Consider the following 72089-nt stretch of genomic DNA (forward strand, 5'->3'; position numbering starts at 1 on the left):
CTTTAAATATAAAAGCTATTAAGGATTCTGAAGTCACCACTCTATATAGTAGCACATGCATGACCTAATAACCTTCTCTGTAAAAAATAACCCTAATCTTTCTCTTTTTCCTTTTATGGATTATCTTCAATTGATTCACTCAAATTGCCGACTCATGGACCCATGGAAATAGTTTATTCCCCAATTTACCACATCAAAACCCCCACGTAATTTGAAACATTTCTATCAGTTTTCCCCTTAACTTTCTTTGTTCTAATGAAAAGGTACTCCCACTTCTCATGTCTCTTCTGATAACTAGAACCTCTTGTCCCAGAAATCCTGATTTTACCAGGCCATTTAGATCAAATTTGGGGTGGGAGGGGCCGTAAAATAGGAGCGGACTGCGTTTGGCCAGAGGTCCGCACCTTGACATCGCTTCTGGATTTTATCAGTGGTGGAACCATGGACTTCTGACATTGAGGTGGCGGGACTCCAATTAATGTGCCTGAAAGGCGAATTAACTCCTATCTTACATCGCATTTCTAATTTTATCAATGATGCATGGTGCCATGGGGCTTCGGAGCCTCACCTGAAACGAGACAGTAAGGAAGCAGCAAGGAAACCATTGGGTGACAGGAAGGGTGGTGCGTAAAGGGTACTGCCAGATGGCGGCAGAAGAGCTGAGAAGATGCCAGTACTGTGTGGGCAATTTGCCAGAATCACATAGGGGCCAAGGAAAGGAATTAGGGACAGGTTTAGGTGGTTGGGGGGGGGTGAGGGAGGGGGCACCATCTGTGTAGAATGCCTACGAATCAGAGAGAGGACACCTGCCATGGGCCTCATCCACCCAGGCCTCTTGGCCCCGGTTGAAGAGGAGGGAAAGCTCAGAGGGAGAAAGGTCCAGAACACGCTGGCGAAGGGCACAGAGGGGCATGCCAACAGGCACCTGCATACAGAAGAAGCTACCCCCACGAGAGAGTGTACTGCCCAAGGCTGCACTTTCTCCAAATGTCCAAGCAGCCGTGTCAGCGAAGACTGTGGCTCCCCAGGGAGGCCATCACAGATCTCTGCGCCATGCTGCAGGACGAGCTGAGACCCATGGGCACCCAATGCCAGTGATTTTGAAGATCACTAGGGTTCTTAACCTCTACGCCGCTGAGTTCTTCCAGGGATCTACTGCAGACATGTGTGGGATCTCTCAGTGTGCGGCCCATTGGCACATCAAGGAGGTGACCAATGCCATGTTCAAAATGGCCAGTGACTATGTGTGCTACCAAACTAACACGGACAGTCAGGTGGAGAGGTCCATTGGGTTCAGGGCCATCACTGGATTCCCCCAGGTGTAGTGTGTGATCGATTGCGTGTAGCCATCAAGACTCCCATGAACCAGCCTGTAGCCTTCATCAACAGGAAGGGCTTCCATTCCATCAATGTCCAACCGGTCTGCGACCACCGAAAGCAGATCCTTCAGGTATATGCACGGTTCCTGGGAAACAGCAACAATGCCTACATACTCCAGCAGTCCCAGGTGCCACAGCTTTGCCAGCCCCCCTTGTGCCTTCAGCGATGGAATACTTGGAGACAAGGGCTACCCACTAAAGACATGGTTGCTCACGCTGGTGAGGAAACCATGCACGGATTCAAAAGAGAGGTTCAACACCTGCCCCCGGAGGTGACAGTGGGGCAGTTGGAGGTGGGTAGTCATGTGATGAAATCTCCAGGAATAGCTCCAAGCAAAGTGGAAACCCTAGTTTTTACACAAGGCTGGCCAGCAGGGTGGTCCTGGAGTAGGGCAGGGGGTACAAGTCAAGGAGGGCGAGTTGGGGCCAGTGTTATCTCGATGTATTTTTGGGAGTTGTGAGGAGCACTCTTGTTCCTTCTGACTCCAAAACAATGTAACATTGAAGAGATTTCGGGGCCGTTTTCTGGGAAGTGGCCAGTGTCAGTCCCTTTACGGACAGCTGCTTCGGATGCTCAAAGCCAGGACACATGGGTGGAGTGTAAGTCACGTAAGTGCTGCCCATGTGTTTTAACTACATGGTAGGAATAGGAGTTTCATAATTAAAGGTCTCCTGCCTGAAACAAGCGGGCAGTCTGGCCACCTCAGGAAGGTCCCTTTCAAAATGGTGGGAGCTGGAGAACGTGTTTCAGGTTGCTAAGTCTATAGACGTCATTTCAACACTGTTCGTGCCAATGTCGCACAATTATAATCAGTTTAAATGTTTTCCTAGACACCAGGAGAATTCCTGCTCTTTTCCCAAAAGTTCGAACTGAACAGGCTAATAGGACTTCATGATAACAGCATATCTGAAAGTCAGCACTTCTGACAGGGCAGCTCGCCCTCAGTACTGCGCTGAGGTTATAAGCTCAAATCTGCAGTGAATTGTGAACCTGCCATTCTCACTCAGATGAGAGCATTACCCCACGGTGAGAATACTACAACAATTCACATTTATATAGCACCTTTAATGAAGTAAAACATCCCAAGCCACTTCTCAGGAGCCACATAGATTTTAGGACAGATGACTGACAGCATGCTCAAAGAGGTGGGTTTGAAAGGAGCGTCTTCAAGGAGGAAAGTTGGAGAGGTTTAAGGAAGGAATTCCAGAGCTTAGAACCTTGGCAGGTGAAAGCACGGCCGCCAGTAGTGGAGTGTCTAAAACTGAGAATGAGCAAGAAGTCAGAATCGGTGGAGCGCAGTTATCTCAGAGGGTTGTAGTTCTGTAGGATGCTACAGAGACAGAAATCGGTGAAGCCTCGAAGGGATTTGAAAATAGCATCAAGGAGTTGCTGGACCTGGATGATGGGTGAGTGGCTCTTGGTGCAAGTTAGGACACAGACAGCAGAATATTGGATGAGTTCAAGTTTCCGGAGGGTAGAATGTGAGAAGCCGGCCAGGAGGGTGTTGGAATGTCAAGTCTAGAGGTTACAAAGACATGGATGAGGGTTTCAGCAGCAGATGGGTTGAGGGAGGAGTGGAGCTGGACAATGTTATGGAGGTGGAAGTAGATGGTGTTGGTGATGGCGTACTACCCAGTGGTGAGAGGACTGGTAACAATCAAGTTGACATTGGAAAAAGTACCTCCAACATTTAACTATTAAATTCTGAGAAGTACTAAGGTTTCATTTTGCAGATTTCTATGTATTTTACACTTACCTTTAAATCCCAGTCACTACTGGAAAATAGTTAAAGGCAATATCACACTTCAAAAGTTATTAATACAAGTCAAAGTGGAACAGATTGGCCACTTGAAAATAAATATAGACTTATTGTAGAATTATAGAACGGTTACAGCACAGAAGGAGGCCATTCGGCCCATCGTTCCGTGCCAGCTCTCTGCAAGTGCAACTGAATGAGTCCTACTGTCAAAATATATCACTTCACACTTCTCTGTATTAAATTTCATCTGCCACATGTCCACCCATTTCACCAGCCTGTCTATGTTCTCTTGAAGTTTATCACTATGCTCCTCACAGTTCACGATACTTTCAAGTTTTATGTCATCTCCAGATTTTGAGCCCCGCACCCACGAGTCTAGGTCATTAATATAGATCATTACATTTCTTAACCCAGTCTTTTGGGATCTCAGAATGTCTCAAAATGTAGCCAATGAAGTGTGATAATGACTAGATAATCTGTTTGACTGATGTTGGTTAAGGGGTAAATATTGGCCAGGACACCAGGGAGAACTCCCCTGCTTCTTTGTTTTTTATTTGTTCATGGGATATGGGCATCGCTGGCTAGGCCAGCATTTATTTCCCATCTCTAATTGCCCTTGAGAAGGTGGTGGTGCCTTCTTGAACCGCTGCAGTTCTTGGGGCGTAGGTACACCCAAATTGCTGTTAGGAAGAGAGTTCCAGGAATTTGACCCAACGACAGTGAAGGAACGGCGATATAGTTACAAATCAGGATGGAGTGTGACTTGGAGTGAATTTGGAGGTGGTGATGTTCCCGTGCACCTGCTGCCCTTGTTCTTCTAGGTGGTAGAGGTCGTGGGTTTGGAAGGTGTTGTTGAAAGAGCTTTGGTAAGTTGCTGCAGTGCATCTTGTAGATGGTACGCACTGCTGCCACTGTGCATCGGTGGTGAAGGGAGTGAATGTTGAGAGTGGTGGATGGGGTGCCAATCAAGCACTCTGCTTTGTCCTGGATGGAGTTGAGCTTCCTGAGTGTTGTTGGAGTTGCACCCATCCAGGCAAGTATTAGAATTAGAATTAGAACATTACAGCGCAGTACAGGCCCTTCGGCCCTCGATGTTGCGCCGACCTGTGAAACTATCTGACCTACACTATTCCATTTTCATCCATATGTCTATCCAATGACCACTTAAATGCCCTTAAAGTTGGCGAATCTACTACTGCTGCAGGCAGGGCGTTCCACGCCCTTACTACTCTCTGAGTAAAGAAACTACCTCTCACATCTGTCCTATATCTATCACCCCTCAACTTGAAGCTATGTCCCCTCATGTTTGCCATCACTATCCGGGGAAATAGACTCTCACTATCCACCCTATCTAACCCTCTGATTATATGTCTCTATTAAGTCACCTCTCCTCCTCCTTCTCTCCAACGAAAACAACCTCAAGTCCCTCAGCCTTTCCTCGTAAGACCTTCCCTCCATACCAGGCAACATCCTAGTAAATCTCCTCTGCACCCTTTCCATAGCTTCCACATCCTTCCTATAATGCGGTGACCAGAACTGCACGCAATACTCCAGGTGCGGTCTCACCAGAGTTTTGTACAGCTGCAGCATGACCTCGTGGCTCCGAAACTCGATCCCCCTACTAATAAAAGCTAACACACCATATGCCTTCTTAACAGCCCTATTAACCTGGGTAGCAACTTTCAGGGATTTATGCACCTGGACACCAAGATCTCTCTGTTCATCTACACCACCAAGAATCTTCCCATTAGCCCAGTACTCTGCATTCCTGTTACTCCTTCCAAAGTGAATCACCTCACACTTTTCCGCATTAAACTCCATTTGCCATCTCTCAGCCCAGCTCTGCAGCCTATCTATGTCCCTCTGTACCCTACAACATCCTTCGGCACTATCCACAACTGCACCGACCTTAGTGTCATCTGCAAATTTACTAACCCACCCTTCTACACCCTCTTCCAGGTCATTTATAAAAATGACAAACAGCAATGGCCCCAAAACAGATCCTTGTGGTACACCACTAGTAACTAAACTCCAGGATGAACATTTGCCATCAACCACCACCCTCTGTCTTCTTTCAGCTAGCCAATTTCTGATCCAAAGCTCTAAATCACCTTCAACCCCATACTTCCGTATTTTCTGCAATAGCCTACCGTGGGGAACCTTATCAAACGCCTTACTGAAATCCATATACACCACATCCACTGCTTTACCCTCATCCACCTGTTTGGTCACCTTCTCGAAAAACTCAATAAGGTTTGTGAGGCACGACCTACCCGTCACAAAACCGTGCTGACTATCTCTAATGAACTTATTCTTTTCAAGATGATTATAATCCTGTCTCTTATAACCTTTTCCAACATTTTACCCACAACCGAAGTAAGGCTCACAGGTCTATAATTACCAGGGCTGTCTCTACTCCCCTTCTTGAACAAGGGGACAACATTTGCTATCCTCCAGTCTTCCGGCACTATTCCTGTCGACAATGACGACATAAAGATCAAGGACAAAGGCTCTGCAATCTCCTCCCTAGCTTCACAGAGAATCCTAGGATAAATCCCATCTGGCCCAGGGGACTTATCTATTTTCACACTTTCCAAAATTGATAACACCTCCTCCTTGTGAACCTCAATCCCATCTAGTCTAATGGCCTGAATCTCAGTATTCTCCTCAACAACATTTTCTTTCTCTACTGTAAATACTGACGCAAAATATTCATTTAACACTTCCCCTATCTCCTCTGATTCCACACACAACTTCCCACTACAATCCTTGATTGGCCCTAATCTAACTCTAGTCATTCTTTTATTCCTGATATACCTATAGAAAGCCTTAGGGTTTTCTCTGATCCTATCCGCCAATGACTTCTCGTGTCCTCTCCTTGCTCTTCTTAGCTCTCCCTTTAGATCCTTCCTGGCTAGCTTGTAGCTCTCAAGCGCCCTAACTGAGCCTTCACGTCTCATTCTAACATAAGCCTTCTTCTTCCTCTTGACAAGCGCTTCAACTTCTTTAGTAAACCACGGCTCCCTCGCTCGACAACTTCCTCCCTGCCTCACAGGTACATACTTATCAAGGACACACAGTAGCTGCTCCTTGAATAAGCTCCATATTTCGATTGTTCCCATCCCCTGCAGTTTCCTTCCCCATCCTACGCATCCTAAATCTTGCCTAATCGCATCATAATTTCCTTTCCCCCAGCTATAATTTTTGCCCTGCGGTATATACCTGTCCCTGCCCATCGCTAAGGTAAACCTAACCGAATTGTGATCACTATCACCAAAGTGCTCACCTACATCTAAATCTAACACCTGGCCGGGTTCATTTCCCAGTACCAAATCCAATATGGCATCGCCCCTGGTTGGCCTGTCTACATACTGTGTCAGAAAACCTTCCTGCACACTCTTTTGGCTAGGAGAGTATTTCATCACACTCCTGACTTGTGCCTTGTAGATGGTGGACAGGCATTGGGGAGACAGCAGGTGAGTTATTTGCCACAAAATCCTGAGCCTCTGACCTGCTGTTGTAGCCCCAGTATTTATGTGGCTGGTCCATTTCAATTTCTGGTCAATGGTAACCCCCAGGATGTTGATAGTGGGGGATTCCATTGTAGGAATGCCATTGAGCATCAAGGGGAGATGGCAGATTCTCTCTTGTTTGAGATGGTCATTGCTTGGCAATTGTGTGGCGCGAATGTTACTTGCCACTTATCAGTCCAATGCTGGATACTGTCCAGATCTTGCCGCATCTGGACAGGGACTGCTTCAGTATCTGAGGAGTCGCAAATGGTGCTGTAATCAACGTTTGGAATAATCAGTGAACATCCCCACTTCTGACCTTATGATTGAAGGAAGGTCACTGATGAAGCAGCTGAAGATGGTTGGGCCTAGGACACTAACCCGAGGAACTCCTGCAGTGATGTCCTGGGACTGAGATGATTGACCTCCAACAACCACAACCATCTTCCTTTCTGCTAGGAATGACTTCGGCCAGCGGAGAATTTTCCCCGATTCCCATTGACTTCTGTTTTGCTAGGGCTCCTTGATGCCATGCTCAATCAAATACTGCCTTGATGTCAAGGGCAGTCACTCCCACCTCACCTCTTGAGCTCAGCTCTTTTGTCCATGTTTGGACCAAGGTTGTAATGAGGTCAGGAGCTGAGTGGCCCTGGTGGAACCCAAACTGAGCATCAGTGAGCAGGTTATTGCTGAGCAAGTGTCACCTGACAGCACTGTCGATGACCCCTTCTATCACTTTACTGATGATTGAGAGTAGACAGGTAGGGCGGCAATTGGCCGGGTTGGATTTCTCCTGCTTTTTGTGTACAGGACATACCTGGGCAACTTTCCACATTGCTGGGTAGATGCCAATGTTGTAGCTGTACTGGAACAGCTTGGCTAGGGGTGCAGCAAGTTCTGGAGCACAAGTCTTCAGTACTACTGCCGGAATGTTATCAGGGCCCATAGACTTTGCAGTATCCAGTGCCTTCAGCCACTTCTTGATATCATGTGGAGTGAATCGAATTGGCTGAAATCTGGCATCTGTGATGCTGGGGACCTCAGGAGGAGGCCAAGATGGATCATCCACTCGGCACTTCTGGCTGAAGGTGATTGCAAATGCTTCATCCTTGTCTTTTGCACTGATGTGCTGGGCTCCCATCATTGAGGATGGGGATATTTGTGGAACCTCCTCCTCCTATTAGTTTTTTAATTATCCACCACCATTCATGACTGGATGTGGCAGGACTGCAGAACTTAGATCTGATCCGTTGCTTGTGAGATCACATCTATCACGTGCTGCTTCCATTGTTTTGCATGCAAGTAATCCTATGTTGTCGATTCACCAGGCTGATACGTCATTTTGAGGTATGCCTGGTGCTGCTCCTGGAATGCCCTCCTGCACTCTTCATTGAACCAGGGTTGGTCCCCCGGATTGATGGTAATGGTACAGTGGGGGATATGCCGGGCCATGTGGTTACAGATTGTGGTTGAATACAATTCTGCTGCTGCTGATGATACACAGCGCCCATGGATGCCCAGTTTTGAGTTGCTAGATCTGTTCAAAATCTATCCCATTTAGCACGGTGGTAGTGCCACACAACACGATGGAGGGTACCCTCAGTGTGAAGATGGGACTTTGGCCCCACAAGGATTTGCGGTGGTCACTCCTACCAATACTGTCATAAAAAGATGCACCTGCGACAGGTAGATTGGTGAGGATGAGGTCAAGTAGGTTTTTCCCTCTTCCTTGATTCCTCACCACCTGCCGCATACCCAGTCTAGCATCCATGTCCTTTAGGACTCAGCCAGCTCTGTCAGTAGTGATGCTACCGAGCCACTCTTGGTGATGGACATTGAAGTCCCCCACCCAGAGTACATTCTGTGTCCTTGCTACCCTCAATGCTTTTTCCAATTGGTGTTCAACATGGAGAAGCACTGATTCATCAGCCAAAGGGGGCAGTAGGTAGTAATCAGCAGGAGGTTTCCTTGCCCATGTTTGACCTGATGTCATGAGACTTCATGGGGTCTGGACTCAACGTTGAGGACTCCCAGGGCAACTCCCACCCGAGTGTGTACCACTGTGCCGCCACCTCTGGTGGGTCTGTCCTGCCAATGGGACAGGACAAGCCCAGGGATGGTGATGGTGTTGTCTGGGACATTGTCTGCAAGGTATGATTCCGTGAGTATGACCACGTCAGGCTGTTGCTTGACTAGTCTGTGAGACAGCTCTCCCAATTTTGACACAAGCCCCCAGATGTTATTAAGGAGGACTTTGCAGGGTCGACAGGGCTAGGTTTGCCATTGTCGTTTCCAGTGCCTAGGTGGATGCCGGGTGGTCTGTCTGCTTTCATTTCTTTTCTTAGACTTTGTAGTGGTTTGATAAACTGAGTGGCTTGCTAGGCCATTTCAAAGAGCATTTAGGAGTAAACCACATTGCTGTGGGTCTGGAGTCACATGTCGGCCAGACCAGGTCAGGACAGCAGATTTTCTTCCATAAAGGACATTAGTGAACCAGATGGGTTTTTACAACAATCGACAATGGTTTCATGGTAATCATTAGACTGGCTCTTAATTCCAGATTTACCATTATAAAACCACCTCTTCTTCGAAAGAGTGCCATGGGATCTTTTACGTTCACCTGAGAGAGCAGACGGGGCCTCAGCTTCACGTCTCATCTGGTTGGCAGCACTTCTGACTGTGCCACCCTCCCTCAGTATTGGCACTGGAGTGTCAGCTGGATTAGGTGTTCAAGTCTCTGGAGTGGGACTTGAACTCTCGATCTTCTGACTCAGAGGGCTGAATTTTCCCGGCCCCGTGGTGATGGGCTTGGAGGCGGCGAGGGGGCTGGGAAGATAGGGGGAGCTGCATTTTTGCTGCTGGGGAACTTTCCCAGGGCAGACTAGGAGTAGGAACAGTTGCCCGCTGCACGGAGGCCCAGAATTAGGGGCTATTTTGCGACCTCTCCGGCGTTTTGCCAGGGACAGAGCAGCCCCTTGCCACTTGGGGAGGCCACCAGTTCAATGGAGCTGACCTCCCTGCAGCAGACCAGGGGTTGGGGGGGAGGAAGGACGGCGGGAGGGATTGAGGCCAGCAGAGCCAAAGACTCCATGCCACAAAAAGGGAGCTGCATTCAGGAAAGGCTGCAATCATAGCCAAAACCAATGCAACGGAGGGGTTTCCCGTCCACTCCAATTCACCCTCCAGTTACTTAACGATTGATGAGCAGGCCAGCGAAGGAGCCTCACAATCCCCGACCTGCCTCAGTAGCGCCATCTTGCCTGGTGAGGCCGGCGAAGCTCCAGAGCTGTTGGCCCGCTGATTGGGCCTGCAGCATTGGGAGCCCAACCATGGTGCTTAATAGGACGCCAAACTGTCAGGGGGATCAATTAAGAGGCCGCCTCCCAGAACATTGTGACGCTGGTGTCGCTCCCGGCAAGCACAGGCTCGGGAACCCCCATATGGGCCTGATGCTGAGGGTCCCAAAGCCTGTGGGAAAATCCAACCCGGAGCGCTGACTTTTGGATCGGCCACATTCTTACCTTTCTCAGCAGATGGTTGAGGATGAAACTGTTGAATTCAGCAGGTGAGGGGGGGGGGGGGGGGTGGTTATGGGGGAGAGGAGTGAGAATGGGAAGAGGGAGATGTGGAATTATGGGAAGGGGGTGCTGGAGCGAGGGGGATGAATTGGCCCTTTAGATATTGGAGTTGAGATCGCACCATGCGGTTCCTCTTCACACCCACTGCCACACAATCAACGCCAAAATAATAGTGAGCTGTCTGTGTTGAAATGCCGCTGACAGATGCACTGAGATTACTTCCGCCTCCCTCACTCAATGTCAAAGCCCTCCCTGCTCCCAATGTGCGTCTGAGTTAGTCTCAATATGATTGTCTGAATGGCCTTTTCTCATTCCACATTTTATAGACATATTGAACAGCTCAGTCACAACTCTCATCACAATGAACCACAGTACACCAACACCATTAAAAATTAACTTTATATTGTAAACGCAGTCAAAAATTAAAATAAAACATTTAATGCATTGAGTTAAATGTGCCGGGTTTCTTAAAACTGTTTGGAACACGATTTACAAGAGTGGCTAGCATTACGGTTTAGAATCAGAGATGATTACATCAATTAAACGTGATCTATCCATGATTAATTGCTAAATGAGTGTTTTTTAGATTCTTGGCAGAATGCTGCGCAGTCTCTGAGGGGAGGAATCGGAGGAGGGCGGGTGTGGAATTTTGCGTTGCCGGGCAACTTGCTGTTCCCGGACTCCATCCCACCTCTGGGCCATTTTCCCGGAGTTGGGAAGTGGAGGTGGGGGGTGCGGCAGAGCTACAAGCAGTGGGTAGCCGATTCAACCAGTTAAGGGCCTATTAGGCCTATTGTCAGAGGCCAACTGGAATTTTCCACATGGTAGCCTCCCGGTGACAGACCAATGGACCAGCACTCCAGGCAGGCTTAAAGGCCCTGCCTGGCTTCATTTACAGCCGCAGGCTACCCTGTGGATGGGGATCCCCCCCTCTCCACAACGGTGGCTGGGCTGCTGAGGCCATTTTTTATTTTACATTTAAAAAAGTTGGAGAGAGGGCTCCTCTATCTTGGGGCACCCTCTCCTTCAACCTCCCTGCAAAAGCAGGCTGCTGCTTCTTCAGAGTGGGAGAGCCTCCTGGCCCTCCAGCTTCGACAAGCCACCCTGAATCTCTGACCGAGGACTGCTCTTTCCTCCATCTGCTGTGGGATGGAGTTGGGGCACCAGGAGCAGCATCAGTGAACTCTAGCTGATGGGCTCATGTTACCAGAGTTGATTCTAAGAGGTAATATTCATACGAGAGATTGTCTGTTGCTCCCAGACACTAGATATGGCAGCTCAAAACCTTTCCGGAATTTTCTTTTTCCACATCGTCCCTGTCTTCATTTGCAGTTAATGAAGTACGTGGGTTGACTTCACCATTTCACAAATAAATGGGGTGGGATGAGTGGGGTTGAGGGTGGTGGTTGAAATCAATTTCCTCGGGGATTGGAGCAGGAGAGACTCTGAGGAATTTCACCTCCAATGCTGATAGTTGCTACAAACCAAAAGTCTTCACTAGCAGATCAGACCAAGATGTTTGCAAGTGATTTAGAAGGTGGCGAAGATCCACCCCATTCCCTGTCACCCCCCCACTGCCCACCCTCCTCCCCAACCCTGTGACCTGCCCTGGTCCATGTGGAGGGGAGAGGTTTATAAAGACATGATGGATCCCACAAAACACCTCAGGCATCACTGCTCCGTCTGGTGCTCCCTTAGTATCTCTTCTTCATTTGAAGCATGCGACACATTTGGAAAGCAACCAAGAATACCCAAGCTCACCATTTTATATCGATCCATTTAAATACCAGACGCAACCAATAATATTGAAGCAGGACATTATCTGTAGCGCCTCACCCAATCCCCACCAAACCCCAAATGGAAAAATAGCAACTTTGCCAAATAAAAACAACAAACGCAGCAACATTTATCAGAGAGTGCACAGGGTCCTGACTGAGTCGGGGGAGCCCCTCGATTGTCCGAGAGAAACAGAAAACACACAGTAAGCGTATTGCTCGAATCTGAACTCCCACGGGAGTTGAAATCGCCCCCAGTGGACAGGAAAATGGAGTAGGGTTTAGAATGGGCCTCCGATCCAATACTGCCAACTCTTGGTCCCTGCTGAAGATGAACATTCCCCTCGCCCGCCTGCCAGTGTATTGTGTATGTCGTCTGTGTTCAAACTACGATCTAGCAACACTTCATTGTGAAATACAGATTTGACGTCCTATTTAAGGGATTGGAGATAACCTCTTGATGCGATTGGCCTGGGAGACGCTGTCACTCAGTGTCGGCAGATCTCACCCGGATTTGCTTGCCAGTAAACAGAAAGCATTCCATTTCATTTCCAACACAGTATGACTGGAAGAAACTCCCGCAGTCTGCAGAAGCCTGAAAGAAATAAAGTGTAATGAGTTGAATGTCCACTGCAGTTAACTCACTGTACGGGCACATTGGAGAGTCTGGTAAAACATCATATAATGCAACAAAGACATTGAGGTGGGTCATGCTGGAAAAATAATGGTGTGTTAACAACACACATCATTATTAAAGCACAAATGGGCCAGCAGAATTAAGAGGTATGCTGTGAGTTGCGAATTTCCAGAATTCGCTGGTCGATTTACATTGCTCCGCCATTAGACTCACACAAACAGTATCTCACCCTGAGCGTCCTCTCACCTTTAAGGACTTACTGGATTTGCACATTAATTGAGCATTAATCACGCTACAGAAAGTTAAGTCTGATAATTAAGAGCGTATGTAAATTTTTAACAGTTCTGGCTCAGAGTGGGAACAATTTAAACTGTTCCATCTGACACCTGCATGCAGTAAGGTTCTGTTGGAGAATTAAAAATGCTAAATTTAAATTTAAATTTTTTAAAAACTTTTCCTTAATTTCCCTTTTCTGTCTCTCTCACAATCCATTCTTCCTTTCTCTCTCTCTCTGCGCTGTAGTATAAGGACCTGAGGGACTAATGTTGGAAACACTGAGAGCAACCCCTCCCGCTGTAGTGATAATGATGGTAATGGGTAATGGGTCACATGGTAATGGGATTTGGGAAGAAGAGAGTAGCAGCACAAAAGGATGCTAGCTAGAGAGGCTTGTGGAGAGTATAAATAAAGATGTGTAAATAATCAGTTATTAGTTGACCTTATCCAGACTCAGAGACTTTATCAACAATATCCTCGCTATGTTCCAACTACAACAACAGCATACAACATGGTGACACGACTGGAAAGTACTGAAAACACCTTACCTCGTGAAGTTGCACCAAGAGAACAGCTGATCTCATCGGGAGACTGCAAAGAGCACCAGAACTGCTCCGAGCCAAATAAGATGCAAACAGTCAGTGAGTCAGCTGTGCAGGCATTCAGACTGCACGACAGATGGTCTGTAACGAAACAACCAGATGCAACGATAGGGTTCCGAGCCACAGTGCCGGGTGACAGTCCAGGATCGGGTGAGAGAATTTTAAAAGGGGACACTGTTGGGTAATGGTGCACTGGGGTGGAAAAACGGGCAGCGAAGTCAATCTCTAGCCAAAAGGTGACTCAGGAGACAGGCGGAGTTAGCAGCCATTACTCAACCAGTCTGCGGAGAGAATGCACGGAAACTCCTGGCAAGTGCAGGAAACCCCCAGAAAGACCACAAATACTTCCATTAAAGTCAAAGCAATATAAAAAGAAAGGGGAACACCCTAAAAAGCCTAAGAAAGCCTAGATAAACAAAATGGATTTGAAATTTAGAATGCCTGAAAGCTCCCACAATCAGGAAGGATTCAATTAGGTATAAAATTGATCCTTATGGAAAAAAAGATTCCTACGATTCAGGATAGCTTCCCAGCTGCAAAATAAATCAGATGCAGAACAAGTAAATACCCTTTTATACTCTATGAGTGCAATTGCAGATGATGTGAATGTGAGTCAAGGAATAAACGAGACTTCTGATAAATTTGAGGATGTGCTACAAGCCTTCAACAAATATTTCAATTTAAGTAGTAAAAAAATTCTGCAAAGAGCAAAATTTAAGAAGTAAGTCCCAAGGATATTTGTATCCATTGGTTCTGTTATAAATGATCTGTACAGATTGGCTGGGGGACGTGACTATGGAGAATTGAAGGTGGAACTGATAAGGGACCGAATAGTTGTTAGAATAGCTGATGAATCTTTATCGGATCTCTTACAATCGAAAGATGACCTTGCACTCAAGAAGGCAATCCAGATCACACCACGGGCAGAAGTCCGAAGCCAAAATAGAGCCGTTCTGCGGGCTGAAGAGAAGCCTGGGATTAGAAGAAATCCAATGTCTGCAAAGTGGTTGAAGCCGAGGACAGAGACACAATCTATAGAGAAGATACACACAGGTGAGAAGGTGCATAACACCGGGAAACCGTGCCAGCGCTGTGGAATGTTTCAACTGTAAAAAGACAGGCCATTCTGCAAAAATGTGCCAAAGCAAGACCTCTTCACTGAAAATTGCAAAGAAAAAGGCCTTCGCACAAAGAGTGGTGAATGAAGTACATCAACTTCTAGCAGAAAAGGAACTAGGAGATTTCCTAGGAGAAATTAATGACCCAGATTAAGGATGTTGGATGACGGACATTTAGGTAAATGGACACCGAATGAATTTCAAATTGGACACAGGTGCGAGTGTCACTGTTTTGTCAGACCAGGAGCCATGGTTGATGAGACATTGCCTACAACCGGCGGACACACAGTTGCATGGTCCAGGTGGGACCCAACTGATCGTGAAGGGTAAACAAAAGAACAAAGAACAGTACAGCACAGGAACAGGCCATTCGGCCCTCCAAGCTTGCGCCGATCTTGATGCCGCCTAAACTAAAACCTTCTGCACTTCCAGGGACCGAATCCCTCTATTCCCATCCTATTCATGTATTTGTCAAGATGCCTCTTAAACGTCGCTATCGTACCTGCTTCCACCACCTCCCCCGGCAGCAAGTTCCAGGCACTCACCACCCTCTGTGTAAAGAACATCAAGCAACTCTCCAATATGGAGGGAGACAAATTATGGAAACACTGTATGTCTTGCAAAACCAAGAAGTTTCCCCCTTAAGCAGAAAAGCGTGCTTAGACTTGCATCTGATCAAGAAGATTGATGAAGTCATACTGCCACAGGTAAACAATCACTTTCGAGCAGACTATCCGTAACGTTTCTCAAGTCTCGGATGACTGAAGACAGAGTATAGAATCACACTTAAAGAAGATGCCAGACTAGTGTGTATCTTTACATGCAGAAAGATATCTCACCCGTTGATGAACTGAGTTCAAGACCAGCTGCAAGAGATGACTAGAATGGGAGTCATTTCTCCTGTTACGATACTAACAGACTGGTGTTGGGCTATGGTTCCAGTCCCAAAACAAAATGGTATTATTCGTATCTGTTTGGATTTAAACAGCTTAACAAAGCATTAGCTTGGGAAATTCACCCAATGGATGACAGCCTGGCAAAACTGTCTCAGAGCATCATGTTTACCAAACTCGATGCCAATAGTGGGTTTTGGCAGGTTCCCTTAGATGAGAGCTCAAGATTACTAACCACATTTGGAAAGTTTTGTGTTGTTCGGTTACCATTTGGGATAACTTCCACACCAGAGATCTTCCAACGGTCTATGTCTAACATCTTAGAAGGGCTCAAGAGAGTTATTTGTCACATGCATGACATCCTGATACATGAGCAGTCAGTAGAGGAACATGACCTTTGACACCTTTGAGACTGAGCGAAGAACTAGCATGAAAGAGTAAAGGAGAAGGATAGATCAATTTGCCCCCAGCTGCAACTACACCTTCACTTGCACCCACTGTGAGAGAATCTGCCGGTCATGGATAGGCCTGACTAGCCACCAGCGGGCCTGCAACCGATGAGTACAACCTTCCTAAAATCTTCATCCGCCAAGAAATGCCAAGAAGAGAGGAACATGACCAAAGAGTTTGAGCAGTTTTACTACAGCTTCAAGAAGCAGGGCTAACACTGAACGACATTGAATTCTCCAAGACATAAATTCGTATTTTGGGACACATAGTAAGCAGTAGACCCATAGAAGGCACAAGCCATTACAGAATTTCCTACTCCTACTTCCATTCAACAACTCCAAAGATACCTTGGAATGGTGAATCAGTTAGCCAAATTTCTACCTCATTTAGCACAGGTCACAGAACTGCTAAGACAACTTCTCAGAAATGATTAAGGATGGTGTTGGAGTTCACATCAAGAACAAGCATTCTGAAAGATTAAAGAAATGCTCATATGCCCAGACATCTTGGCACACTATAACCCTACACTGCCAATGACGATAGCTGCAGATCCCTCCTCCATGGGGTTAGGGCCAGTTCTTTTTCAGGAGCAACCTGATGGCTCTCACAGACCAATATACTACGCATCTAGAGCTTTGTCCAAGACAGACACAAGGTATGCGGTAATTGCAAAAGAAGCACTTGGCGTCACATGGGCATGTGGGAAGTTTTCTGATTACATTATTGGATTGAGAGTAGTCATCAGGTCAGACCATAAACCTTTGCTATCTCTGTTTGATGTGAAGGCGGTCGCAAAAATGCCTCCAAGAATCCAAAGATTTTGTTTGAGATTGATGAGATGTACGTACAAGACCGTATATGTCCAGGGAAAGATGCAAATGTCCGCTGATGCCCTATCAAGAGCGATGGTAGACCATCTGACACAAGATGTGAATTTTGTGGATGAGATAGAGTCATACACGCAGTATACTGCACAATAATGGCCAGCAAGTATATAGGGTGGCACAGTGGTGCAATGGTTAGCCACGCAGCCACACAGCTCCAGCAACCCGGGTTCGGTTCTGGGTACTGCCTGTGTGGAGTTTGCAAGTTCTCCCTGTGACCACGTGGATTTCTGCTGGGTGCTCTGGTTTCCTCCCACAGCCAAAGACTTGCAGGTTGGTAGGTAAATTGCCCCTAGTGTAGGTAGGAGAATTGAGGGAAGGTGGGGATGTAGTAGGGAATATGGGATTAATGTAGCATTAGTATAAGTTGATGGTCGGCACAGACTCAGTGGGCCAAAGGTGCTGTATCTCTCTATGAGAAACTGCAAGAAATTTGTCGTGATGAAGAATGTTTTTGTATAAGGCGGTATTCCACACAACGGCGGCCACAAGAACGTCCTCATGGGAAAACGATGCAAACTTTCTATGAATATAGAAAATACTTCACAATCATTGACAATTTGCTAGTTTATAATGACAGACTAGTCATTCCCAAATCACTTCAATCGGATATCTTGGAACATCTACATCAAGGTCACATGGGAATAATGAAGTGCAGAGCAAGGACACAATCATCAGTGTGGTGGCCAGGAATATCCAAAAACATCAAAAATGTGATCCAGAACTGCCAGATCTGTGCAATACAAAGACCAGAACAGCATGAACCTTTGATAACTGCTCAATTTCCAACCAGACCATGGGAACGTCTAGGCATGGATTTATTCATGTTCAATCGAAAGTCCTACATAATCTTCATCGATTATTTCTCAAGATGGATAGAAGTGAGAAGGTGTATTCAACAACAACAGAAGCAGTTATGAGTTCTACAAGACATCTTTGCAACACATGGTATCGCTGACAAAGTACTGTCAGTTTGCAAATGAATATTTCACACAGTTTGCAACAAGAATGGGATTTCAACATCTTACAAGTTCACCATGTTATCTGCAGTTGAATGGTGAAGCGGAAAGAGATGTAAGAACCATAAAGTCCTTATTGAAGAAGAATGAAAACCTCCCAACCTCACTTCTAATTTATCGATCTGAACGGTTGATGTATGGACTATCATCTGCAGGATCACTGATGAGCAGGAAGGTAAGAACGCAACTTCCTAAGTTGCCTAAAAAATTGCTTGCAGGATTGGATGTCCGGGTCTGTGAGAGAGTAAGAAATGGGAAAACTCCAAAAGACGGCAACAAACTCAAAATTACAACAGAAGATTTCGTGCCAGAGACTTTCCGAAACTGAATGAAGGCTAAAGAGTATGGATACAGGACCTAGAAAGGGAGGGTACTGTAAGCCACAGAGATGAAAACTACCGGAAATCATATGTGGTACACACAACAGAAGGGAACATACATAGAAATAGGAGAAACATTATCCCTATTCCCCAGAAGCAACAATCATTTAGTTGGAAGAATCAGATAATGATGAAGAAGTCCAGAGCAAACACAATAATACAATACAATAATAATAATAATAAAATAATAATAAAAGTCAATCAAGTCAGCGATCCAGACTTACAAGGAAGGCTACTGATCATCCCAGTCAGACGAGAACAAGATCAGGGAGAGTCATGAAACCTCCTAACAAACTAAATCTATGAAGTCAGAGATTTGGCCGGGGTGGGTGGGGGGGTGGGTGTGGGGAGGGGGGGTTGGGTGGTGCGGAGAGAAAGGGCAGTAAGGTGAAATCAAGAATGCATATATTAAAGAAAATGTATGGATAAAGACTTGGGGGAAATGTAGTACGAGGACTTGAAAGGGTTAATGCTGGAGACATTGCGAGCAGTCACATGGTAATGGGCATTGGGAAGCAGAGAGCAGCAATACGAAGGAAACTAGCTAGACAGGCTCTTGGAGAGTGTAAACAGAGATGTGTAAATAATAAGAGTTATTAGTTGACCTTAGCCACTCCGAGACTTTATCAACAGCACCGTAGCAATGCTGCAACTACAACAACACATAACATGCACCTGATTTGATTCTAATTCACCCTACTACTACTTCATTCCTCTGTTTCTTTCTCAATCCTTAAATATCATTGGTTAAGGAGATAGACTGTTGCTCCTGATGTTCTCTGAGGTCCCAGTTACTCTGTTACCCTCGCTGCGCCGTTATCAATTGAAACTGCTGGCAACTTAGGGCACTAGTTATATTTGAACAGCAGGGTGCAGGAAAATGTCTAACTAATGGTAGATGTTGCGAGATGCCCCATTCCACCAAGATGTGGGCCATTATCTTAACCTACCCCCATTTAGATAGACTGAGTGTAGCTATCACGCAAAGGAGGATGAGGATGTGGTGTTAGTCATGCCTGTACAGGATCTGATAGTGATTTTCAACATTTATTGTGACCCCTTGTTTTATTCATCACTGTAATTCTGCAAATTTACTCAATGAACCTGTCACATGACTTTCCAAAACATGCTTCAATGCAGGAGTTCCTCAGGATAGCATCCTAGGCCTAAGCGTCTGCAGCTGTTTCATCCATGACCTTCCCTCCATCATAGGAACAGAAATGGAGATATTCACTGATGATTGCTCAGTGCTCAGTTCTCTTCGCAACTCCTCAGATACTGAAGCAGTCCATGCCCATATGCAGCAAGACCTGAACAACATTTAGGCTTGGGCTGATAAGCGGCAAGTAACATTCGCACCACACAAGTGCCAGGCAATGACAATCTCCAACACGAGAGAGTCTAGCCACCTCCCTTTGACATTCAACGGCATTGCCATTTACAAGATACACTGCAGCAACTCGCCAGGTGGAGTGACTGTTAAAATCACTTGAGGCCCTGTTGTCACCCGTGACTCAGTTGGTGTCACTCTCACCTCTTTGTCACAGGGTCATAGGTTCAAGAGCCCCCCCCCCCCTCCCCAGAGACTTGAGTCCATAATACAGACTGATACTCCAGTGCCAGTACTGAGGGAGTGCTGCATTGTCAGAGGTGCCATCTTTCAAGTGAAACATTAAACCAAGGCCTAGTCTCCCCTTCCAAGTTTATTTGAAAGTTTCGTTGACACTCTTTTAAAGAGGAGCTTGGGAATTCGTCCCGGTGACCTGGTCAATATTTATCCCTCACCCTAACATCACTACGGCAAATTATCAGATAATTATCACAGTGACATTTGTGGGATCCTGCAAATTGGCTGCCACACTTCCTACATTACAAGAATGATTACTCTTCAAAAGTACGTCATTGGCTGTAAATGCTTTGAGATGTCCTGAGATTGTGACTGGCGCTATAGAAATGCAAGTTCTTCCCTTCTTTCTTCCTGCAGGTTCAGGTTTTAACTTGCTCCTTTCCTGAGCCTCACACTGCTGACGAGGGGACAGTTCCCCTCTTGTCCACATGGCCCCTCCCCCACCCCATCCCGAGTTACAATCGAGCTTTTAGTTTATTGGGTATTTGATATGCTCCCATTTTAGTCAATAATTATTTATTGCCTGACGACACACAATGTCCTGAGGTGTGAGCTTGGGTTTTCCTCTGAAATGCCACCTGTTTTTTGCCAGTTTTTGGGAGGGTAAACAGAGTAAAATGTGGTGATAATGATGGCCACCTCATAAACCATTGGTCTAAACGTACAACATCCAGGATTGATTTCACCCCACACTTGTCTGTAAACATGGCCTAAAGCCCACCCGAGGCCTGGTCAGTGTTTGTGTTCAGTCGCCCCTCCAATGAGATCCTGAGCAATGGCAAGTTGATCAATTAACTTCCCATTTTCATTTTTACTCTTACTTTTGCTCCATTCTTTCAAGTGAGGCTTCAGCTGCTTCCGGATCTTTCTTCTGAAACGTTTGGTAGAAAGATAAGGATTTGAAGAAGCCGATGATCCACGAGATCGATACTTGTTGCTCGAAGGGAATATGATCAACTCTGAAAAAAAATACATTTTGAATGGAAAAACAGAAAATACTGGAAAGACTCAGCACGTCTGGCATCATCTGCGGAGAGAGAAAGAGACTTAATATTTCAGGCTGATGACTTTTCTCAGAACTGGAAGAAGTTGGAGTTTTTATTACAGTTATTACCTTCTCATGAATATTATTACTTCCTCTTCATGTCTTATCAACCTGAGGTGTTGCCTTTAATGTCCTGTGAATCTGCCTCCCAAATCCCTCTGTTCTTTCAAAGCACTGACCCTACTTCCATTCAGAATATCATCACTGCTGTTCATTTCTTTTATCAAAATACATCATCTCACACTTACTGACACTGAATTCCACCTGCCATTTTCTAGCTCATTCCCCCATCCTATCAATATCCTTTCTGTAGCTTCCTTCAGTGTGCTAAAGATTTAACTAACCCTCCTATTTTGACACGGCTGCTTTTAGGCCTGGATCCAAACCAACTATTTTCTTTACATCCTTATTTCCGACATCAGCGACCATCAATTTCTCACAAAAAATGATCTGGATCTAGTGGTAATAAAGGGAATGGAGGAGGGGGCGGGAGGGGCAAAGCTACGAGAGTGAACTGTCCATTTGGCCACGCCCACTCGCAGACTGGTCACTACCCGTTAATATTTGAGGCTGATCCCCTCAGTAACTTTTGACCTTTGTTGCTTAAATGCACATTGGTTCAATCCGGTTCAGTATGTTCGTTCACTGTGCTGGTTTAATACTTCGGGTTACTCCAATGGTTCAGTATGGTGGTCTAATCTGCCCTCTGCTGTCACAGATTTGAAAGTATCCTGTTGAGCTCTTGCTGTGTTGTGATGAAGTCAAGCCCTGATTTGAATAAACTGATTGGAGAAAGTGATTTTACTGCTTTTTAAATCATATACAACAAATAAATTTGAGGTCATCATGAAAATGTAGTTTAAATTAATCTTATAATTTATTCCAAATGCTGAATTTCGCAAGCACAAATGGAGATTTTTATACTTGTTATGAATGCTGGACTTGGTATTATGATATTGTTTTAAAAACTGTGATTTTTAATGTAGTGTCAAGAGGGAGTCAGAAGAAACATGTGACTTCACATCAACTCTGCTCAAGGACAAGACCGGGACAACAAGAAACCCAGATCAAAGACTCTTTTGAAAAGCAGAAGGGAAGGTTGTAACACCTGAAGAACAATGCATTTCACCCTCCCAGATTGTAAACAAGGAGTCAGTGACTCTGAAAATATAAATGCGAATTGCAATTACTATCACCTGGAAACAAAGGAAAATCTGGGTGGCTCTGCTGTAACCAGACTGGTGGGCTCTGCATATTGAAAAGAGAAATGATTATTGACTTTTGTTTCAGGATAAATTCTGTCATTATTAAGAAGTTTGCAGGCTGTAAGGGAAGACTAGAAGACAAAGACCAGACCAGTGGTAACAGTCTCAAGAGAGAGAGAGAGAGAGAGGGAACACCTGCTCTCTGAACACTGATACAGTGAAAGTCTGTGAAGACTTGAAGCCAATTTGAAAGTCTAGGTTTGTGGAAAAGAAAAGACCAACAGGATCACCAGAAATCACCTAATTCCTGGATGTCCAGGTTGAAAGTGCTCAGAAGAAGTGAATGGAGAGGATATTGACTCTGAGAACCAACTGAGAGTCCCAACCCAATGGAGTTTGGGACTTTTTAGCTGCAAAGATAGCGCTTCAATAAGGACACTATGTAACGTATAAATATGGTGTGGGGTTTTCAAGTGTTTTTTTTAATAAGTTACGGAAAAATACCTTTCTCTATAATTTGGTGTATTACCTACTTATTAAGTACTGGTTGTTAATGGTGATTTTTAGCTTACTTGTTATAATAATAGTATTCAAACATGAAATCTTGTGTAACTTTTTTAATTAGTCTGGGAGTTCATATCTCGTGTTTTAAAGTTAACGGTCTCACTGAGGTTGTAACTATACTGTTGTAAAGATGTGATTATTAGTGGAATTTCCATTTTGTTTCCTTTTTTTTTTACATCTCTCTCTCTTACTTGTGGCCTCACGTAAATGTACAGCGTTATCTGAATAACTCAGTAGCCAAATCTATGGACTTTGGGGACTAAAATGTACCATCAGAGAATCAGTACTGACCTGGGATCGAACCCTTTTACCCAGTAAACCATCAGAGAATCAGTACTGACCTGGGATCGAACCCTTTACCCAGTAAACCATCAGAGAATCAGTACTGACCTAGGATCAAACACTTTTACCTAGTAAACCATCAGAGAATCAGTACTGACCTGGGATCGAACCCTTTTACCCAGTAAACCATCAGAGAATCAGTACTGACCTGGGATCGAACCCTTTACCCAGTAAACCATCAGAGAATCAGTACTGACCTGGGATCGAACCCTTTACCCAGTAAACCATCAGAAAATCAGTACTGACCTGGAATCGAACCCTTTACCCAGTAAACCATCAGAAAATCAGTACTGACCTGGGATCAAACTCTTTACCCAGTAAACCATCAGAAAATCAGTACTGACCTGGAATCGAACCCTTTACCCAGTAAACCATCAGAAAATCAGTACTGACCTGGGATCGAACTCTTTACCCAGTAAACCATCAGAAAATCAGTACTGACCTGGAATTGAACCCTTTACCCATTAAACCATCAGAAAATCAGTACTGACCTGGGATCGAACCCTTTCCCTAGTAAACCATCAGAAAATCAGTACTGACCTGGGATCAAACCCTTTACCAGTAAACCATCAGTACTGGCCAGGGATCGAACCCTTTACCCAGTGAACCATGAGAGAATCAGTACTCATCTGGGATCAAACCCTTTACCCAGTAAACCATCAGAGAATCAGTACTGACCTGGGATCGAACACTTTACCCAGTAAACCATCAGAGAATCAGTACTGACCTCGGATCGAACCCTTTACCCAGTAAACCATCAGAGAATCAGTACTGACCTGGGATCGAACCCTTTACCCAGTAAACCATCAGAAAATCAGTACTGACCTGGAATCAAACCCTTTACCTAGTAAACCATCAGAGAATCAGTACTGACCTGGGATCGAACCCTTTACCCAGTAAACCATCAGAAAATCAGTACTGACCTGGAATCGAACCCTTTACCCAGTAAACCATCAGAAAATCAGTACTGACCTGGAATCGAACCCTTTACCCATTAAACCATCAGAAAATCAGTACTGACCTGGGATCGAACCCTTTACCTAGTAAACCATCAGAAAATCAGTACTTTTGTGTTTGGTGGGGTTGTTGATCCAGTGAAGGTTTACTCTGTGGGCTGACAGTGGGTTAATTAAATATTGGAACATTAACATATTGAATATCCATGGTGTAACATGGCAGCTGAAGTCAGGGGGAACATCCTCTATCTAAGAACAGAGCTTGTCTCTTCTAATCTCTGCCATCCTATATAACTCAAGTTCCCACTGTATCTACTCATGTGTGCATTCTGGCTGCTGCTCTTGACCACATCTATTATTTCTACCTCTCCTTCTTTCCTCCTGTTTTCTCTTGGGACCTTGTCTCCTGACTCCTCCCCTTCCTGACCTCCCAGTAAAACCTCTTCTCATTTCTCCTCCCTTGGGTACTTTGTCCACCCTAATCCCTACTCCAACCCAGCACAGTTTCTCTGCCGTCCTCCTCTCCTGCTACACTTCCGAGCTTGAATTCCCCTTGGATAACCCACATCTTCCCTCTGTTCCTCTCCTGGCGTTCCCTGAAGGGTCCATTGAGGCACTCACTGCTGTCGTACATGCTATGTGCTTGTGATGTTACCTGTGCCTGGATTTGACTTTCTGTCTTCCAGGATTTTGATCAAGACTCGATCTTTATCTTAAAATTGTTGTGATGGAGCAGCAACAACTGCCCCATCCTCCTCTCTTAACCTTCCCCCAGCAGGGGGTTAATCTTATCGACCTTCTTCCCATCCTGTCTGCCCCATTCACACTATCTTATTGGACTCTGCCAGCAGATCAAACACAACCCCGCTCTGCATGTCCCTCCAGAATATCCTTGCTCATCGAAGATGATTGCACCGACCTCCTGGCTTTGACCGAAATTTGGATCATGGGTGCTGAAATCCTCCCACTGAAGCCTCCCCGTCTGGCTATACCTTCCATCACCTGCTCCACCTAGACTGCTGCAGTGGCAATGTGGCCTTTATCATCAAATCTCACCTTGGTCTGTCTGACTTCCAGCTCCTCTGGCGCCTTCTCCTCCATTGAGCAGCTCACCTGCTCCCAACCCTCTGATGCTCCTATAAAATCTTCATTGCCTACTGTCCCTTCCCAGCAAGCCTGACCCTAAAGATCTCTGAGATATCCTCACTCCTTTCCACCCTCAGCCTTGGCACTGAGTGACTCCACATTCTTGGCTATTTCAACCTCCATCTTCCTTTTGCCATTGGTGTGACACTCCTGTGATGTCAGCCATGACCTAGTTCTTTAAGTGCAATTTGCTCAAAAAGAAACATGTGAAAATGATGGAAGTTCTGATGATAGATCACAGACCTGAAACATTAACTTTGTTTCTCTCTCCACAGATGCTGCCGAACCTTCAGTGTATTTCTAGCACTTTCTATTTTTATTATATGAAAATGATGGACAGGAAAAAACCCTCTGATCAATCCAGCCTGTTCTATATCATTCTGATTCCCTTGTGTATCACAATACAGATACTGCCCACCCATCGAGATTCATGTGATCTACTGGGAGTGGCAAGAAAAAAAGCTAAAAATCTAGGCCAATCAGAGCGGAAAATGTCCAGAACATTCCTCTCCAATCTCTTCAGTCAGCAGTCCAGGAGATCACAATGATCTTGATTTATTCTGTAGGATACCAGCCTACTGTATGAGGTGATCTCCAGAAACAGATCCAGCTCGAGATTATGTCCCATCCTTGGTCCACCCACAGGAGAATGCCATATCAGGAGAGGGGATAGAACCTGCCACAGTAGCAAGTGCTAAATTAGCAATGATACTTCCGATGTATGCATCATGAGGGATAACAATCAGATATCTGCATGTGCTCAGTGTGAAAGTTTAGCCAAACCAAAGAACGTTGCAGGTTAATAATACAAACAGATTACGAATCAAAGATTAAGAGGTTGTTTGAGGTGTTTAATATAAAGACAAATTATTTCCGCGGGTGGGCGAGTCCAGAACATGGGGACATAAACTATGAATTAGAGCCAGGTCATTCAGGGGTGATATCCGCAAGCGCCAATTCAGTTTTTTGTGACTTAGTTCAAAGATTGTTTGCTGTATTATCCAGTCTCACCTCTCTTTGTCAGAGAACGTGATGGCATCAAATATTTCTTTGTATTCATTTCGAGCAATCTGAGTCTTTTCACTCTCATAGGGAGCAAGGATCTTGAACATCTGCAAACAAGAGAACGAGAGGAAACTAATCATATCATTCAATAAGCATTGTCAAACTAATAACTATTATGGCCACTAGCTATAAGGAATTGCATCCCAGGCTGTGACCCCCCCCACTCCCCCACCTCAGGCAGAAATGTGACTGTGGGACACACTCAGATCTGAACAAACAACGGGGGAGTGGTTGGGGGGTGGGGGGGGGGGGGTAACTTCCAACCTCAGCGGGGCAGAAAACTAGGATTGGATAGGCCACCGTTTATACACCCCACACTCTATCTCTTGACTGCACCGCCGCCCGTCCCCCCAGTCGCCCTTCATACATCCCACCACATTTCCTTTGATCTTTGGTTGCCCTTCATGACTCAGCCAATCCTGAGCCATTGCATCCTGACTCAGCCAATCCTGACTCAGCCAATCCTGAGCCATTGCATCCTGACTCAACCAATCCTGACCCAGCCAATCCTGACACAGCTAATCCTAAACCACTGAATCCTGACCCAGCCAATCCTGAGCCAGTGCATCCTGGCCCAGCCAATCCTGGTCCATTGCATCCTGGCCCAGCCAATCCTGACCTGTGCACAGACAAGCAAGGCCAATGACTTCCAATCAATACAACCCCTGGCAGGCAGGGCAACTCTCTCCTCACTGTGTAATTAGCAACAAGCACAACTCAATGTGCTTGACAGAGATGCAATCTTAAAGAATAGACATCTAGGCACAGCAAGAAATATTTAGATAGGTGACGAAGACTTGCTTCTTAGTGAGTTCTTAAAGGAGGAGAGGGAGGTGGAGAGACAGAGGGGTTTAAGGAGGAAATTCCAGAGTGAGGGGCCCAGATGGGTTAAGGCAAGGGTCAGGCGAAGGGGTTGGAATATAGGAGGCCAGAGTTACATTGTACCATGGGTTTATACAATAGAAAGGTATATGTAAACTCATAAATACAAACAGAACTTTATATCAAAAGATAATTTATTGCACTGGCAATGCGATAGAGATAAAACCTTCTTCAGGACAACCAGCACAGAGAGATCCCTTTTAACAAAGGAAGCTCACCCAAAACATTAACATGTCTCCTGACATGGGCATTTTCTGTTTTATTTCCAATTTCCAGCTATTCCAATTCTTTTTATTTGTACAGAGATCCCTTGTGTTCAGTAAATTTCCAACAATGAAGAGTTTAGCAGGTGAGATGAGAACTTGTATCCATCCCTTTGTCTACAGATACCATCAAAGATTGGTCTCCAAGGTTGGGATAAATGGATAGAACACAAATATAACACTGGGGAATTCTAACCATAGAGATATTAGTTTGCATACTGTAAGAATTATTTTTCATCGATATATCCATAAATAGAAGACTTGGTGACAGTGACAGCATGGATAGAAAATTGGCGAAGGTACAGAAAGCAGAGAGTAATGGTGAATGAAATAAAACCAGAAAGTTCTTGAAATACACAGCAGGTCTGGCAGCATCTGTCGAGAGAGAAACAGAGCTAACGGTTCAGTAATTGCTGATTACTACTCCCTTTGGCTTTTATTCAATGATATCTTTGTCTTTTAATCTCTCTTGCTCTACGCCCTATCACACACCTTCCCTTTTGTTCTTCTTCCCCCACTCCCCCCTTTCACTTGCTCAAAGCCTATTACATTTCTAACTTTGCCAGTTCTGATGAAAGGTCACAGACCTGAAACGTTAACTCTGTTTCTCTCTCCACAGATGCTGCCTGACCTGCTGTGTATCTCCAGCACTTTGTTTTTATTTCAGATTTCTAGCATCCGCAGTATTTTGCTTTTAGCATAGTAGTGGTGAACGGTTGTGTTTCAGACTGGAGGGAAGTATCCACTGTCGTATCCCAGGGATATTAGGATCAGTGCTCTTTTTAATCTATAATAATGACCTGGTCTTGATTATACAGGGCATCATTTCAAAGTTTTCAGATAACACAAAACTCGGAAATGTAGCGAGGAGGATAGTAACAGACATCAGGACGGCATAGACAGACTGGTAACATGGGCAGATACATGGCAGATGAAATTTCGCACAGAGTCATAGAGTCATTTATGGCACAGAAGGAGGCCATTCGGCCCATCAAGCCCATGCCGGCTCTCCACGGAGCTATACAGTCAGTTTCACTCCCCAGCTTGATCCCCGTGGTCCTGCAAGTCTATTTCTCGCAGGTGGCCATCCAACCTTCTCTCGAAGTCATTGATCGTCTCCACTTCCACCATCCTTGTGGGCAGCGAGTTCCAGGTCATTACCACCCACTGTGTAAAAAAGTGCTTCTTCATATTCCCCCTGCATCTCTTGCCCAAAACGTTCAATCTGTGTCCCTTGTCCATGTACCATTTGTTAATGGGAACAGTTTTTCATCTAAGCCTGCCAAAATCTTTGTTCTAAGAATCACAAACCCAGCTTTTCCAACCTAACCTTGTAACTAAAATCCTCCATCCCTGGAACCATTCTGGTAAATCTCCTCTGAACCCCCTCAAGGACCCTCGCATCCTTCCTGAAGTGTGGTGGCCAGAACTGAACACAATACGCCAGTTGGGGCGAGAAAACTCGCTGTTTTCTGTCCTTAAGCTAATTTTTTATCCAATTGGACACTGACCCTCCTATTCCATGAGCCTCAATTTTGTTAACCAGCCTTTTATGTGGTACCTTATCAAATGCTTTCTTAAAATCTATATAAACAACATCCAAAGCATTTCCTTCATCAACGTTCTCTGTTACTTCATCAAAAAATTCAATTAGATTAGTCAAGCATGATCTGCCTTTTACAAATCCGTGCTGGCTATCCTTAAATAACTCAAACCTCTCCAAGTATGTGTTAAAATTTCCCCTGATTATTGCTTCTAAACTCTTACCCACCACTGATGTTAAACTAACTGGCCTGTAGTTGCTAGGACTGTCCTTACACCCTTTCTTGAATAAGGGTGTCACATTTGCCACTCTCCAGTCCTCTGGCACCTATCCCCGTAACCAGGGAATATTTAAAGATTATGGCAAGTCCTTTCGCTATCTCCATCTCCACTTCCTTTAGCAACCTGGGATGCAAGCTCTCCAGATCAGGTGACCTATCATGCTAAGCATAGTCAATCTTTTTAGTACCTCCCCCTCTCAATTTTTATCCTATCCACTGCTTCTACCTTCTCCGCTTCTTCTGCTATTTTGTCAGATTCAGCTTCCTTAATGAACACTGATACAGAGTACTGATTAAGTATATTAGCCTTGCCCTGTGCCTCTATGCATATATTACCCCCTTTGTCCCTAATAAGCCCCACTCCACCTCTTATTGCTCACTTATTATTTACATGCCGTAGAAGATTTTTGGGTTCCATTTTATGTTGACTGCCACTCTATTCTCATATTCTCTCTTTGCCACTCTTATTTTTGTCTTCACCTCCACTCTCAACTTTTTGTATATGGCCTGGTTCTCCCTCATTGAGTTCACCTGACAAACATCATGCACCCTCTTTTTTTTGTTTCATCATACTCTCTATCTTTCTCGACTCCAAGGAGCCATGTTCTTGGTTCCCCTATCTTTCGCCCTTGTTGGAATGTTCCTAGCCTGTACCTGAAACATCTCTTACTTAAACCATTGTTCTGATACCGCTTCTCCTGTCAGTCTTTGGTTCCATTCTACCCTGGCTAGATCTCTTCTCATCGCGTTGAAATTAACTCTTCCAATCTAGACATTCTACCTTATTTCGTTCCTTGTTTTTCTGCATTACTAGTCCAAACTTTAATATACGATGATCAACCTTACCAAGTGCTCCATACAGACACTTGGCCCACCTCATTTCCCAGCACCAGATCCAGCAATGCCTCTTTTCTAGTTGGGCTGAGAACACACTGATCAAGGGATTTCTCATGAACACATTTCAGAAGTTCCTCTCCCTCCTTACCCTTTGCTCTAATATTATCCCAATTGATATTTGGGTAATTCGAGTCCCCCAATATCACCACTCTATAGTTCTTGCACATCTCCTGATTTCTGTGCAGATTTGCTGCTCTATCTCTCTCTCAGTATTTAGAGGCCTGTAAAATACACCGAATAATGTGATCAGACCCTTTTTACTCCTCAACTCTAAGCAAATGGATTGTGTCCTTGCCCCTTCAAGGACATCTTCCCTTTCCAGCACTGCAATGTCTTCCCTAAATACACACCTGTGATGTGAGACATTTTGATGTATCCATAAATGGGTACACCCATTATGGGAAGTATGAGGAGGGGCAACATAAAATAAATGGTGCAACCTTAAAGGCAGTGCAGGAACAGAGAAAGCTGGGTGTATATACACAAATGTTTGAAGGGGGCAGGACAAGTTGAGAAGGCTGTTAAAAAGTATCTTGGATAATTAGCCGTTTGAACAGAAGAACAGAGTACAAAAGCAAGGAAGTTATGCTAAACTTGTATAAACACTGGTTAGGCCACAGCTGAAGCATTGTGTTTAATTCTGAGCACCACACTTTAGGAAGCATGTCAAGACCTCAGAGAGAACGATAAAGAGATTTAATAGAATGGCACTGGGGATGAGAGACTTCAGTTATGTGGAGAGACTGGAGAAGCTGGGGTTGTTATCCTTAGAGCAGAGACGGTTAAGAGGAGATTTGACAGAGACGTTCAAATCATTGTTCGAGTAGAGTTTGCTAGAGTAAATAAGGAGAAACTGTTTCCAGTGGCAGGAGGATCAGTCACCAGAGGGACACAGATTTAAGGTGATTGGCAAAAGAACCAGGGACAAGACAGGAAATATATTCTTACACAGCAAGTTGTTGTGATCTGGAATGCACTGCCTGAAAGCATGGTGGAAGCAGATTTCATAGTAAATTTCATAAGAGAACAGGATAAATACTTGAAGGGGAAAGAGCAGGGGGTAAGATTAATTGGATAGCTCTACCAAGGAGCCGGCACAGGTGTGATGGGTCAAATGGCCTCCTTCTGAGCTGTATGATTCTGCGATTTTACATCTACCATGTGTCTTTCATATTTCTGTCATCACACTTCAAAGTGTCAAAGTATAAAATACAAGAAAGAATGGCAATCATTTCATTCTCATTTCCCTAACCTTGATAACTTGGCATCAAGTTGAAGTGAGAGCTGGGGTCTGTACTCACAACACCACATATGAACATTTCCCACCTGCAGCTATGCTCAAAGGGTCAGGCAACAAGTGTGACAGATCATCCCAGAGGAAATGAAACAATAATTAGGGAGTATTAATTGGGACTGCTTTCTTGACCTCATTTTTTTTGCTACTTACACCTAGTGCAGATATGTTGGCTTGGAACAGTCTCACTACAAACCCCCACATACTGCAGTGCAAACACACAATCTGCTCTGCCGTATCTTAGCCTAGGTAAGTTTATTTTTCTACATGCTAAGGGTGGAATCTTATGGGCTGTGCAGGAGCAGATTTGGTGGCATGCGGGGGTGATTTTATTATGCGGGAGGTGTTATTTCAGATTCCCGACGGCGGGATATTTTAGAGATATTAAGTCGGCGGCGTGTTTGCAGGGTTCCAGGTTTCCCCCAGCATGGTGGTGGATTGCAACTTTGCATTCATTTAATTAACATGAACACTCATTACCATACCCATAGTTACAATTCAGTCCTACCTTCCAGATTAAGTGAATGGTGAGTGCTACTCCCATGCCACCTAGTTCACAATTGTTTCACTGTGGCATCAGATCTGTGCAGTTGAGTCTCAAGTCTGTGTTGTTTTCTCTTTAACTCATCCTCTAAACTAATGCCAGCATTGGAATGGATGTTTCCCTCCAGGCTCAGCACCAGTGAGGGTGTATCTTCTCAGGGGATGGTGGCAAAGGCATGGGGTAGGGATGGGGGAAGGGGTTACATGGAGGAGCAGGGTGGTGTAGTCGGGTACATGGAGGAGCAGGGCAGGGTGGAGTGGCGTGTCAAGAGTGTTGATAGGTTGCTGTTGGTGCTGAAGCTGAATTTTGTTGGCTGCGGGAATGGTGGCTGGATTAGATCAGTACTGTGTGAAGATATTTGGCAATGGCCAAAAGGGAGGGATGAGTGTTGTTGACATCAGGGAGTTGTGGGGCAAATTGAGGGTACTGGCTGGCAGAGGGAATGGTCACAGTCAAAGGGGGCAAATGGATTCTGTAGGGGGGAAGGTCAAGACGAATGGGTGGGTATTCAGAGGGGAACTGGACTCGGCAACAATGGTCAGTTCGATGTGAGGAGGGTCAAGGATAAGAGTCGGCATGTTGATGGTAACGGGAGTAGGAATGGGGGGGAGGGATGGCATGAATACATTGATGATTACTCTGTGCACAGTAATGGGGGGAGACTCAACGGTAATAGAGGGAAGGGTAACGGTAACATTGGGTGGGTCAGGGAGGATGGGTTCAAGCTGGAAGGTTGCAGGAGGAGGTTGGAAGGTGGGGAGACTGGCCCTGAGTTCCAAGCGCACCATGTTCTCCAATGATAATGGAAACCGCATGGACACTCAAGGAGAGTGGGAGGAGGCAAACGACAGTGGGTGTGTCTTCTACCTGGCTGCAATTTGAAGGCAGATACAAGAGAGTTGTTCATTGCCTCAATGTATCAACAGAGGGCTGAATCGCCATGCTCTGCTTATTTATTGTCCAGAAAAGCCACAGCAACATGGGTCTCACACATCCACTTTGTCTAGTACCACGGGAAGAACAAAGGGAGAGACTAAGGAGGGCCCTTTTCCCTCAAATCATGATGCCTGAGCACCAGCAGCAGTCAGAACAGGAAGGTGAGGATACTCCTAATGATAACATCCAGGAACGTCCTTATCGAAGATAACGAAGACGTTATCACATCCTCAGGACAAGGTCAGATTACCCACAAATGTCAAAGAGACAATGCCAGAGTCGCCTAAGTACGCGCCATTGAGGGTGTCAGGAATAAATGTTGTCTGCTGTGCTTTGCACAAACTTGCAAGTACAAGCGGCAACATTCTGCAGGCGGAGGAACAGCAGTCCTCAGATAAGGATGACTATGAAGAGGGTAAGGAGGAGGAGGACAATGCCAACGATGCTGTCATTGATATGAAGAGGAGACATGCAATGAGCATCAGGGAGAAGCCAACAAATAAGCCACATCATGAAGGAACGTTGGGAAGAGAAACATTAAAATTCCCCACATAAATTCCCTTTTGCCTGAGGTCTTATTCATTGCTTTGATCTTAACGAAGCTTTGCTGAGCTTTCATGTGATTGGCATTGGAAATCATCTATGGGCTATGATGGATAGGACTACACACCACTGCAAGCAGTGTTAACTTATTATCATAGAAAACAAAAGTAAGGCATGACAGTAGTGGAAAAAGTGACTAATCATCAATAGAAAAACAGCCATCATTGAAATTGAGAAGGCTCAAAATTCAAAGAGAAATGGAAAATGGACATTTTCTGAGATACTTTGCAAACATCAATGTGTTCCTGACATAAGCCTCCAAAGATGTATTGAAAAATATTTACTATTATCACAATATGTACATCACCAGTGCCACCTTCGTGCTCAAAACTCTTTCAATTTTCTTTCTCTCCTACTACGTCTAGGTGTCTAAGAGCTACCCCGACATTAGCAGCTGAGGTGGAGGCAGTCTGCTCAGTGCGCTGCCCTGTTGTTATGGATGACCACGGCGGGCGTCCTCTGGAGGAACCGGGCCTTGATGGCTCCATCCTACTGGGAGTCTGCAGCAATGGTGCTTGAGTATCCCCCTATGTGCTCCCCTGCTGGAGATAAGGGGGTCAATGCTGGGCGGGTGTGGGGAAAATGAGATGCAGCTTACCCCGGGGATGCCCTAAAAGGAAGGCCCTGTCTGTGTGCACGATGGCACCTGCCTGTCTCCCTGAGGGGAAGGAGCACCTGGAGGGAGATCTAGTTCCTAATCCTCCTTTCACTTAGACTCTGCTGCATGGAGACCATGGCAACAGCGATGGAGTGCAGGTCAGATCGCAAATGGCTCGAGTGGTCAACTAGACTCACCACAGAGCTTGCCAAGCTCTTTACTGAGGAAGCCCATATGCCTGGGACATGGCAGATGTCATGGCTTGCATGGACGCCTCCATAGCACATGCAAAGCCACACATGACCTCAGGCATCTCTGATATATTTTCCACAGGGTTTTGCTGCACATCCAGCAGACTTCTCATAGCAACAAAGAGAGGATCATCATGAATGTGGGGCTGAGCAGGGGCCTGGTCCCCAGCAGTCCTCAAATTGTCAGGGGACCCGGCTGGCACATGCTCCCTCAGCTGCTGGGATGTGGCTGTGTCGTGCACACCAGCTTGTGAGCCAGATTCTAATCTTAAACCCCCTGCGGACTGTGTGGATATATCTGCGCTGACGGTGGTGGAAGAAGAGGCAGGTGCTGGTGTATTCTCTGGGGCATTGGCTACTTCTTCCTCCCCAGAGAAGAATTTTTGGGCCATGCGACATTCTGCGACTCGAGTGCGGGAACCTGCGGTGGAGAGACAAACAGAGGCTCTTTCAGCACCTGATGCACATGAGCTCACACAATTTCCTTTACTGTCCACATATGGCTGCAAGAGTGGAGATGACACTTCAGCCTTATGCCTTGTGGATCCTGCCTCGCCATGTCCAATTACCCTGCCTCCCTCCTCTCTTGCAATCTCTGATGCCTCCTCCTCAGCCGTAATCAGCAGCCTGATGTCAGGGACCCCTCCTCCCATTTTAGCACACTCATGTTGGTTGTTGATGTGTTTATCCTGCAGGAGACAGTGCAGATTTAATGACATGGCAAATGATGCATCAGAACCGTTGCATCTATGCATCAACATCACTCATTCTGCAATGACTTTCGCACGACACATCCAATCACATAAACAATGCCAATCTTCATCTTGGCGCACAATCATTTAGTGAATGGCACCAAGGCTGCTCACTGCATTCCTTGCATATCCTCTATCTTGAAGACACGGAGCCAGGGAGGAAAACAATGGAGCTGCTTCGCCCTTGCCGATCTGAGCAAGTCATTGATGCACTTGCGACACTGAACCCAGGTTCTGCGTGTCACCCCAAGTTTGAGACTTCCTCTGCCACCTCCATCCAAGCCACCATGGTCAGGTGGGAGGGTCTTCAGATTTCATCGGCAGAGAAGAGGACCTCCCGCCATACCCCAATGACCTGGAGGAGATCCGGCAGGGTGGCATCACTGAACCCTGGGGCAGGACGCCGCCTGCTGGCTGACATCTGACTCACTTTTGCTGCAGGGAAAATAAATGATGTGAAGTTGGTGGTGACTTTCACAAAATAAGGGAGGCAAAAATGTTTTGAATTAAGTAAAAGCTTCAATTTAGGTTAATCTTAAGATATTTATATGAAAGGAAGGCTGCTGATCCTTGAGGCTGCAAGCACAGAATGTTTTATATCTGGTTCGATCATGGTGTTTGGGACTGTGACAGCAGGTTCCACCAATGAAAGGCCACCCCTGCCACATGACTCCACATGTCTCCTGTGCCTGTTGCGCATATTTCATTTACATCTAAAATCGTGTGTGAAACAGGAAATACAGCGGAAGCGGAATTTACGCCAACTTCTGGTCCTGCCGTTGGGAACGATGCAGCATTCATAAAAACCCTGCCTAATTTGCACTAAGCACTATAACACTGGACAAAAATTTTAAATGCTTACTGCTTCAAGATTACATGAACCAGTGCAAATCGTGGAGGCAAAAAGCAGCAACTCCTTCCCACTCTGCACCGAATTCCCACTCTCACCAAATTCCCAACTTTTACACTCTGTCGACTCTGCACTCTATTTGCAACCACTCTGTGTATCAGTACATACTGCTTACTTTCATAAATCGTTTTGAGTTACACTTAAGATACAAGTTCTGATTCAGCTTCCTACTCACAGCAATCACTTGCAGCTGAGTAACAGTTAACAGCCACAGACGGGCAGTTTCTGTTAACTAACTTATAGTTTCTTCTACAGTTTTTAAAGTTCGAAGTTAACTTCAAAATTTTAAACTACATTTCATTTTCAGATAGACTCACCCACTGCTTACCTGAGAATTCCCACTCTCACCAAATTCCCAACTTTTACACTCTGCTGCACTCTGTTTACAACCACTCTGTTAGTTAATTGCACGAAGCTGAAGGAATGATGCTCTAGCCTAGGGCATCAGTGGCTCACAGATACATTGAGCTCTGTGCCAGCCATGTTCAGCCACCAGGAATGGGCAATTCAAGAACACATGAATATTCCCCTTTAGGTGGAGGAATTAATGTCCTTCAAATGTAGAAGCAGAATTCTAAATGGCTATTTCTCCGATCCCAACAGGGAACCCACTCTTTCAGGAAGCGTGTGTCAGAGGATTGTGGCTACAATGTCATAGCTATGTCCGACTTGTGTTCCCACTGAATATAGCTCCCCTACTGGGTACTGTGGAATCACCAAACTATTTACAGTGAGCAAGTTTACAACATCACTACATCTATACCTAATCTGCCCTTACAAAAGTAACATCAGTTTTGTACAACTCAGAAGGGAAACTTTTGTACAATTGGTTTGGACTGAAGGAAGTGAAAGGGGAGTGATCTAAACCACGGCATCATCCAGTCCCTAAAACTTTACAACAACACGTTACACATAGACAGATCTTTTTCTGTTTCAGTTGAAGTGACTGAAGATACCAGCTAGCCCCAATTACCTACTTACCTCTTGGACAATCTGGGTCAGGTTCTCAGAGCAGTCGTTGTAGTGTAATTCAAAGGGCACTTGGTAGCAATAGAGAGCTATACATCCTTTGGGTTTTAGAATCCTGTCAACCTCCTTCATAAACTTCTCCATATCAAACCAATGTGCCGCTGCTCCCACTGTCACCAGGTCAACAGAACCATCCTCGAACTCCAGCTCCTCCGCAAGGCCCACTCTGTTGAATGAATCAACACATACAGGAATATAACAGCTTCAGTATCTCTGCAGTTTTAAATGGATGCCCCAATGACATCTAGTATCCCAGAGAGGAAGAAATGTTCATTGATAAAAATAAGTTGAGTTTCTGACTTGGATAACACTTAGAAACAAAGCAGGTCAAGAGATCAAGGTCAAGGTTCAGCTCTAGGTTGGGGTACCCAGGTGGGACAGATGCAGCTCACACAAACCCATGAGCCAGCCTGCTCATCCCAACCAGTTCCTTGCTGTATGATTGCGTTAAGAGTGATGTCCCTTTAAGAACAGTATGCTAATGAGCTAAGTACCAGGATGTAATCATGTGACTCGAAGCCACAGTTACTCTGCACGGCAACACCCTGGACTAAGGTTCTGTACATAGTTTGCTCTGTGTTGTATCTACTAGTTTAGCTGTTAATAAAGGGTGGCACAGTGGTTAGCACCACAGCCTCACAGCTCCAGCGATTCTGGGTACTGCCTGTGCAGAGTTTGCAAGTTCTCCCTGTGACCGTGTGGGTTTTCACCGGGTGTTCCAGTTTCCTCCCACAGCCAAAGACTTGTAGGTTGATAGGTAAATTGGCCATTGTAAATTGCCCCTAGTTAGGTAGGGGAATTGAGGGAAGGTGGGGATGTGGTAGTAATAGGGGATTAATGTAGGGTTAGTATAAATGGATGGTCAGCACAGACTCAGTGGGCCAAAGGGCCTGTTTCAGTGCTGTATCTCGAAATAAATAAACCTTTTATGTATCAATTAATTTACCTGTAAGAGACATTATCAGGTCCATCCAGTTTCTTGGCCTCTTCAATCTGAGCTCCACTCACATCAATTCCAACCACTTTTTCAAAGTAAGAAGCCAGTCCCCGGGAGCTCTGACCTGAGCCACATCCCACATCCACTGCCAGGCTGAAGGGCTTCCCCTTCTGGAAAGTCAATCACATTTTTGTCAAATACACATCTCTTCACCCTCTGTCCCCCCAGAAATAACAGCACTCAGTAATTCTATGTCCACTTACATAGCTGCATAGTATATAACTGCATATTCAACAACAACTTGTATTTATATGGCACCTTTAATATAGTAAAATGTCCCAATGTGCTTCACAGGAGTGTTATCAACAAAATTTGACACCTAGCCACATAAGGAAATGTTGAGAGGTGACAAAAAGCTTGGTCAAAGAGAAAGGTTTTAAGGAGCATCTTACGAGAGGAAAGCGAGGCAGAGGTTTAGGGAGGAAATTCCAGAGCTCAGAGCTCAGGCAGCTGAAGGCATGCCCATTGATGGTACAGCGATCCAAATCGGGGATACGCAAGAGACCAGAATGAGAGGAGTGTAGAGATCTTGGAGGGTTGTAGGGCTGGAGGAGATCATCAAAATGGGGAGAGGTGAGGGCACAGATAGATTTGAAAAACAAGGATGAGAATTTTAACATCAAGGCATTGCCAGACCAAAGCCAATATAGGTCAGCAAGCACTGGGGTGATGGATTCATTCAAATTGATTCTTGAGTACATGGTCCCAGCAGGAGAAGTTGCTGATGAAAGGGCATCCACCTTGTTCCTCACTTCACTGATTCTGACAGATCTCTTGAGTATTTCCAGCATTTTCTGTTCTTACTCCATTTTTTTTTCATGACTTTCTTCCTTTTACTATATTTTCACTTTACTATATTTCTTGCTGGTTTACTCTCATATTCTATCTTCTCCTTCTTTATTGCTTTCTTGGTCAACCTTTGCTCATTTTTAAAATGCTCGTAACCCTCAGGCTTACTACTCTTAGCAACATTGTAAACCTTTTCTTTTAATCTAATACTATACTTAATTCTCTAGTTAGCCTGGTTGTACCATTTTTCCAGTAGAGTTTTTATTCCTCAAGGGAATGTATATTCATTGAGAATTGTGAATTATTTCTTTAAATACTTGTCATTGTTTATCCACCATCATATCTTTTAGTCTAATTTTTCAATATATCTCAGCTAACTCACCCCTCTTACCTCTATAATGGTTTTGTTCAAATTTAAGACCCTAGGTTCAGACTTAACCACATCACTGAAACGTAATATGAATTCTATAATATTATGATCACTCCTCCCCAGATGATCCTTTACTATAAGATTGCTAATTAACCCCATCTCATTATGCAACACTAGATCTAATAGACCTTTTACCAGTTGGTTTCTCGATATATTGTTCTAGAAAACTGTCTTGAATGCATTCCATGAACTCGCCCTCTACGCTACCTTTGCCAATTTGGTTTTCCCAGTTTACATATAGATTAAAGTCCCCCAGGATTATTGCATTACCTTTGTTACATACTCCTCTAATTTGATGACTTGTACTCTGTCCAACACTATGATTACTGTGAGGGGACCTATAAACTACTCCCACCCCTGTTTTCTGCTCTTTATCATTTTTTGGCTCCACCCATACTGATTCTACAAATCCTGGTTTTCAGAGCTAAGATCCTTTCTCATTACTGCCTTTATCGCAGCCTTTATTGCCAAGGCCACCACACCTCCTTTTCTAAAAGTCCAGTACCCTGGAATATTTAGTTCCCAACCATGGTCATATTGTAACCACAGGCAGGATTTTGGGTTTTGGGTCAGGATCTCGACATTGGGGCCAAATGGGGGCCCTGACCCTGCAGTGTGTCGGGAGAAGCCACCCGGCAGTGATTGCTCCTGAACTGGTCAATTAGTAGCTAGAGGGGGATTCACCATCCAATTGAGGGTGGCAGGTGGGCTCTCAAAACTGGAGGGCCAATAGGAGGCCCTCCAGCACAGAAGGAGCTGCAGCCTGCCATTGCAGGTAAAGGGGAGAGAGGGCACCTCCATTCTTGAGGGGTGTCCCCCCTTTTGAAGGTTTTGAATTTAAAAATGGCCACAGCTGCTGGGCTGCCATTTCGAAGGAAGAACCCCTCCACAGGGCAGCTGTAGGCGGGGAGGACTCAAAACCAGCCTGGAGCACTGGGCCCCCTGCCACCCAGGGGGAAAACCTCCAGGCAGCTGGCCTGTTCCTAAAGCCACAGGGGGACTTCAGGCTGACTGGAAAATTTCAATTGGCCTCTGATAATTGGCTATAATTGGCCATAAATACCTTAACTCGCTACCTGCCACTTGCGGATAGGAAGCCCTTCTGCTCCCATGCCAAGGCCCCATGGGTTGACCTTTCTAAAGCAGGCTTGTTGCCTCTTTCCGTCCAGCTGGTCAGTGGGATGTAACTGAAGCCCAGGAGTTAAAATAACAATGGTCTCAAACTGATGACATGGGCGGGTTTGATGTTCGACCCTTGTGAAATCTGCTCACAGTTAAATTCCTCCCATCACCCACACACCAGTGTCCTAAACTCAAGATGTCAAAATGTTGACGTAGAATCTTAACATTGGCAATTCTTTACAAGAAAGCCATTCACAGTGTACTTGCTCCTGGAAGGGAATTCAGAATTTCTCAACTCAGTTTAAAGACAATCTTGATTAGTTTTTCAGGTCTTGGTGCAGTGCTTTGTGCATCATTTACAGAGAGTGAGCCATAAAACCAGGTCTCTCATGGGCAACAAAGCATCAATTACAGGCCAAAGGGCAGCCAATGGAATAAGGTGAACTTCAGAAAAATAAAGCGTTAAAAGTTTTCCGTCACATATCAGCTTTTTGCTACATAAATGAATGGAAATTCAGCTTACTCAGATAACAGAGGAATTTATTGACGATTGGAATAGCGATGGCAAATAAATTGAGCGATGTTTCCATCGCTTCACAGACCCTCCCATCTCGAGGTTGTTGACCGTAGCTCTAATGGTCACAGGCTGACCGTATTTTTCTCAAGGACCGGCTACATTTATTTCTCTACATTCTCACCTTTCTCTGGAGGTAGTTGAGGAGTAGGTTGCGGATTTGGGCGGGTGAGGAGAGCCTGTATTTCTGGTACAAGGCAGCGTGATCGCACTCCTCAAACAACCGTGTCGCCATCCTGGTGCAGCCTCTGGCCAACAGCTCTCGCCAACATAGCTCACTGAGTCTGTTAATAAGTAGTGATTATAATCAATCTGTCTCCCTCTCTCCAGCCAGTAAGTTCTTACATATCACTGTCAGCTACACACACATTTGAAATATGTGACTGAACAATGTGAGGTAACCATATCATTAATGGCAAACTAAACACAAAGCCAGAGTAAACTTTGTCTCTGCAAATGAATTATTGTCAGTTTTTCCTGAGTTTAATGAAAGGCTGTTTCAGCTGACAGAAGCCTTGAAGCCATTAGTGCCTGAGGACTGGACTATGCCCCATGTGATAAGGACTGGGCAAGGAACATTGTACGGAAAGATTTGCATTACTTTTCAATAACTTGTATCTATATTTTGCCTTTAACAAAATATAAAAAAGTCCCAAGGCGCTTCACAGATGCGTGATAAAGCAAAATTTGACACCAAGTCCGATAATCATAGAATGGTTACAGCACAGAATGAGGCCATACGGCCCGTCATGTCTGTGCCAGCTCCCTGCAAGAGCAATTCACCTCGTCTCGCTACCCCACCCTTTCCCTTAGCCCTGCAAATATTTTCTTTTCAGCTAATTATCGAATTTCCTTTTGAAAGCCTCAGTTGAATCTGCCTCCACCACACTCTCAGTGCATTCAGATCCTAACCACTTGCTGTGTAAAAAAGTTCTTCCTCATGTCGCTGCTGCTTCTTTCGCCATTCACCTTAAATCAGCACTCTCTGGTTCTGGATCCTTCCGCCCACAGGAACAGTTTCTCTCTCTCTACGCTGTCCAGACCTCTCATGATTTTGAACCCTTCTATCAAATCTCCTCTTCTTCAAAGAACGCAGCCCCAGCATCTCCAACCTATCCATGTAACTGAAGTTCCTCATCCCTGGAACCATTCTCGTGAATCTTTTCTGCACCCTCTCTAATGCCTTAACATCCTTCCTAAAGTGTCATGCCCAGAAATGGACACAATACTCCAGTTGAGGCTGAACCAGTATTTTATACAGGTTTATCATAACTTCCTTGTTCTTGTACTCTAATGCCCCTATTTATAAAGCCCAGGATCCCATATGCTTTATTAACTGCTTTCTCAACCTGCCCTGCAACCTTCAATGATTTGTACACATTTACCCCAGGTCCCTCTGTTCTTATAGTCCCTTTAGAATTGTATTGCCTCTCCTCGTTCTTCCTACCAAAATGTATCACTTCACGGTTTTCTACATTAAATTTCATCTGCCACTTGTCCGCTCATCCCACCAGCCTGTTTACGTCCTCTTGAAGTTTCTCAATATCCTCCTCACAGTTCACAATACTTCCAAGTTTTGTGTCATCTGCAAATATTGAAATTGTGCCCTGTACATGTCTTCATTAATATATATCAGGAAAAGCAGAGGTCCTAACACCAAGTAGGAATTGGGTTTCTGGAGCAGTACGTTGAAGAACCAACTAGGGATCGGGCTATTTTAGATTTAGTATTATGTAATGAGAAAGGGTTAATTAATAACCTTGCCGTAAAGGAGCCTTTGGGAAATAGTGACCATAATATGATGGAATTTTACATTAAGTTTGAACGTGATATAGTTCATTCTGAAACTAGAGTCTTAAATCTGAACAAAGGAAACTATGAAGGTATGAGGGGTAAGTTAGCTATAATGGATTGGGAAAATACACGAAAAGATTTGACAGTAGACAGGCAATGGTTAGTATTTAAAGAAGTATTATATGGTCTGCAACAGACATGTATTTCTCTAAAACACAAAAACCCAACAGGGAAGATGAATCAACCATGGCTTACAAAAGAAGTTAAAGATTTCATTAAATCAAAGGAAGTGGCTTATAAGGTTGTCAGAAAAGTGGTAAGCCCGAGGCTTGGGAGCAATTTAGAATCCAGCAAAGGAGGATGAAGAAACTGATAAAGAAACGGAAAAGAGAATATGAATGCAAGCTAGCGAGAAACATAAAGGCAGACTATAAAAGCTTCTTTAGATATGTGAAAAGGAAGAGATTAGCAAGAACAAATGTGGGTCCATTACAAGTGGAGACAGGAGAATTAATAATGGAGAATAGGGAAATGGCAGAGAAACTAAACAATTACTTTGTGTCTGTCTTCACGGAGCAAGATACAGAAAATCTCCCAGAAATACTAGGGAACCAAGGGACTTGTGAAAATGAGGAACTGAAAGAAATTAGTATTAATAAAGAGGTAGTACTCGAAAAATTAACTGGATTGAAGGTTGATAAATCTCCTGGACCAGATGAGCTACATCCTAGAGTATTGAAGGAGGTGGCTATAGACATAATGGATGCATTGGTAGTTATCTTTCAAAATTCTATAGATTCTGGAAAGGCTCCTGCAGACTGGAAAGTAACAAATGTAACCCCACTATTTAAGAAAGGAGGGAGAGAGAAAACAGGGAACTACAGACCTGTTATAGTTTGATGCCAGTAGTAGGGAAAATGTTAGGATCTATTATGAAGGATGGGATAACTAGACACTTAGAAAATAATGATATGATTGGGGAGAGTCAACATGGATTTATGAAAGGGAAATTATGTTTGAAAAACCTGCTGGAGTTTTTTGAGGATGTTACTTGTAGCATAGATAAAGGAGAACCAGTGGATGTGGTGGATTTGAATTTTCAGAAGGCTTTTGATAAGGTGCCACACAGGAGGTTAGTGAACAAAATTAGAGCGTATGGGATTGGGGGTAATATACTGGTATGGATTGAGAATTGATTAACGGACAGAAAACAGAGAGCAAGAATAAACAGGTCATTCTCAGGATGGCAGGCTGTTACTAGTGGGGTATTGCAAGGATCAGTGCTGGGGCCTCAGCTGTTCACAATCTATATTAATGATCTGGATGTGGGGACCAAATGTAATATTTCCAAATTTGCTGATGACACAAAACTAAGTGGAATGTAAGTTGTGAGGAGGATACAAGGAGGCTTCAAGGGGACTTGGACAGGCTAAATGAATGGGCAAGAACATGGCAGATGGAATATAATGTGAATAAGTGTGAAGTGATCCACTTTGGTAGACAAAGCAAAAAGACAGAGTATTTCTTAAATGGTGAGAGGTTGGGAAGTGTTGATGTCCAAAGGGACCTGGGTGTCCTTGTTCCTGAGTCAGAAAAAAAACAGCATGCAAGTGCAGTACGTAATTAGGAAGGCAAATGGTATATTGGCCTTAATCGCAAAGGGTTTTAAGTAAAGGAGTAAAGAAGTTTTGCTGCAATTGCTTAGAGCCTTGGTGAGACCGCACCTGGAGTATTGTGTACAGTTTTGGTCTCCTCATCTAAGGAAGGATGTACTTGCCATAGAGGGAGTGAAACAGAGGTTCACCAGATTTTTTTTATTCATTCATGGGATGTGGGCGTCGCTGGCTAGGTGAGCATTTATTGCCCATGCCTAATTGCCCTTGAGAAGGTGGCGGTGAGCTGCCTTCTTGAACCGCTGCAGTCTATGTGCTGTAGGTACACCTACAGTGCTGTTAGGAAGGGAGTTCCATGATTTTGACCCAGCGACAGTGAAGGAACGGTGATATAGTTCCAAGTCAGGATGGTGTGCTGCCCTTGTCCTTCTAGGCGGTAGAGGTTGCGAATTTGGAAGGTGCTGTCGAAGGAGCCTTGGTGAGTTGCTGCAGTGCATCTTGTAGATGGTACACACTGCTGCCAATGTGCGTCAGTGGTGGAGGGAGTGAATGTTGAAGGTGGTGGAAGGGGTGCCAATCAAGCGGGCTGCTTTACCCCTGATGGTGTCGAGCATCTTGAGTGTTGTTCGAGCTGCACCCATCCAGGCAAGTGAAGAGCATTCCATCAGACTCCTGACTTGTGCCTTGTAGATGGTGGACAGGCATTGGGGAGACAGGAGGTGAGTTACTCACCACATAATTCACCAGCCCTTGACCTGCTCTTGTAACCACAGCATTTATGTGACTGATCCAGTTAAGTTTCTGGTCAATGGTGACCCCCCAGGATGTTGATAGTGGAGGATTCAGCAATAGTAATGAAATTGAACATTGAGGGGAGATGGTTCGATTCTTCTTTGTTGGAGATGGTCATTGCCTGGCACTTGTGTGGCGCGAATGTTACTTACCACTTATCAGCCCAAGTCTGGATGTTGTCCAGGTCTTGCTGCATATGGACAAGGGCTGCTTCAGTATCTGTGAAGTTGTGAATGGTGCTGAACATTGTGCAACCATCAGCAAATATCCCCACCTCAGACCTTATGATGGAGGGAAGGTCATTGATGAAGCAGATCCTTGATGCCTTTCTCGGTCAAATGTTGCCTTGATGGCAAGGGCAGTCACTCTCACCTCACTTCTGGAGTTCAGCCCTTTTGTCCATGTTTGGACCAAGGCTGTAATGACGTCAGGAGCTGAGTGGTCCTGGCAGAACTCAGTGAGCAGGTTATTGCTGAGCAAGTGCCTTTTGATAGCACTGTCGACGACCCCTTCCATCACTTTGCTGCTGTTCGAGAGTAGACTGATGGGGCGGTAATTGGCTGAGTTGGATTTGTCCTTTTTTTGTGCACAGGACATGCCTGGGCAATTTTCCAGATTGCAGGGTAGATGCCAGTGTTGTAGCTGTATTGGAACAGCTTGGCTAGGGGCGCGGCAAGTTCTGGAGCACAGTACTATTGCCGGAATGTTGTCAGGGCCCTTAGCCTTTGCAGTATCCAGTGCCTTCAGCCATTTCTTGATATCACATGGAGTGAATCAGATTGGCTGAAGACTGGAATCTGTGTTGCTGGGGCCCTCAGGAGAAGGCTGAGATGGATCATCCACTCAGTACCTGTGGGATCTTTATGGAACCTCCTCCTCCTGTCAATTTTTTAATTGTCCACCACCATTCACGACTGGATGTGGCAGGACTCTAGAGCTTAGATCTGATCTGTTGGTTGTGGGATCGCTTCGCTCTGTCTATTGCATGCTGCTTCTGCTGTTTGCCATGCAAGTAGTCCTGTGTTGTAGCTTGACCAGGTTGACATCTCATTTTGAGGTATGCCTGGTGCTGCTCCTGGCATGCCCTCCTGCACTCTTCATTGAATCAGGGTTGGTCCCCTGGATTGATGGTAACGGTAGATTGGGGAATATGCCAGGTCATGAGGTTGCAGATTGTGGTTGAGTACAATTCTGATGCTGCTACTGATGGCCCACAGTGCCTCATGGATGCCCAGTTTTGAGTTGCCAGGACTGTTCGAAATCTATCCCATTTAGCATGGTGGTACTGCCACCCAACATAATGGTGGGTATCCTCAGTACGAAGATGGAACTTCGTCGCCACAGGGAGTGTGCGGTGGTCACTCCAACCAATACTGTCATGGACAGATACATTTGTGACAGGTAGATTGGTGAGGACAAGGTCACGTAGGTTGCTGCCTCTTGTTGGGTCCCTCATCACCTGCCGCAGACCCAGTCTAGCAGCTATGTCCTTTAGGGCTTGGCCAGCTCAGTCAGTAGTGGTGCTACCGAGCCACTCTTGGTGATAGACATTGAAGTCCCCCACCCAGTGTACATTTGTGCCCATGTTACCCTTAATACTTCTTCCAATTGGTGTTCAACATGGAAAAACACTGATTCATCAGCCAAGGGGGGCAGTAGGTGGTAATCAGCAGGAGGTTTCCTTCCCCATATTTGACCCGATGCCATGAGACTTCATGGGGTCTGGAGTCAATGTTGAGGATTCCCAGGCCAACTCCCTCCCGACTGTATACCACTGTGCCACCACCTCTGGATGGTGATGATGGTGTCTGGGACATTGTCTGTAAGGTATGATTCCGTGAGTATGACTATGTCAGGCTGTTGCTTGACTAGTCTGTGGGACAGCTCTCCCAATTTTGGCTCCAGCCCCCAGATGTTAGTAAGGAGGACTTTGCAGGATCGACAGGGTTTGCCGTTGTCGTTTCCGGTGCCTAGGTCGATGCGGGGGGTTCCTCCAGTTTCATTCCTTCTCTTAGGCTTTGTAGTTGTTTGATACAACTGAGTGGCTTGCGAGGCCATTTCAGAGTCAACCACATTGCTGTGGGTCTGGAGTCACATGTAGGCCAGACCAGGTAAGGACGGCAGGTTTCCTTCCCTAAAGGACACTAGTGAACCAGATGAGTTTTTAACAACAATTGACAATGGTTGCATGATCACCACTAGACTAGCTTTTTTTTAAATTCCAGATTTATTAATTGAATTCAAATTCCACCATCTGCTGTGGTGGGATTCAAACCCATGTCCGCAGAGCAATACCCTGGGTCTCTGGATTACTAGTCCAGTGACAATACCACTATGCCACTGCCTCCCCTGGGATGGCGGGATTGTCTTATGAGAAAAAATTGAGGAAACTGGGCCTGATTTTTCTAGCTTTTCGAAGAATGAGAGGTGATCTCATTGAAACTTACAAAATTCTTCCAGGTTGCGGCATTGTGGATATAGATAGTATGTTTCCCCAGGCTGGTGAGTCTAGAACCGGGGCCATAATCTCAGAATGAGGGGTAGGTCATTTAAGACTGAGATGAGGAGGAATTTCTTCACTCAGAGGGTGATGAATCTGTGGAATTCTCGCCCGCAGAGGGTTGTGGAAGCTCAATCATTGAACATGTTCAAGACAGAAATCGATAGATATCTAGATACTAATGACATCAAGGGATATAGGGATAATGCGAGAAAGTGGCATTGAGGTAGATTATCAGCCATGATCTGACTGAATGGCACAGCAGGCATGATGGGTGCATGGCCTACTCCTGCTCCTATGCTCCTATGTTCCTGGGGAACCCCACTATATACCTTCCTCCAGTCCTCCAGATATTAAGACAGTTGATCAAAAGGTTAGTCAAAGAGGTAGGTTTTAAGGAACGCCTTAAGGAGGAAAGAGTGATGGAGAGGCAGAAGATTTAGGGAGGAAATTCCAGAGTTTAGGGCTAGGCAGGTGAAGGCAGGGCCGCCAATGGTGCAGTGATTAAAATCAGGGATGTTCAAGAGGCCAGAATTAGAGGAACGCAGATATCTCGGAGGGTTGTGGGGCTGGAGGAGATTGCAGAGATAGGGAGGGGCGAGGCTATGGAGGGATTTGAAAACAAGGATGAGAATTTTAAAATGGAGGTGTCGTCGGGCTGGGAGCCAGTTAAGGTCAGCGAGCACAGGGAGTGATGGGTGAACGAAACTTGGTGGACATCAGAACATTCCAAGATGTTTTCCAGCCAATGAAGTACTTTTGAAGTGTAGTCACTGTTGTAATATAAAAAATGTGGCAGCCAATTTGTTCACAGTGTTGAGCACACATGCACTGCATTCTGTAAGGGCAAATAAACCTTGGAATAACCAAAACTGTAATTTGTCCTGACAGTTCTTTGGGTACAAGGCTGATTAAGACAGCTGGATAGAAATGGTGTTGTATTCCTGGGTGTTGTTGCATGACTGGGATCAGTAAAGGAGATGCTTCATTTGTCTTGGACCTCCCTTGCTCCTGGTTCCCTCATTCACCTGATCAAAGCCAGAGGCCCCCAGCCCACCCTCTGCTACCCCCAACTTATTGACAGCTCACACGTGTTCAGTTTTCCAAAAATAGTCAATAAGTAAACGATGACTGTTAAAACCAATTTAGACAAGTTCTAACCAGGCATCCCAGGTATAGACACACATTAATTAGAATTAAAAATAAAGTAAGACTTGCATTTCTATGGTGCCTTTCTTGACCTCAGGATGTCCCAAAGTTCTTCACCACCAATGAAGTATTTTTTGTAATGAGAAGCTTTTTATGTTGTCTGATGCAACATAAATGAGATGCGTGGCGTTCAAGTTGTTGAAGATCTCAAACAGGTTTATTAACAGCTAACAAGTACATACAGTGCAGAGCTAACTATTTACAGGGCTTGCCTCTTGGTGTTAGTTACCAAGTGAGACTAGCATGTAGTCACATGACCACATCCGAGTACTTGGCTCATTAGCATACTAAGATCTTAAAAGTACATTACTCTTAAAGGCAATCACACAACATCCCCTTCTTTCCAAAGATAAGTCTCGTATGCTAAAAGCAAAAACATATAAAATTCGATAACATCAAAATTATTTACATATAGATAGCGATTGTAAAGTTTACAAATATAGAGGCTCAAAAGTCCATATATAGTCTCGGTAGTTTGACAACTCTTGCTCGGGGAGTTTGCGTCTTACCTGTTGCTGTTCTTTCTGAAGTTTCTCCCTCTCTGCATTCAGTTTCTGTTGCTCTGCCTTCAGCATGCTAACATACTCTGTTGCTTTTCTTAAGATGATCACCTTTGAGGCCTTGTCATTCTTGGAAAGTTCCAGCACCTCATCTCAAACAGCCAATACACAATGTTTCAACTCATTCCTCCTCTGCCTCTTCAGGGCATTGCGTGACCTTCGCTTCTCCTCATCCTCCGTGTCTGAAGGCCTGAGGCTTAAGGCTGAGGACTTGTTGGGGGAAGAGTACTTGGTCTCATGGAGATACCTGTCCGTTCTGGATCATTGTGGTGGTTCTCTAGAGAGCAGAAGTGAAGTCATGTAGAGGCCTGCTACCCGACCCGAACCCGACGGGACCCGATGACATGTGTCGGGTTCGAGTCGGGTCAGGTCCATCTTCCGGGGCCGGCTTTTGGGCTCGGGTCGGGTTCGGCTGAGTCCAGATCAAGTCAGCTCGGGCCGGACACACACGGTAAGTGCTCTGCTGGTAAGTATTAAAAATAAAAAAACTTACCTGAGCTGGGAGTCCGGGACGAAACTGAGTCTGCGCAGTGAGCGAGTGACGTCACTATGACGTCTCGCGCATGCGCTGCAGCTTCTTACAGGTTCAATGTCAGGAACGTAAGTAAAGGGATGGTCGGGTCAGGCTCGGGTCGGGCTGACTAGTGGCGGGTTCGGCTCGGGTCGGGCTCGGGGCAAAATTGGAGGGACTCGGGCAGGGTCGGGCTCGGGCCTGCAGTGTTTCGGTCGGGTTTGGGTCAGGTTCTTTTTCCCGACCTAAAGCAGGCCTCTAAAGTCATGGGATAGTTTTACTGTTGCTGGATTTCCAGACTACACCATTTGATGCTGGTCAGAGTCTGCGGTCCTTGGAGATTTCCCCTTGGCAATGCTCTCATGAATAGTTATGATGCTGAGATCCTTACACGTTGGTAGTTCTGCCACTGCTGGTCCACTAGTGTCTACTTGGTAGAACGTTTGTGGTTTCCATGCTGATTTGCCATAGCTGCATTGCATTGTTAATGTGCCACGACAAGGGATGGATAACCCGTTGTATGCAGGTAACTTGGCAGTTGTAGGTTGTATCATAGACTTCCAACAACTCCAGTACATATCTTTCAGTATACAGACTGGTAGGATATTTGCACTAGTCCCAGTGTCGATCTTGACCTTGAGTGTATGTTTGCCAGCTTTCTTTGGGTACATGGTGTTATTAGTGGCGAAAACTTCCAGTTGTTGGACAACATTAACGTGATGTGTCAGGGTCACAATGTGGAATGCCTGTTCGTCTTCTGTCTGAGAACTACTACTCTCCGAGTTTTGTCTCAGATCTGCTTTGCTGCGGACTTCGTGTATTGGCTTGCATTTATACAGGTCTCTGGCGCTTTCCTTGCTGCTGTTGCCCTGTTGTCTGTTCATTTGCGTCCAACCATGACTTCTGGCTTCATCTTTGGAGCCAGAATTCCTGCGTAGGTGGGCCCAGTGTCCCTTTACACTGCATGCCTTGCACAGGTCTCGAAATGCAGAGCAATTTCACTGTGAGTGGGACAGACTGCACTTGCCACACAGCTTGCTTGCTCTTTTCGATTTGGTTATGGTGCTGATACTGTTGGCTGCATCTAGTGCTTGCAGGTGCTGCAGTCCGGCTTTGTACTTCCTGCCATCTTCCAGCAGTGCATCAATGCTGTGACCTTTATTATTCCCCAAGAGGTCTTTCTGGAATGCTTCAATGGATGTTGATACAATCACCAGCTCCATTATTCGGTCTGACAGCTCAGCTTCTGAGAAGTCGCATTCATTGCCGTTACTGTGACATCTGCTGATGAATTGGTCTATTGACTCTTGTGTCTGTTGCTCATCAATTCTAGGCAGTGAATTTGAAAATTCACTTGCAATCAGAGCTGATCTTCCAGCACATTCCATATCCTTGCGGGACCTTTCTGGTCCTCTCCCGATATGCCTGAGGTATTTATTCTGTGTAATCCCTCATTTCCAATTGCTATCATTATTTTTACAGCTTGTTTTCCTGGTTCTGTAATTACTTTGTCTGTAAAGCATAACCGCATTCTTTGTTGGAACAGTTTGAACTCGGATAGGATAGTCAAGGCTTTCTAGTTCATTCTGGGAAAATTGGTATCAATCTTTCTGCTGTTCTTTTGTTTTAAAAGTTGCTTTAAGAGCTGGTTCTGTGACTCTACTATTTGCCCTTAAAAAAAATCTGTTCTTTCAACTGGCTGGTTTGATTGACAGGAGCAGCTTGTCTGTTTATCTGGCTTCCAGCACTCTAGTCAGTTTGTTTATATGCTGTGCAATAGGTATTTCAAGTGCTTTTTTGCTAGAGTTTGTTTATACAGCAGATCAATAGGTAATTCTTCATGGTTGAGTGGTTTTATGAGTTTTTTTCAACTCAGGCTGTGAATGAAAGCTCTTCAGCATTTGAATGATTTAATGGGTTTATTTTTATAATTCTAGTTGTGAGCTGCGTGAATGGAGAATTCACATTTTTGCTGTCGGGCGCCTCCTGTAATGGCGCGGACCTGATCAGCATGGGGGAGCCTTTGAAAATAATCGATCAGCCTGAGATAGGGATTCGGTTTCCCTGTCTTTTTCTTTTAAAAAAATCAATTTTGCAAACACCTCAAAGCATTTTTTTAAACTGGGGTTCCTGTACCGATGGCACACTGACTCACCCAATCGCAGTGATTGATTTGTAGCCTGTCATTCAGCTCTATCTTCTACTGTTGGAGGTGAGTTTTTTTTTACACTGTCTGGGCTGTATTTCTTTCAACTTTCTCACTTTTAGCTGTAGGTAGTTTTTAAAGTTGTTTTCCTGTGGTCTTCAATCATGGATTCTGTCTTCACACCACAGCTGCCACCATGTAATGTGAAGCGTTTAATGTTGTCTGGTGCAACAGAAATGAGATGTGTAGAGTTCAGGTTGTTGAAGATCTCAAACAGCTTTATTAACAGCGAACAAGTATATACAGTGTACAGCTATCTATTTACACATCTTGCCTCTTGGTGTTAGTTATCGAGTGAGACTGGCATGTAGTCACATGACCACGTCCTAGTACTTGGCTCATTAGCATACTAAGATCTTAAAGGTACACTGCTCTTAAAGGCAATCACACAACACTTTTGAAGTGTAGTCACTGTTGTAATGCAGCAAGTGCAGCAACCAAACTTGCACACAGCTAGTTCCCACAAACAGTGATGTGATAATGACAAGATATGGTGTGATACAATTCACTTCAGAGCTTGGAAGTGCAAATTAGCTTTGCATCTCAAGTGTGCCCGTGTTTAACAATGCCATCACATGGCCTGTTACCACATTAAAGGATCTACATCAGCTGTATGAAGTCCTCCCTGCGTGTTGTTTTCAGTTTCACAGTTTTCTAGATGTATCTTGCTCCCAGTAGATGGCATCATAGTGATGGAATTGTGCTCATTTCCTGGAGTTAGAAAGACTTACATCAATAAAATCTTTCCACAACACTTGTAGGAAACAGCAGCGGAATTAAAAAACATAGACTGTTGTAATATTGGGTGGATAAATGTTTAATGCTTTCACTTGAGTCTGACGAGTTTAAATTTCTAGTGCTAACCCTTTTAGAATAACATGATAACTCCAGACCTCGATTGGCCAGGTACCAGGAACAGTTACACATGCACACTCAGCTTGCACTGTGTCCGCCGGCGCATGTGCGGCTTCTCCCACTGCTAACGTCATTGGTGTACGCTCGTCAGCCGGTGCCAGTGCTGGTTTGCGCCTACGCGTGGTGATGTCGCTCATTCAGCCGCTTTCTCCAGTGCACTGGTCACTCCGCCTCTGCCTCTCGCTGCCTGAAACTCGGGGAGCCGTCCTGTCCGCCGATAGCCCTCTCCCTCCGCCACCCCAAGCCCTCGCCGCGTGGTGCTGCGGTCTCCAGCCGTTGCGAGTCGCGGTCTGTCGGGCTCCGTCTCGCTCTGCCCAGGACTCAGCACCCCCTTCTCTAACCCAGCAGACTTGCTCTTTCCCTCCTTCTCGCCCTGTTGCAAACCAGAAAGGGGCTGTGCAGTAAAGGTATATTCCTCAATATAAGTGAATTGGGTTTAACACTGCCTGGACATAAACACATCCACTGGTCAAAATGCCCAGACTTCTGACATTTTGGCATCCAAAATTTCAGCGCAGCATGTGCGTTGCTGCTACAAGACACTGGCACACATTCCTGAAAGAGAGGACTTGCTGTTCCTAGATCTGCGGCATCTTTGATGCAGGCAGCTGCCTAGGACATCGATGGCTTTGATGTCACAGGCACTGCAACTACACGTGCGGGAAGTGCACTCTCTGCAGTTGTGGCGCCACCAGTCACAACCTTGGAATAAACAGGTTAATGCCTCGAGTGAAATAGCAAGAAAACTGATAATCACACATTCAGCATTCATCTAATATCTTCAAAGGCAATTTCTAGCTTCACGTTTTCACAAGTGTGAAATCGCAAAATAACCTGTTGTTTGGCTGCAGAAGCACTCTGGGGTGAGAAAGTACTGTGAACGTGAGACTGATGTTCCAGCGAGCAGTATGTTATTACTGGCCTGTTCAGTTCGACTGGAACCGTCAAAATAGGTAAGCTGACAGAAGTGTATGATAGTAAACAGTACAGGAACAATGCTGTAGAGATTGCTCCCTGTGTGTTTTTTGTGCCCGCTGCTAGCCTCGAATCAAACTACGAACCTACCTACTGCCTTCCCCTTGGCGAGAATTTGAGTTTGAAGGGTGGGGAGTGCCCTCCCGTCGTCGACCTCAGCAAGGCCCAGCAGGCACTGTGTAGCATGGGCCAAAACAGCAGGCAGCTGTGAGCTTCCAGTCAATGGGGAAAAGGCAGAGAAGTGAGCTGCTCGTGCAGAAAGCCAGCATTGACACGATGGATCGAATGGTCTCCTTCTGTGCTGTAACCGTTCTATGGTTCTATGTTTCTATATGCACTACACAAACTGTCTAAACCAGGCTGCTTCAGTGAATTTGCACCGGAATAAAGGATTAAATCAGATTGATTTGCTATGAATCATTTTTCAAAATTAAAAATTAGAACATATTTTTAAAAAGTGAGATAATTTTAATCAGAATCATTTTAATGCATATTTTGAGGAAGACCGATAAAGCATTTTAGTAGTGATATACCTTGAAACATTTAAAAAGTCAAATAAATCATGACAAAAGGTCTTAGAGATTTGACCTTTTAACAAGATAGTCATTGAGTCATTTACAGAACAGAAGGAGGCCATTCAGCCCATCGAGTCCATTTATCAGATTTTGATGTTAAAGACCTTTGAACAAGATTTATCCGATTTGTTCAAAAAGTCCTTGAAGCAATGAAAAATCTGATAAACCTTGTTAAAACTTCTAAAAAGTCAGATTAATGTACTTAAAAAATCATTTACAAGAATCCATTTTAACATTTAAAAGATCAACAAAGAACAGTACAGCACAGGAACAGGCCATTCGGCCCTCCAAGCCTGCGCCGATCTTGATGCCTGCCTGAACTAAAACCTTCTGCACTTCCGGGGACCGAATCCCTCTATTCCCATCCTATTCATGTATTTGTCAAGATGCCTCTTAAACATTGCTATCGTACCTGCTTCCACCACCTCCCCCGGCAGCAAGTTCCAGGCACTCACCACCCTCTGTGTAAAGAACTTGCCTCGCACATCCCCTCTAAACTTTGCCCCTCTCACCTTAAACCTATGTCCCCTAGTAACTGACACTTACACCCTGGGAAAAAGCTTCTGATTATCCACTCTGTCCATGCCGCTCATAACTTTGTAAACTTCTATCATATCGCCCCTCCACCTCTGTTGTTCCAGTGAAAACAATCCGAGTTTTTCCAACCTCTCCTCATAGCTAATGCCCTCCAGACCAGGCAACATCCTGGTAAACCTCTTCTGTACCCTCTCCAAAGCCTCCACATCCTTCTGGTAGTGTGGTGACCAGAATTGCATGCAATATTCTAAGTGTGGCCTAACTAAAGTTCCGTACAGCTGCAGCATGACTTGCCAATTTTTATCCTCTATGCCCCAACCGATGAAGGCAAGCATGCCGTATGCCTTCTTGACTACCTTATCCACCTGTGTTGCCACTTTCAGTGACCTGTGGACCTGTACGCCCATATCTCTCTGCCTGTCAATGCTCCTAAGGGTTCTGCCATTTACTGTATACCTCCCACCTGCATTAGACCTTCCAAAATGCATTACCTCACATTTAGATTTAGATTTAGAGTTAGATTTTTTTAGATTTAGAGATACAGCACTGAAACAGGCCCTTCGGCCCACCAAGTCTGTGCCGACCATTAATCACCCATTTATACTAATCCTACACTAATCCCATATTCCTACCACATCCCCACCTGTCCCTATATTTCCCTACCACCTACCTATACTAGGGGCAATTTATAATGGCCAATTTACCTATCAACCTGCAAGTCTTTTGGCTGTGGGAGGAAACCGGAGCGCCCGGAGGAAACCCATGCAGACACAGGGAGAACTTGCAAACTCCACACAGGCAGTACCTAGAATTGAACCCGGGTCACTGGAGCTGTGAGGCTGCGGTGCTAACCACTGCACCACGGTGCCACCCTGCAGATTTGTCCGGATTAAACTCCATCTGCCATTTCTCCGCCCAAGTCTCCAACCGATCTATATCCTGCTGTATCCTCTGACAATCCTCATCACTATCCGCAACTCCTCCAACCTTTGAGTCGTCCACAAACTTACTAATCAGACCAGCTACATTTTCCTCCAAATCATTTATATATACTACAAACAGCAAAGGTCCCAGCACTGAACCCTGCAGAACACCACTAGTCACATCCCTCCATTCAGAAAAGCATCCTTCCACTGCTACCCTCTGTCTTCTATGACCGAACCAGTTCTGTATCCATCTTGCCAGCTCACCTCTGATCCCGTGTGACTTCACCTTTTGTACCAGCCTGCCATGAGGGACCTTGTAAAGGCTTTACTGAAGTCCATATAGATAACATCCACTGCCCTTCCTTCATCAATCATCTTTGTCACTTCCTCAAATAACTCAATCAAATTAGTGAGACACGACCTCCCCTTCACAAAACCATGCTGCCTCTCGCTAATAAGTTTGTTTGTTTCCAAATGGGAGTAAATCCTGTCCCAAAGGATCCTCTCTAATAATTTCCCTACCACTGACATAAGGCTCACCGGCCTATAATTTCCTGGATTATCCTTGCTACCCTTCTTAAACAAAGGAACAACATTGGCTATTCTCCAGTCCTCTGGGACCTCACCTGTAGCCAATGAGGATGCAAAGATTTCTGTCAAGGCCCCAACAATTTCTTCCCTTGCCGCCCTCAGTATTCTGGGGTAGATCCCATCAGGCCCTGGGGACTTATCTACCTTATCGCTTTGCAAGACACCCAACACCTCCTCCTTTTTGATAATGAGATGACTGAGACTATCTACACTCCCTTCCCTAGGCTCATCATCCACCAAGTCCTTCTCTTTGGTGAATACTGATGCAAAGTACTCATTTAGTACCTCGCCCATTTCCTCTGGCTCCACACATAGATTCCCTTCTCTGTCCTTGAGTGGGCCAACCCTTTCCCTAGTTACCCTCTTGCTCTTTATATATGTATAAAAAGCCTTGGGATTTTCCTTAATCCTGTTTGCCAATGACTTTTCATGACCCCTTTTAGCTCTCCTTTCTGGTGCCAGCCTCCTTATTAAGTATTTAGAACATGAGAGGAGGCACCTTAACACCTGGAAATACCATGTCTAAAATGTTTTGTGTGAGTAGTTCATTGTTCGTGGGCAATTAGCCCAAATTCACGCTCGTCCCAGACCTGCTGTTTAAATCTGCAGCTCGGTGATAGAGGTTGCGAGGCCTCAGGAGTAGTGTGGGTTGGCCCACCTCAACTTCTGGATTTATTGCACTGCAGTGCGCATGCACTTGTGAAGTTGCTGGGGCCTCTGCAGCGTGCAAGAATGGCAAATGTTGAACACGTCGGGCCGAAATTCCTGCCCCCTCATTCACTAAAATGAAATAGGCAGATTTCTTACGCTCTTCATTCGCAGCTCGTCTAATTGGGGCATTGCTGACACTCTCTAACGGCAGCCTGCTTCTCTTAAAGGGTAGTTGCACTTTAGCAACTGTCAGTGAAGATTCTGCGCAACACAGGAGCAGCAGCAAGGGGCCCCTGGTTTTCAGATTTAGTGGTAGAGATTTTGGTGGAGGAGATCTGCAGATGGAGGGGCATCTTCTACCCATATCATGGCAACCTGCCTGGCCGGCAGAGGTCGCAGAGCAGGTCAGTGCCAGGAGTATCGCCCCCTTCCCGCCTTCCTCAGGCCATGGTTGCAATGCAGAAAGAAGTTCAATGATTGCACAAGGCTAGCTAAGGAAAGCCTCCAAACTCAAATCTCTCATTACTCTCTGCACTACTTGTTCCCCCATCACTCACCACCCTCCCCTCCCCTGACTACCAGCAGTCTCTCCAATCACTGCCGCTCACTTCACTCCATCTCCTTCAGCAGCACTCTGTACCTGGTACTCTCGTCGCTATTACCCTCCTCAACTTCTCACACCTCTGCCACCTTTCACACACCAGCAACACTGTTCTACCCTGACATTCTCGTCTCTAAACTTCCTACTGCTCCAACACTTCCTTATTTCTTACAGGGCAAGCTCACATGGAATGACAAGGAGTCGCAGGAGAAGGGCCACGCTGTCCTCACTCGAAGAGCAGGTTGTGGACATTGTGGGCGGGGGGAGCATCAGGAGAATGGGGCTGGATTTTCAAATCAGATTCGGGAATGTAAATGCCCTAATTGGGCTGGAGGCGAGCTCGGAGCCCAATTAGTGGTGCCAAGCATCACCAGGAGGGTAGAGCTGCCTGCAGAGGGCAAAAGCAGATGACAGCCATAATGGTGCCTCCCGCTGCCTTGCAGGCAGCACCTCAAAGGGTCAGCAGCCTCACTGAGCACAAAAGTGTCCAAACAACCAAATTGAAGGTAAACACATGATCCGCGCAAGATACCCTGCTCCCGAAATTTTTTCCGCATTTGAAAAAAAAAAGCTTTAACCACTTTGAACCCAACACTAATGTGCACCAGGCTGTTCGGATTTGACAATTTCAACTTTGAAAATTGCCTCCTCGTCCTCTCCAGCCTGTTAACAAGCTCCTCAAGGAGCTTAATGGTCCGTTAATTGGATACAAGCGGGTTCCCCATTCCCCTCCTCCCGCCCTCCCTTTGAAAATTGCCTTGCGTTCTGGAGGTGGTGGGACCCAGTGCTGCCCTCCGGGAAGGTGATTTTCAAATCGTGCCTGGTCTCCTGCCTGACCCTTCTGGCAACTGAATATCCTAGCCTTGGTGTCTGGCGAGGCTGGAGGACAAGTCCTGCAGGACTTTTAAACCATCTCGCCCTCGATCCCTTCTCACTTAAATCTCATCCTTACGCACTGTGCTTGACAGATAGCAGAAGTCGCTCATCTGTCTCTGCTTACTGATGCCACTCAATGCCAACCTTTCCTTCCATTTCAGGCCCAGAACGTCCCTACAGCCCTGATGGAGCAGAAAAAGATGAAGAGGGCAGCGCTGCACATTAGGAGCTGTCACTTGACATTGCACTTGCAGACACCAGCAGTGCACAAGGCAATAGAAGGGTCTGCACATGCAGATGGACTCAACACTAGCATGCAGGAGCAAGGACAAGGGGGAAAGGACAGCCCAGGATGCGGCTCGTCAGAGGAAGAGCTCACCCCCAACCCCTGCTGCGTAGTATCATTCATGACTCCACAGATAATGAAGCAGTCTGTGTAGAAATGCAGCATGACCTGGACAATATCTAGGCTTGGGCTGATAAGTGACAAGTACCATTCGTGCCACACAAGTGCCAGGCCATCTCCAACAAGAGAGAATCTAACCATCTCCCCTTGACATTCAATGGCATTACGTTTGCTGAATCCCCCACTATCAACATCCTGGGGGTCAACATTGACCAGAAATTGAACTAGAATAGCCATATAAACACCATGGCTACAAGAGCAGGTCAGAGACTAGGAATCCTGCAGCGAGTAACTCACCTCCTGACTCCCTAAAGCCTGTCCACCATCTACAAGGCACAAGTCGGGAGTATGATGGAATACTCTCATGAAGCTCAACACCATCCGGGACAAAGCAGTCCCCTTGATTGGTACCCCACCTACAAGCATTCACTCCCTCCACCACCGATGCACACAGGCAGCAGTGTGTACCATCTACAAGATGCACTGCAGCAAAGCACCAAGGCTCCTTAGATAGCACCTTCCAAACCCGTGACCTCTACCACCTAGAAAGACAAGGGCAGCAAATGCATGGGAACACCACCACCTGTAAGTTCCCTTCCAAGCCACACACCATCCTGACTTGGAACTATATCGCTGTTCCTTCACTGTTGCTGGGTCAAAGTCCTGGCACTCCCTTCCTAACAGCACTGTGGGTGTACATACCCCACACGGACTACAGCGATTCAAGAAGGCAGCTCACCACCACCTTCTCAAGGGCCATTAGGGAAGGGAAATAAATTCTGCCCTAGCCAGTTACGCCCACATCCTTTGAACGAATAAAAAAAAGGAACGGATGAAGACATTGGGTCCCATCATAAATAAGGAGACTGATGATAATCCACACGGACCTTTTTTGTTCACTAGACTGCCCTCCAGAAAGCTTGCATATAATATAGAGAGCATCGAGGAGTCTAGCTCCAACTTGTGCACTGCCTTCGTGCACAACATTGGGAGCATGCAGTTTCCCCGAACTCACCAGTGGTGTTCCCAGGGCTTTTCTGTGTAGGACAGCTAAAGGTCAGAAGCTATTTTCTTCTCTTTTATGAATAATATATTTTGCTATTGGCATTAATTGTGCAGTAAGTAACTTGTTAATCTAGTGTTTATCTTTTAATTATAGTTAAAATGAGTTAGTGATCAGAAATACTGATCCTTTACAACTGCTATCAAAAATCAGTAAATCACTAAGGACCATGTCTTCAAATAGGCAGATTGAATTCCGATCTCTGAACTTTACATTGGCATTTAAACACACAATCTGACACTGCTGTTCGCACTGGCTCCAACCACAGGCATTCACTAGCAACAAAACACAGATAAATCATTTCAACTAACACCACTTCCATTCATTGCTGGAAAAAGTATGTTTATCTAACCTTTTAAGTCCTGTCACTTGACTTAAACAAACAAAATTGCAACAGTGCGAATGGACAAATTGAGATGGTGACAAGGTTGGTTGCAAGAATGTGAGAAATGTACGCCATTTTTTGCACAACTATCTGATCTGCCATGGCAGTGTGTAAGGTGGGACAGAGTATACAGGTTTATAACAATCAGTGCACTATGTCACCTAAGACACAATGGGCATAAATGAGGTTCCTGCCACACTTCAGGACAGTTCCGAGCAGCTCTGAGCAAACTTTTCGCCAATGTGTTATCAGGAACACTGATTTACTGTGATTTCATGAGCCAGGTCTTGTTGGAGAAACAACACGATTTAATGACACAGTCTTATTAAGATGCAAATTGGCCAGCAAGTTCAGGGGATTTAAGAGTTACGGCATGAGTTGCAAATCTCAAGAACTTGCTGTCCGGTTTACACAAAAGGCATCTCACCCTGAGCCTCCCCGTTATTTTGGAGAACTTGCTGAATCTGAACATTAATTGCCCATTAAACTTGCTGCAGAAAATTCGGGCAGGAACTTAACAGCACAAGTATCTTTCTAACAGCTTGATAATTGGTAATGCGATACCAAACAACATCTCTGGCCCAGAAACAGAACAATTTAACTGGTTCAATTGCAGTGCTGCAAGTACTAAATTCTTCTTCGAGGTTTTTAAAATGTCAATTAATCTATTTCTCACTCTTCGGGCTGGATTTTAACCATGGGCTTCGGGACTCAAATGAGGGGGTGAAGAGCGGGTCCTGAGCCCACATTTGCCAGGCAGTGGGGCCGGCTCAGTCAAATGACCACAGGCGGCCTCCTCATTAGCTGCCTGCAGGCCGAACACTCAATTAAGAGGGCCAGCAGCTCAGCCTCAGCGGCGCCAAGAGAGGTGGTCACTGCTGAGGCAGCCAGGAGACCTCAGAGCACCTCCAGGTAAATAAAATCAAAATAAAAAAATTTCAGGGGGTCAGCGGTCAGTGGGGAAACCACCCCCACCCCGAAGGGATTATTGCAGCCATGGGGTTTGTCATCCCTGCCTACAGACCCCTCTTTGAGCCATAGAGCCTCTGGCTCTGAAGCCCGCCCCCATTAAGGGGAGTCCCTCTGCCCTTGGCAAAATGCGACACTCCGTAAAATGACCCTCAATAAGCCCTTTAAGTATGTGAGTCGGCTGCCATAGAGTGGGCAACTGATCCACCTTGCGGCCCGCCGCTGAGAAAATGCCCCAGTGGCGTGACAGCATTTTGCCGCCGTCCCAACATGGCTGCTCACTATTTTCCCACCTACCCCAATCCCCCGGCCTCTCGCCCACCTCCTGGGGGGGCCAGTAAAATTTTACCCTTCCTTTTTGTCTCTTTTGCTTTCTCTTAATCTAATCTTTCTCTCTCTTTATTTCTCTTTCAGTACTCTGATTGGACTCTAATTTATCCTATTTCCTTCTCTGTCGTTCCTCTGTTTCTTTCTCAATCCTTAAATTTCATTGGTGGTGGAGGAGATAGACGTTTGAGCCGAGGGGCGCAGGAAAACGTCCAACTGAAGGCGTGGCCACGAGATGCCCAGCTCCGGTAAGATCCGAGCTGGTAAGGCAAATTCTGGCATTAATGACTCAGTGCAATTACAGGCGGCAGGTGGAAGTTTGGGCTTCTTTCGTGTTTGTTTATTACCATCAATTTTGTTTTCCTTCACTTCAGCGTCAGTTTGTGGAGGAAGGTTTTTTTTTTGGGAGGGGAGTCTATTTTATTTTGTGTTGAGAACAGGTTGGTAGATTAGAGCAAGGCTCATTGGTGTAGTAAACTGCAGTCTGTTTCCTGGCATAGCGTTTCACTGTGATGGGACCCACATTAACTACTATACGAACCACAGTTTTATGAAAACTAGCACATCAGTCATGCGGGTTCATTGGGCGTTCTCCCAACCTCCTGCTGAGGTCACAGGGGGAGATTGAGGGTCAGCCTTTTTTTTTGAAAGGGTTAAATTACTCGGAGAGACTGGAGAAGCTGGGATTGTTCTCTTTAGAGCAGAGAAGAGTTACGGGAGATTAGTTCACTATCATGAAGGGTTTTGATAGAGCAAATAAGGAGACATCATTTCCTCTGGCGGGAGGGTCGGTAACCAGAGGACACAGATTGAAGGTAATTGGCAAAAGAACCAGAGGCAGAGGTGGAGACAATTTTTTTGTCCGCAGTGAGTTGTTGTGATCTGGAATGCCCCGCCTGAAAGGGCTGTGGAAGCAGATTCAATAGCAAGTTTCAAAAGGGAATTGGATAAATACTTGAAGGGGAAAAATTTGTAGGGCAACGGGAAAAGTGCAGGGGGAGCGGGACCGAATTGGATAATTCTTTCAAAGAGCCAGCACAGGCACGATGGGCCGAATGGCCTCCTTCTGTGCAATAAGATTCTGCGAGTGGTCAATATAAAAGTTTTATCACCCAAGTCAAATGTTGCTCTGCACAAACTATGGAAAGAATCAAATCAAAGAAACAATATGCAGGAATTGCATGCACAAATAACACGGGTAACATAAACCTACTTGATGAGCCCAGGCCTTGGGAAAACTTTTGTGCATAGTGTGATCAGGGAGCCTAGATTGCAGTGCATCTGATCCTACTTGGCTCTTCCACTATACTATGAGATCTATGCTGCTGTCTGTTCCTCTCTTGGATTTCCAGAGTCTTATTCTAGCTTGATGCTCAAACCTGTAATCTCCATCCCTATTGTACATAGCGGTCTGCTCACTGTTAACGTGGACCAGAAAGGCAGGTAAGCAAAATATAAAGACTAGGAATGCCCATCAAGCTTATTGCTTAAGCCCTCAACTTCAACTGCATTACACAATGGAATTTGTCCCATCCTTTTGCAGCACTGAAAGCAAATGTTGATGGTTATAAGGAGGTTATTGAGAAGAGTGAAGAATCTTGAATGAATGCCATATAGATCATGAGGCTTCAGAATTGTACAGCAGAGATCCAGGGCATGGCATGACAATATTTATAGAACCAATATGTAGTCTTTGAACTGTTTTTTAGGCTGTCAGCAACAGGAGAGCTTGCTTTTCAATAAAAAATATAATGCAGTATGGGTCCATGTGGTTCAGAAGAAAGCTACAATCCAATTATTACTGTCTTTTCTTCAGGCAAGCTGTGTCATTGCTCTGGAGACATACTCTATAATTGAAGTCTTTTATAAGGTAAGTAAAGAAGGGTGGGGGAAGGGAGAGTGTGTCTATTGAGAGCGAGTCTAATTCTGGCCTCACGTCCCACCCTCAAATCTATTGCTCCCTCATTGGTGGCCGTGTCCTCTGCTGCCCAGGGCGTAAGCTGTGGAATTCCCTCCCTGAGCCTCTCTGCCTCTTTTTCCTTCTTTAAGATGGTTCTCAAAATGTTACTCTTTGACAAAACTTTTGGTCACTTGTCCTAATACCTCCTTAAGTGGCAGGTTTTGTCAGTTAACACTCCTGTGAAGCACCTTGGGACATTGTACTACATTCAAGGTGCTCTATAAATGCAAGTTGTTGTTGTCTGCACACAAGAGAAAGGGCACATTTTAAACAGAAGGAAAAGCACAACAACAGTCCTTGTGCAGCCAGGAACATGGGTTCAGAGCTTGTGCTGCAGACAGCCAGGCATCCATCATGCAAATGGTGAAAAGTTAGACTTCAGCCAAGATAATGCAGGGAAAATTTAATACAAGGAGGTGGGAGGTCTTTGCCATATGTCTCTGTCGCATGTGGGATTCAAATGTCCCACCCACATTCCCATTTAGGAACTGCTGAACCCCCAGGGTCTGAGAGCCAGTAACACTGGCAAATCGGGTTCGAGATCACTGACTGATGGAAATAGAACCAGATGCACTGGTATTGCACTGGCATTAGGCTTGGCCATTGAAAACATCACACATTATTCTACATAGGTCCTTCCAGCACAATGAAAGCTGATGAGGAATCCCTGAAGCTTGACACAAAAGCTGGAGGTTGGGTGTGTGAATACCCCTAGGTGTCGACCATTATTGGGTTGCAGAAAGGCAAATAGTCACCATTGAAGCTTCTGAGGTCCATCTGATGTAAACATCAGTGGGATACGATGTATGTCCACACAGTGATGAAGAGAACACCGACAGTGCAGTCACATGCTATGGTGAGTTGCATTTCCCTCCTTCCTGGTTGGGTGGAGTTCCTGATATCTTCGAAGGGCCCATCCAGGTGAGGCTTCAGACACGACTGGTGATAGGAGTTTGGGACCGAGTTGCTCCTTGGTGGTGTACTTGCCAGTGTAGTACCCAAGCAAGTCTGCACTCCAGTCAGGCTCCTGGCTGGTGAGAACCTCATTCTGGAGGGTTCAGATTATCCCCACTTGACTCCAAATAACTGTAACCAATCTATAACAACAACAAAGTTTATAAACTGGGTTCCCAAACCCTAGGCACTCCCAAAGGTCATTAGATTTCAATATTTGCTGACATATTAACATATTATTTTTTTGTTGTCATGACTGTTCTACTATTTAGGCTGAATCCATAACTTCTTTGCCAAAACCAAAACCAAAACCTTTATCATCTCAAGGATTTATGTCTTGAATGCCCTTATTGCTCATCATCTTCACACTTTACAAATTTAATCCAGAACTCTATGCCCCAGGTATTGGCCAGTGATTGTGCCCAAGCACAGAGAGCAGGACTCTGAAGAAGGCACTGTTTGGTGAGGGAATGAGTGGTCTCAGCAGAGGGCGGGAGAGGCAAATTCAGATCAGGGCTGTGAGTTGGCAGTAAGGCTCATCGCCTGGATTTCTCTCATTCTGCATGGGATCCCAGCCCATCAGTCATATCAATGATTTTCAAAAACACCGTTTCTAAATTTGCAGATGACACCAAATTGGGAGGGGAGGCATACATGCCTTTCTTACATGTGAGTCCAGATCCACAGCAATGTGGTTGACTCTTAACTGCTCTCTGAAATGGCCTAGCAGGCCACTCAGTTGTCCAGGGCAATTCGAGATGGGCAACAAATGCTGGCCTTGCCAGGAACACCCATTTCCCATGAAAGAGTGAAAGAAAGTCATTACTGAGGAGGACTGCAACCAATTACAGGAGGGCATTCATAAATTTGCAGAATGAGCAAATAATTAGCAATTAAATTTCAACATAGATAAGTGTGAGGTACATCATTTTGGTAATAAAAATAAGGAGGTTACATATTTCTTGGAAAATGAGAATCTAAATGGAATGGTGGAACAGTGGGATCTGGGAGTACAAATACACAGATCACTAAAAGTATCAATGCAGATTTATAAGGCCATAAAAAAGCAAACCAAGCACTAGGGTTTATTTCTAGAGGGATGGAATTGTAAAATAGAGAGGTTATGTTGAACTTGAATTGAACGTTGGTTAGACTATATTTGGAGCACTGTATGCAGTTCTGGTTGCCATGCCATGAAAAGAATATGAAGGCACTGGAGAGGATGCAAAAAAGATTTACAAGGACGATACCAGCACTGTGAGATTATACTGATCAAGAAAGCATGAACAGGCTGTTACTATTTTCTTTTAAAAAGAGAAGGCTGAGGGGTGACCTAATAGAGGTCTTTAAGATTATGTAAGGTTTTGATAGAGTAGACAGAGAGAGGGTTTCCACTTGTGAAGAAAAGCAAAACCAGAGACCATCAATATAAGATAGTCACCAAGAAATCAGAAGATGCTACTTCACTCAAAGAGTGGTGAGAATGTGGAATTCACTACCACAGGGAGTGGTTGAGGTGAATAGTATCGATACATTTAAGGGGAGGCTAGACAAGCATATGAGGAAGAAGGGAATAGAAGTTACGATGATAGATTTAGATGAGAAAATGTAGGAGGGGGCTCAAGCGGAGCATAAAGGCTGGCATCGCCTGTTTGGGCCGAGTGGCCTGTTTCTGTGCTGTATATTCTATGTAATCCTATGAGGTGAGATTGGATTGGTAGAATTCCTCCCACATATGAGTGATGGGCATGAACAGAGTCTCTACATTTTGTACAATAAGACATTGCAGGAAAATAGCACACTCTGTGATTGTGTGTTTGTGTGTGTGTGTATATAGTTACAAGACACTGTCACTGTTAGTTTGATGGCACTTGCTGAACAGCAGTAAAGCACAGAAGTGATATAAACAAGGCTGATTAGTGCAGATTGTCTCCATGCTCAGAGCCTCTGCTTGAGCAACTGACCTGAAAAATGTCTCATCAGTTTTGTGAGCTGCCTGAAGAGAAGGGGGAAGCAAATTGAATTTGAAAATGAGTTAGCCAGTCTAAGTGCCTGTTTAAATAAATCTGAATAGTGCGATTATCTCTGCAAAGCCTTTGGTGATAGTTTTGTTGCAACAGATTCATTTATCAAGCTTTAAAATACTGCAACACTACTGAATGAGCCTATTGGTGCAAGAGATAAATATCACCGCTATTAAATACACACATGATGACTGTTCCATGCACAGACCTGTGAGACCCTCTAAGCCTTATTATAAATGCAGATAATTGTAGGTCTTTTAATAATTAAGAGAAAGCATTTAAATTTAATTCCATGCGTATGTGCTGAATCTGACCACCTGATGTCCACCTGTCCTTTATTTAATAATGGTAACAGAAAATCACTGGTGGGTCATCTTACAAATAAGAGTACATAAACAGAACTCTGGCTTCAGTGAGTCCAGCTCCCTTGGAACGAACCAATTGCTGATGTGATGCAAGTTAATGGTGCACTTACATTGATCGACAGACACCTTTTTGGGTGTAGACCCTTTGCCAAATTGCAAGATGGGGTGAGGGGGAGTGGTGGATGGTTTGGCTGTGCGTTCCTGGTGTCACCACTATGTGAAGCCAATCGAGGCGCCACTGGCCTCAGAATTCAGGGTCGGTAGACTGTCTGCCCTGTTAATGCCAACTTTCCACCCAGGGAACAACTGTTGGACGTCCAAAGCATCGGTCTTTTTCTTTATTAATTCATGGGATATGGGCGTCACTGGCAAAGCCAGCATTTATTGCCCATCCCTAATTACCCTTGAGAAGGTGGTGGTGAGCTGCCTTCTTGAACTGCTGCAGTTCCTATGGTGTAGGTCCACCCACTGTGCTGTTAGGGAGGGAGTTCCAGGATTTTGACCCAGCGACAGTGAAGGAATGACGATATAGTTCCAAATCAGGCTTGGGGGGGGAACTTGCAGGTGGTGGTGTTCCCATGCAACTGCTGCCCTTGTCCTTCTAGGTGGTAGAGGTCGTGGCAGAGAATGACTAAAAAGTTAATCAGGAGAAAGAAATTAGAGTATGAGAGGAAGCTAGCTAGGAATGTAAAAATGGATAGAAAGAGTTTCTACAGGTATTTAAAAAGGAAAAGAGTAAGTAAAGTGAGTGTTGTTCCTCTAGAGAGTGAGAATGGGGAGCTAATAAGGAAATGGTGAATGCACTGAACATATATTTTGCTTCTGTCTTCACTATAGAGGATATAAAAACATTCCAATAATAGCTGTAAATCAGGAGGTGGAAGGAAGACAGGAACTTGGTGAAATTACAATCACCAGGGAAGCAGTACTGAGCAAACTGATGGAGCTGCAGGCTGACAAGTCTCCGGTCCTGATGGACTTCATCCTTGGGTCTTAAAAGAGGTGGCTAATGAGGTAGTAGATGCATTGGTGTTAATTTTTCAAAATTCTCCAGGTTCTGGAAAGGTTCCATCAGACTGAAAAATAGCAAATATAACCCCTCTATTCAAGAATGGGGGGGAGGCAGAAAACCGGTTAGTTAGCTTGATGTATGTGGTGAGGAAGGAGTTAGAATCAATCATTAAGGAGGCTATAGCTGGGCACTTAGAAAAACTCAAGGTAATCGGGAATAGTCAGCATGTTTTTTTCTGAAAGGGAGATCGTGTTTAACCAATTTATTGGAGTTCTTTGAAGGAGTAACATGTGCCGTGGATAAAGGGGTGAGTGTTGACGTACTGTACTTGGATTTCTAGAAGGCATTTGACAAGGTGTCACATAAAATGTTATTGCACAAAGTAGGAGCTCATGGTGTAGTGGGTAACATATTAGCATGGATAGAAGATTGGCTGGCTGGCAGAAAACAGAGTAGGCATAAATGGGTCCTTTTCTGATTGGCAGGTGTAATGACTGGAGGGGTCTGTGCTGGGGCCTCAACTTTTTACAATTTATATCAATGACTTAGATGGGGGAAGCGATGCCATGGTAGTAAATTTGCAGATGACACAAAGGTAGGTAGGAAAGTATGTTGTGAAGAGACATAAGGAGCTTCCAGACCGATATCGATAGGTTGAGTGAGTGGGCAAAAATCTGACAGATGGAGTATAATGTAGGTAAATGTGAAGTTGTTCACTTTGGCAGGAAGAATTAAAAAGCAGAGTATTACTTAAACAGAGAACGACTGCGGAACTCCAAGGTGCAGAGGGATCTAGGTGTTCTAGTGCATGAGTCACAAAAAGTTAGTATACAGGTACAGCAAGTAATAAAGAAGGCTAATGGAATGCTATCCTTTATGACAAGAGGAATTGAAAATAAAAGTAAGGATGTTATGCATCAGTGAAACAGGGCATTGGTGAGACCACATCTCGAATACGATGTACAGTTTTGGTCTCCTTATTTAAGGAAGGATGCGAATGTGTTGGAGGCAGTTCAGAGGTGGTTTACTAGATTGATAACTGGAATAAGTGGGTTGTCTTATGAGGAAAGGTTGGACAGACTGGGCTTGTTTTCACTGGTGTTTAGAAGAGTGAGGGGAGATTTGATTGAAGTATATAAGATCCTGAACGGTCTTGACAAGGTGGATGTGGAAATGATGTTTCCTCTTGTGGGTGAGTCCAGAACTAGGGGGAAGTGTTTTAAAATTAGGGGTCACCCTTTTAGGACCGAGATGAGGAGAAATTTTTTCTCTCAGAGGGTTGTGCGACTTTGGAATTCTCTGCCTCAGAAGGTGGTGGAGGCGGGGTCATTGAATAATTTTAAGGCGGATGTAGATAGATTCTTGTTAGGCAAGGGAATCAAAGGATTTTGGGGATAGATGGGAGTGTGGAATTAGAAATACAAACTGATCAGCCATGATCTTATTGAATGGCGGAGCATGATGGAGGGTTCTGCTCCTAATTCGTATGTATGTTCTTTATGTATGTATGTATGCTTGGAAGATGCTGTCGAAGGAGCCTTGGCGAGTTGCTGCGGTGCATCTGTTGCAGGCTGTCGGCCCCCTTTAATATGCAAAAAGGGGTCCTAAGATGTACGTAGACCCTCGATTGCCACTTTAGGACAGATCTGATTAGAGCGCTGGAGAAACTTGTGTTTTCTCTGTACACCTGCTGACTTCAAATCAGCCACCTGAGGGCAGTGTGGTCCACCAATGTTGATACTCCTCACCTGCAGAGGACACAGCATGAGGCCGTGAAATGGTTTGTTTTCACCCCACCCCCACCACCCTGCTTGCTCCAGTCTTATCGGTGGGTTAGCAGGGCAGCAGCTACAAATTTCATAAAATAAAATGTAACTGTTACCTCTTCAATACATTCAGCAAAATTATCATTTATTTACGTGGCTAATCTTCCAATGCACCCTTGTTTTGGGAACACCAGCAAATACTGATCCTCTGATCTAACTTCCACCAAACATAATCAGTAAAAACACTACAGCAGACATAATTGGGCTGAATTTTATCGCCCCCCTCCTCCCCCAATATCAGGGGTTGTGGTTGGGGGGGCCTGGAAAATGCCTCTGGGAGAGGTGGGCAGGCCCCGCCCCATATTACCAGCGGCAGCGAGGCCTCGTGTCGGCCCCCCCTCCCCGCCCCCCCGGTCGCTCGGCAACGGGCGCAGGATCTAAGTATTTATCTAAGTATCGGCACAGTGGCGCAGTGGTTAGCACCGCAGCCTCACAGCTCCAGCGACCCGGGTTCAATTCTGGGTACTGCCTGTGTGGAGTTTGCAAGTTCTCCCTGTGTCTGCGTGGGTTTCCTCCGGGTGCTCCGGTTTCCTCCCACATGCCAAAGACTTGCAGGTTGATAGGTAAATTGGCCATTATAAATTACCCCTAGGATAGGTAGGTGGTAGGGAAATATATAGGGACTGGTGGGGATGTGGTAGGAATATGGGATTAGTATAGGATTAGTATAAATGGGTGGTTGATGGTTGGCACAGACTCGGTGGGCCGAAGGGCCTGTTTCAGTGCTGTAACTCTAAAAAAAAAATCAACTTAATGAATTCATGACCAACCTGCTCCCGTCAGGCATCCCACTGCGATATTCAGGTTGGTTGCCGGGTCTCCTGAACCTTTGGATCTCTTGTTCAGAGATCCGAGGAGGCACACTAGCTGCGGGAGGAGGCGGGGGGAGCAGGTAAGTTTTTCAGGGCGGGGGTATGCGGGAGCAGGGAAAACTATTGTGATTGGCGGAGGGGATGGTGGGAAGGGGTTTGAAGGTAAAAGTTAAGAAACTTTCGGGGGAGGGGCAAGGTCAGAATCGCAAGGTATGTTTTTTTTGGGGGCGAGATGTTTAATCATTGTGGGGGTGGGAGAGGGGCCTGAATCTTTTATTAAATTTTTTACTTTAATTTTATCATGTATATAACCTTAAAAATTCAAAGGCAATGGAAGGGCTTGAAGCCCTTTAAAAATGGAGTCGGCACCTGCGCCGTGGCACCTGACACCATTGCCAGAGACGGTCCACCTGCCCCATCCACGTCATCGGGGCGGGGGGTGGGGGGGTGGGGGGTGGCGGTCCACCCCGGCCATTTAATTGAGTCGCTGCATTTAATATTGCGGCGGCTCTGCGATGTGCGGTCTGCGCGGGCGAACCATCATAGTTTACGTCCACCGCAGTATGTAAAATGCAGCCCACTATTTCAGGTTTCTTTGTTTTTTGTTTGAAAGTGACTCCCCCCTGGCCAACTAAGCTTTTGAAATCTTCAATACTTAATTTATTTAACTTATCATGGGATATGTCTCCCTCTTCGACAAACTCTTCAGCATTAAATTTGGCCATGTTTTGTTTCTAGCACTGTAAAGAGAAAAAGACCGATATGAGAAAACCTGTTTGTTCAATTTTCCACAGTTTTAGATGCCAATTTTCCTTCCTTTTCCAAATCGCTCATGTAGTCTGATTTGTTCAGAATCTTGGCTGTGAGCCCCCAATTTGTTATGGACAGGTGGTAAGGGGTGTGGGTGGTTCCCACTGTTCACCTCCCAACTGACTGCAATTGTATTTTGTTTAAAATGGTGAGTTAGCCCGAGTGTTTTACTTGCCAAATAAACAGACAGTGACAGGTTTTCTTGTAGGTTTGAAACAGAAGATTAACTATTTATTGAACAATATTCATTCCCCGAAATGTTCACAACATCACTCACGAATGCATTCACTCTCACATGCACTCTCAAGAGACGATAGATCGAAGGCAAAGGGTAAGGGTTCAAGGTGCAGTCAGTGTTCATGGTTTACGGTAAACTTGTTGAATCTGCTAAGTAGAACAGTTTCTTTTAAAGATGCAGGCCCGGGTTGTTTGTAGAC

General features: G+C 45.2%; 1 protein-coding gene across 2 annotated transcripts; it reads right to left on the reverse strand.

Annotated features, from left to right (window-relative positions):
- Positions 1-10610: 10610 nt before the first annotated feature.
- Positions 10611-41187, reverse strand: LOC137372260 (putative methyltransferase DDB_G0268948). 2 transcript variants are annotated; one of them, XM_068035970.1, is made up of 6 exons: positions 41032-41186; positions 37942-38102; positions 36948-37161; positions 26160-26260; positions 20712-20849; positions 10611-12599 (listed from the first exon to the last, which is right to left on the reverse strand). In XM_068035970.1, exons 1-6 carry the CDS (start codon positions 41140-41142, stop codon positions 12509-12511), a joined length of 816 nt encoding a protein of 271 aa, XP_067892071.1. In that variant the 5' UTR covers positions 41143-41186; the 3' UTR covers positions 10611-12508. The 2 variants fall into 2 exon arrangements, with proteins under 2 accessions (XP_067892071.1, XP_067892072.1); XM_068035971.1 differs by lacking the exon at positions 10611-12599 and adding an exon at positions 13466-13600 and having other exon boundaries at positions 41032-41187.
- Between the last annotated feature and the right edge of the window lie 30902 nt (positions 41188-72089).

Source organism: Heterodontus francisci, chromosome 7 (assembly GCF_036365525.1).
Source record: "Heterodontus francisci isolate sHetFra1 chromosome 7, sHetFra1.hap1, whole genome shotgun sequence".
NCBI lineage: Eukaryota > Metazoa > Chordata > Chondrichthyes > Heterodontiformes > Heterodontidae > Heterodontus > Heterodontus francisci.

What these genes read in the sequence shown, in the direction of transcription:
- LOC137372260 (XM_068035970.1), bottom strand. Translation starts at nt 41,142, where the DNA reads ATGGCGACACGGTTGTTTGAGGAGTGCGATCACGCTGCCTTGTACCAG. An exon ending in TCAACTACCTCCAGAGAAAG is followed by an intron (nt 38,103 to 41,031) that starts GTGAGAATGTAG and finishes TTGACTTTCCAG; the next exon opens with AAGGGGAAGCCCTTCAGCCT. An exon ending in CTTGAAAGAATGGAGCAAAA is followed by an intron (nt 12,600 to 20,711) that starts GTAAGAGTAAAA and finishes TATTTCTTTCAG; the next exon opens with GCTTCTGCAGACTGCGGGAG.